General features: G+C 38.7%; 1 protein-coding gene across 1 annotated transcript; it reads right to left on the bottom strand.

Annotated features, from left to right (window-relative positions):
• Positions 1 to 27,441: 27,441 nt before the first annotated feature.
• On the bottom strand, positions 27,442 to 35,533 carry LYG2 (lysozyme g2). The gene is made up of 5 exons (XM_007097877.3): positions 35,491 to 35,533; positions 31,186 to 31,326; positions 29,969 to 30,165; positions 29,043 to 29,181; positions 27,442 to 27,697 (listed from the first exon to the last, which is right to left on the bottom strand). Exons 1-5 carry the CDS (start codon positions 35,531 to 35,533, stop codon positions 27,579 to 27,581), a joined length of 639 nt encoding a protein of 212 aa, XP_007097939.1. The 3' UTR covers positions 27,442 to 27,578.
• Between the last annotated feature and the right edge of the window lie 33,809 nt (positions 35,534 to 69,342).

Genomic DNA, 69,342 nt, shown 5'->3' with positions numbered 1-69,342 from the left:
CACTAAAAATTGAACTACCATATGATCCAGTAATTCCACTTCAGGGAATGTAATTGAAGGAAATGAAAACATTGTTGAAGAGAGATTCTGCATCCTAATGTTTATAGCAGCATTACTAACATAGTCAATACATGGAAACAACCAAAGTATACATCAACAAATGAATGGATAAAGGAATTGGGTATATGTGTATAACAAGTATTATTCAGCCATTAAAAAAAAGGAAATCTGCCATTTGCAACACTATGGATGGGCCTTGATGGCATTATACTGAGAGTAGTCAGAGAAAAACAAATACTATATGATCTCACTTGTATGTGGAATCTTTTTATCTTAAAAAAAAAATTCATAGAAGAAAACATCAGATTTGTGGTTACCAAGGGTAGGAGGTGGTGGGATGGGGAATTGGATGAAGGTGGTTCAAGGTACAAAATTCCAGTTATAAGTACTAGGGTTGTAATATACAAGACGGCTATCCTTAACACTGCTGTAAGATATATTTTAAAGTCAGTACTGGAAGTCCTAGCCTTGGCAATCAGACAACAAAAAGAAATAAAAGGCATCCAAATTGGCAAGGAAGAAGTCAAACTTTCACTCTTCGCAGATGCCATGATACTCTACATGGAAAACCTGAAAGACTCCACCAAAAAATTGCTAAAGCTGATACATGAATTCAGCAAAGTCACAGGATATAAAATCAATGTACAGAAATCGGTTGCATTTCTAATACACCAATAATGAAGCAGCAGGAGATATCAAGGAATCAATCCCATTTATGATTGCACTAAAACCCATAAAATACCTAGGAATAAACCTAGCCAAAGAGGTAAAAGATCTGTTCGCTGGAAACTATAGAAAGCTTATGGAAGAATTGAAGACACAAAGAAATGGAAAAACATACCCATGCTCATGGATTGGAAGAACAAATATTGTTAAAATGTCAATACTCCCCCACCTGTTGGGATGAGCACTGAGTGTTGTATGGAAACCAATTTGACAATAAATTTCATAATAAAAAAATAAATAAAATGTCAATACTCCCCAAAGCAATCTACATACTCAATGTAATACCTATCAAAATAACACCAGCATTCTTCACAGAGCTAGAACAAGCAATCCTAAAATGTGTATGGAACCACAAAAGACCCTGAATAGACAAAGTAATGTTGAAAAAGAAAAAGCTGAAAGCATCACAATTCCGGACTTAAAACTGTATTGCAAAGCTGTAATCATTAAGACAGTATGGTATAGGCACAAAAATAGATACATAGATCAATGGAAGAGAATAGAAAACCCAGAAATGGACCCACAAGCATATGGCCAAATAATCTTTGACAAAACAGGAGAGAGTATCCAGTGGAAAAAAGACAGTCTCTAGCAATTGGTGCTAGGAGAACTGGACAGTGACATGCAGAAGAATGAAACTGCACCACACAAAAATAAACAAAATGATGGAAGACCTAAACATGAGACAACAAATCATCAAAATCCTAGAGAAGAAAACAGGCAGCAACCTCTTTGACCTAGGCCACAGCAACTTCTTGCTTGACATGTCTCCAGAGGCAAGGAAACCAAAAAACAGAAATGAACTATTGGGACCTCATCAAGATAAGCTTCTGCACAGCAAAGGAAACAAAACTAAAAGGCTAACGATAGAATCGGAGAAGATATTTGCAAATGATATATCAGATAAAGGTTTAGTATCCAAAATCTATAAAAATCTTACCAAACTCAACACCCCAAAAACAAATAATCCAGTGAAGAAATAGGCAGAAGACATGAATAGACACTTTCCCAAAGACATCCAGATGACTAACAGACACATAACAAGATGCTCAACATCACTTATCATCAGGGAAATACAAATCTCATTGTGGTTACCACCTCACACCTGTCAGAATTGCTAAAATTAACAACTCAGTAAACAACAGATGTTGGCAAGGATGCAGAGAAAGGGGAACACTTTTGCACTGTTGGTGGGAATATGACCACTCTGGACAACAGTATGGAGGTTCTACAAAAAGTTAAAAATAGAGCTACCCTATGACCCAGCAATTGTACTACTAGAAAGGATACAAAAATGCTGATTCGAAGAGGCATGTGTACCCCAATGTTTATGGCAGTGCTATCAACAATAGCCAAATTATGGAAAGAACCCAAATGTCCATCGACTGATGCATGGATAAAGAAGATGTGGTATACATACATACATACATACATACATACATACATACATACAATGGAATATTACTCAGCAATCAAAAAGAATGGAATCTTGCCATTTGCAACAACGTGGATGGAGCTAGAGTGTATTATGCTAAGTGAAATAAGTCAGTCAAAGAAAGACAGATATCATATAATTTTAATCATGTGGAATTTGAGAAACTCAACAGATGAACATAGGGGAAGGGAAGGAAAATGAGATAAAAACAGAGGCAAACCATAAGAGACACTTAAATACAGAGAACAAACTGAGGGTTGCTGGAGTCGGAGGGTGAGGGAGGGATGGGTTAAATGGGTAATGGGCATTAAGGAGGGTGCTTTTCAGGATGAGCACTGGGTGTCATATGTAAGAGATGAATCACTGGGTTCTACTACTGAGGCCAAGACTACATGGTATGGTATCCAACTTGAATTTAAATAAAAAATAAAAATCAATAAGATAGATCCTAAGACTTCTCATCACAAATTTAAAAAAATAACATTGTTTTTCTTTCTATAAAACATGATGGATGTTGACTGTGATCATCACTTCACAGTATATATAAGTCAAATAATTATGTTGTGTACATTAAACTTACACAGTACTGTATGTCAATTATATCTCAGACTGGGGGAAAAGGTAAATAAATTTTTTTAAAAAAGAGAAAGAAATGGAGTCCTTTAATTTCCTTGCGTCTTCAAGAATACAGGTGAAGGGGCGACTATTCAGAAAAGTTACCTCTGAGCTGCTATCTGATCTCAAGTCATCATTTCACTGTGATGGAGGAAGGAAGTGGAAAAGTGGGGTCATCAGGGAGCAACAGCCTCAGTGGAGCACAGACAGGTGGAGCTCCAGGGAGGAAGCCAGAATTGGGTAGAAGAAGTGTAGAGGTGCAAGGCAGAAGCCCTGATAGAGAGGGGACCAGAAGGGCACATTTTGCCTTACAGCAAAGTATGAGTTTGGATCATTTACATGCTAATAAAATAAAAATAGTACCTTAATCTCCTCTAAAGTTCTATAGCCAAAATCCCAACAGCCAGCTGAACCAACCTTCACTGCTTTGCTGTCATACCTGCCTCAGCCCAAAACTATTTCCTGTATCTCCCCAGCTGTTTCTGAGAATTCTCCCAGCAAGACCCTCCCATGAAATGATGGCCACAATGAGTGATGGACCCACAGGAAACCATTTTGCAGCCTCTTGGATACTGGCTTTGTAGGCTAATATCCTTTGAAGATCATTGCTGCAATCATTTTGGAAGCAATAATCTCTAAGGACAGGAGGAGAGAGAAGGTGCTGTCTCTAAAATGGAACATGCCTTCCTGAGAGGGAGAGCACAGTCCACTGGGGTGAGGAAAATAAGTATTGGAAATTTTATTTCTCTTTGTTTTTTCATCTAATCCCTCAAATTTATGTTTTTGTGTATATTTCATAATGTCAGAATAAAGTGTATGTGAAAAATGAGCAAATGTATAATTGTATGTATAATCAAGAAACTGTTGATATATGTCTTTAGGTAAGCTACTTTATTTTTTTTTTCTTTTTTTTTTTTCTTTTTTTTATTTTTTATTTTTTTTTATTTTTTAATATATGAAATTTACTGTCAAATTGGTTTCCATACAACACCCAGTGCTCATCCCAAAAGGTGCCCTCCTCAATACCCATCACCCACCCTGCCCTCCCTCCCACCCCCCATCAACCCTCAGTTTGTTCTCAGTTTTTAACAGTCTCTAATGCTTTGGCTCTCTCCCACTCTAACCTCTTTTTTTTTTTTTTTTTCCTTCCCCTCCCCCATGGGTTTCTGTTATGTTTCTCAGGATCCACATAAGAGTGAAACCATATGGTATCTGTCTTTCTCTGTATGGCTTATTTCACTTAGCATCACACTCTCCAGTTCCATCCATGTTGCTACAAAAGGCCATATTTCATTTTTTCTCATTGCCACGTAGTATTCCATTGTGTATATAAACCACAATTTCTTTATCCATTCATCAGTTGATGGACATTTAGGCTCTTTCCATAATTTGGCTATTGTTGAGAATGCCGCTATAAACATTGGGGTACAGGTGCCCCTATGCATCGGTACTCCTGTATCCCTTGGATAAATTCCTAGCAGTGCTATTGCTGGGTCATAGGGTAGGTCTATTTTTAATTTTCTGAGGAACCTCCATACTGTTTTCCAGAGCGGCTGCACCAATTTGCATTCCCACCAACAGTGCAAGAGGGTTCCCGTTTCTCCACATCCTCTCCAGCATCTATAGTCTCCTGATTTCTTCATTTTGGCCACTCTGACTGGCGTGAGGTGGTATCTGAGTGTGGTTTTGATTTGTATTTCCCTGATAAGGAGCGACGTTGAACATCTTTTCATGTGCCTGTAGGCCATCCGGATGTCTTCTTTAGAGAAGTGTCTATTCATGTTTTCTGCCCATGTCTTCACTGGGTTATTTGTTTTTCTGGTGTGGAGTTTGATGAGCTCTTTATAGATTTTGGATACTAGCCCTTTGTCCGATGTGTCATTTGCAAATATCTTTTCCCATTCCGTTGGTTGCCTTTTAGTTTTGTTGGTTGTTTCCTTTGCTGTGCAGAAGCTTTTTATCTTCATAAGGTCCCAGTAATTCACTTTTGCTTTTAATTCCCTTGCCTTTGGGGATGTGCCGAGTAAGAGATTGCTACGGCTGAGGTCAGAGAGGTCTTTTCCTGCTTTCTCCTCTAAGGTTTTGATGGTTTCCTGTCTCACATTCAGGTCCTTTATCCATTTTGAGTTTATTTTTGTGAATGGTGTGAGAAAGTGGTCTAGTTTCAACCTTCTGCATGTTGCTGTCCAGTTCTCCCAGCACCATTTGTTAAAGAGACTGTCTTTTTTCCATTGGATGTTCTTTCCTGCTTTGTCAAAGATGAGTTGGCCATACGTTTGTGGGTCTAGTTCTGGGGTTTCTATTCTATTCCATTGGTCTATGTGTCTGTTTTTATGCCAATACCATGCTGTCTTGATGATGACAGCTTTGTAGTAGAGGCTAAAGTCTGGGATTGTGATGCCTCCTGCTTTGGTCTTCTTCTTCAAAATTACTTTGGCTATTCGGGGCCTTTTGTGGTTCCATATGAATTTTAGGATTGCTTGTTCTAGTTTCGAGAAGAATGCTGGTGCAATTTTGATTGGGATTGCATTGAATGTGTAGATAGCTTTGGGTAGTATTGACATTTTGACAATATTTATTCTTCCAATCCATGAGCAGGGAATGTCTTTCCATTTCTTTATATCTTCTTCAATTACCTGCATAAGCTTTCTATAGTTTTCAGCATACAGATCTTTTACATCTTTGGTTAGATTTATTCCTAGGTATTTTATGCTTCTTGGTGCAATTGTGAATGGGATCAGTTTCTTCATTTGTCTTTCTGTTGCTTCATTGTTAGTGTATAAGAATGCAACTGATTTCTGCACATTGATTTTGTATCCTGCAACTTTGCTGAATTCATGTATCAGTTCTAGCAGACTTTTGGTGGAGTCTATCGGATTTTCCATGTATAATATCATGTCATCTGCAAAAAGCGAAAGCTTGACTTCATCTTTGCCAATTTTGATGCCTTTGATTTCCTTTTGTTGTCTGATTGCTGATGCTAGAACTTCCAGCACTATATTAAACAGCAGCGGTGACAGTGGGCATCCCTGTCGTGTTCCTGATCTCAGGGAAAAAGCTCTCAGTTTTTCCCCGTTGAGGATGATGTTAGCTGTGGGCTTTTCATAAATGGCCTTTATGATCTTTAAGTATGTTCCTTCTATCCCGACTTTCTCAAGGGTTTTTATTAAGAAAGGGTGCTGGATTTTGTCAAAGGCCTTTTCTGCATCGATTGACAGGATCATATGGTTCTTCTCTTTTTTTTTGTTAATGTGATGTATCACGTTGATCGATTTGCGAATGTTGAACCAGCCCTGCATCCCAGGAATGAATCCCACTTGATCATGGTGAATAATTCTTTTTATATGCTGTTGAATTCGATTTGCTAGTATCTTATTAAGAATTTTTGCATCCATATTCATCAGGGATATTGGCCTGTAGTTCTCTTTTTTTACTGGGTCTCTGTCTGGTTTAGGAATCAAAGTAATACTGGCTTCATAGAATGAGTCTGGAAGTTTTCCTTCCCTTTCTATTTCTTGGAATAGCTTGAGAAGGATAGGTATTACCTCTGCTTTAAATGTCTGGTAGAACTCCCCTGGGAAGCCATCTGGTCCTGGACTCTTATTTGTTGGGAGATTTTTGATAACCGATTCAATTTCTTCGCTGGTTATGGGTCTGTTCAAGCTTTCTATTTCCTCCTGATTGAGTTTTGGAAGAGTGTGGGTGTTTAGAAATTTGTCCATTTCTTCCAGGTTGTCCAATTTGCTGGCATATAATTTTTCATAGTATTCCCTGATAATTGTTTGTATCTCTGAGGGATTGGTTGTGATCATTCCATTTTCATTCATGATTTTATCTATTTGGGTCATCTCCCTTTTCTTTTTGAGAAGCCTGGCTAGAGGTTTGTCAATTTTGTTTATTTTTTCAAAAAACCAACTCTTGGTTTCGTTGATCTGCTCCACAGTTTTTTTAGATTCTATATTGTTTATTTCTGCTCTGATCTTTATTATTTCTCTTCTTCTGCTGGGTTTAGGCTGCCTTTGCTGTTCTGCTTCTATTTCCTTTAGGTGTGCTGTTAGATTTTGTATTTGGGATTTTTCTTGTTTCTTGAGATAGGCCTGGATTGCAATGTATTTTCCTCTCAGGACTGCCTTCGCTGCATCCCAAAGCGTTTGGATTGTTGTATTTTCATTTTCGTTTGTTTCCATATATGTTTTAATTTCTTCTCTAATTGCCTGGTTGACCCACTCATTCGTTAGTAGGGTGTTCTTTAACCTCCATGCTTTTGGAGGTTTTCCAGACTTTTTCCTGTGGTTGATTTCAAGCTTCATAGCATTGTGGTCTGAAAGTATGCATGGTATAATTTCAATTCTTGTAAACTTATGAAGGGCTGTTTTGTGACCCAGTATATGATCTATCTTGGAGAATGTTCCATGTGCACTCGAGAAGAAAGTATATTCTGTTGCTTTGGGATGCAGAGTTCTAAATATATCTGTCAAGTCCATCTGATCCAATGTATCATTCAGGGCCCTTGTTTCTTTATTGACTGTGTGTCTAGATGATCTATCCATTTCTGTAAGTGGGGTGTTAAAGTCCCCTGCAATGACCACATTCTTATCAATAAGGTTGCTTATGTTTATGAGTAATTGTTTTATATATCTGGGGGCTCGGGTATTTGGCGCATAGACATTTATAATAGTTAGCTCTTCCTGGTGGATAGACCCTGTGATTATTATATAATGCCCTTCTTCATTTCTTGTTACAGCCTTTAATTTAAAGTCTAGTTTGTCTGATATAAGTATGGCTACTCCAGCTTTCTTTTGGCTTCCAGGAGCATGATAAATAGTTCTCCATCCCCTCACTCTCAATCTAAAGGTGTCCTCAGATCTAAAATGAGTCTCTTGTAGACAGCAAATAGATGGGTCTTGTTTTTTTATCCATTCTGATACCCTATGTCTTTTAGTTGGCGCATTTAATCCATTTACATTCAGTGTTATTATAGAAAGATATGGGTTTAGAGTCATTGTGATGTCTGTATGTTTTATGCTTGTAGTGATGTCTCTGGTACTTTGTCTCACAGGATCCCCCTTAGGATCTCTTGTAGGGCTGGTTTCGTGGTGACAAATTCCTTCAGTTTTTGTTTGTTTGGGAAGACCTTTATCTCTCCTTCTATTCTAAATGACAGACTTGCTGGATAAAGGATTCTCGGCTGCATATTTTTTCTGTTTAGCACACTGTAGATATCGTGCCAAGCCTTTCTGGCCTGCCAAGTTTCAAAGGAGAGATCAGTCACGAGTCTTATAGGTCTCCCTTTATATGTGAGGGCACGTTTATCCCTTGCTGCTTTCAGAATTTTCTCTTTATCCTTGTATTTTGCCAGTTTCACTATGATATGTCGTGCAGAAGATGGATTCAAGTTACGTCTGAAGGGAGTTCTCTGTGCCTCTTGGATTTCAATGCCTTTTTCCTTCCCCAGTTCAGGGAAGTTCTCAGCTATAATTTGTTCAAGTACCCCTTCAGCACCCTTCCCTCTCTCTTCCTCCTCTGGGATACCAATTATGCGTATATTATTTTTTTTTAGTGTATCACTTAGTTCTCTAATTTTCCCCTCATACTCCTGGATTTTTTTATCTCTCTTTCTCTCAGCTTCCTCTTTCTCCATAACTTTATCTTCTAGTTCACCTATTCTCTCCTCTGCCTCTTCAAGCCGAGCCATCGTGGATTCCATTTTGTTTTGCATTTCGTTTAAAGCATTTTTCAACTCCTCGTGACTGTTCCTTAGTCCCTCGATCTTTGTGGCAAGAGATTCTCTGCTGTCCTGTATACTGTTTTCAAGCCCAGCGATTAATTTTATGACTATTATTCTAAATTCACTTTCTGTTATATTATTTAAATCCTTTTTGATCAGTTCATTAGCTGTTGTTATTTCCTGGAGATTCTTCTGAGGGGAATTCTTCCGTTTGGTCATTTTGGAGAGTCCCTGGCGTGGTGAGGACCTGCAGTGCACTTCCCCTGTGCTGTGGTGTATAACTGGAGTTAGTGGGCGGGGCCGCAGTCCGACCCGATGTCTGCCCCCAGCCCACTGCTGGGGCCACAGTCAGACTGGTGTGTGCCTTCTCTTCCCCTCTCCTAGGGGCGGGATTCACTGTGGGGTGGCGTGTCCCGTCTGGGCTACTTGCACACTGCCAGGCTTGTGTTGCTGGGGATCTGGCGTATTAGCTGGGGTGGGTAGGCAAGGTGCACGGGGGCTGGAGGGGCAGGCTTAGCTCGCTTCTCCTTAGGTGATCCACTTCAGGAGGGGCCCTGTGGCAGTGGGAGGGAGTCAGATCCGCTGCCGGAGGTTTGGCTCCGCAGAAGCACAGAGTTGGGTGTTTGCGGGGAGCGAGCAAGTTCCCTGGCAGGAACTGGTTCCCTTTGGGATTTTGGCTGGGGGATGGGCGGGGGAGATGGCGCTGGCGATCGCCTTTGTTCCCCGCCAAGCTGAGCTCTGCCGTCCGGGGGCTCAGCAGCTCTCCCTCCCTTTGTCCTCCAGCCTTCCCGTAGGTAAGCTACTTTAAAGAGATCATCTGTGTCTCTAAGGTTTTTTAAAGTCTCTGAGGTTTTTTTCAAAGGCATCACCCTGGAAAGGACTCCTCTTGGTCTGCCAGGTTGGAAATTCTTCCCTTGGACCAGTGTGGTGTCCATATGAGTTAAACCTGGCTCATTCAAACCATAAGAGAGTTATAAAAACTGAGAATAATTGATGGGGGTGGGAGGGAGAGGAGGGTGAGTGATGGGCATTGAGGAGGGCACCTGTTGGGATGAGCACTGGGTGTTGTATGGAAACCAATTTGACAATAAATTTCATATTAAAAAAAAAAACCTGGCTCATTAAACCTCTACATTTGAATGAAAACAACCTTGCCAGGGTTAATCACATGATTCTTAGTTTGTGTGTTTGCTTTTTGCAACACCTGACTCCAAACAACTTTTGGAGGTTTCCAAATATCACATCTACCTTTCCAGGTAACCTGGCTTCATGGGTGATATTTAAAAATTTCTTTTAAGAATGTTTTAAATTAGGCTGAGAATTTTCAAGGTAACAGAATGAAGTAGGGGAGCAAGGTTTTGGAGAGTATAGGAGCTATTTTTTAAGTTTTTATTTTAATTCCAGTTTGTTAAAATTGTTACATTACAGTGTTATATTAGTTTCAAATGTACAGTATAGTAATTCAGCTATTCCATACATCACCCCTTTAAGGTGTTGTATTTTGCATTTCAAAATTAGCCACATTTTACATGTCTGAAACTGAATAGGGTTTTTTGTTTGTTTGTTTGTTTGTTTGTTTGTTTAATACATAAAGTATAGGAGGCATCTGAGGGAGGGAAGGCTTCAGAGAGATAATTTCAAATCAACATTTGATTGATACCCTTTTGCAGACATTTTAATCAGCTATATACCTTATGAGGTCAACCAGAAATTGTGGGAGGAGACATTGGAAGTGGCAAATCCAAGATATAGACAGAATGTCATTACTGCACACACAGAACATCATCAAAATTAAGGGCACATCCTAGCCCTGTTACTGGCTATGGAACTTCAGAAAGTAATTTAATCTCTGGGTTTCAGTTTTCTCATCCTTACATTGAAGATGATAAATATCATAAGAAAAGAATGAGGAAATAAACATAAAGCTACTGATTTACTGCCTAGAACACAGTAGCTGTCGTTGTTTTTGTTAATAATATGGTAGGAATATGTTTTCTTCAGAAATTAACTTGGTCATTGACCCTTTTAATATTTCACCTCTGCCCCCATGCTAAGGACTAGGCTATCAGTGACACCAGCCTGTGCGGAGAACCTTAGACAGGTGCCTCCTTTGGGCAAAATTTTGAAGGAGAAAAGTGAATTTTAAGGTTCTTTGAAGTTCTAGCTTGGTAAGTGGGCATCCTCATTCTCCAGATAATTAGAATGTGGAATATAGACTGCAGCAGCTAGCACTGCACCTGTCTCCAGAGTAGGGGTTACTTCCTAAGTATTTATGCAATTGAATTCTATCCATAATCCTGCCACTGTGCATAAGAATTTAAGCTCATAGGAGGCGCCTGCGTGGCTTGGTTGAGTGTCTGACTTCAGCTCAGGTCATGATCTGTGACTGTGCTGACAGATCAGAGCATGGAGCCTGCTTCAGATTTGTGTGTGTGTGTCTCTCTCTTTGCCCCTCCCCCACTTTCTCTCTCTCTCTGTCTCTCTCTCTCAAAAATAAATAAAAACATTAAAGAATTTGAGCTCATGGGACAGAATTGATGTGAAATTTTTTAAAAGGAGCCTGATATTTATGTGCTGATTTGGGGTATCTGGTGCCTAAAATGTTTATGCCCCTGTGCAGACATGGTAGTTAGTTTGCTTACCTGAGATTATCAGACCCTCTGGAAGGTTATCACTGAAGAGCTTAGTCTTGAACTTAGGTAGATCAACAAAACACCCATGCAGTTTCCTCCTTCTCAAAACCATCTGGAAATGAGGGTTGGATGAGGGGCAGATAAATGACAATGTCAATGTTGGCCAAGGCAGAGTTGCTATTCTCAAGGGCTGAACTTGCCTTTTGGAAATTCTGTGCCCAGCTCCCAATCTTCACATTGCACCAGAAGGCAATGGGCTAAACTGATGTTAAGGCCAGACCTGGAAAAGGGAAAAAGCAACGTACAAAAAGCAAAGAGCTTCTAAGGGAAAAAGTCTGCGTTGTACCTACAGCAACTATGTATCGGGTTTCTTCATTATCATGAGTTTTAATAATTGAATATACTTTGACATTAAGAAAATCTTCCATCATTCTTCCTTCAATAAACAGCTTTGTGTGCAGAAGGATCTTATTAGTAAAGGTATTTAGACAGATCTACTCATTGAATATTGATCAATGTTGGCAAATTAATCTTATTCTCTAATTAATACACTCCATACTCTGATCTAATCCATGCCCTTCTGACTGTCCTACCCACCCCCCCCCCCCACACACACACACCTTCATGCTGAGCCACCTTCCATACAGAGCTCACTCTTAGGTATACCTTCATCTTTCTGCTCGTCTTTAATCAGAAGGCTCCTCTCCTCTCAGACCATCCACCATACTCTGAAGATATCTGAGGCTCTCACAACCTCCCTCTCTGACCCCCTACTGTGGGGATGAGACCTGGCCTTGGGATGTTACACAGGGTTTCACTGGTAAAGACATTGAAGGCCTCCTGAGATCCCCACAACATGGATGCTCGACCCAAGACTCAGCTCAGGAGCACCAAGGCCCTGAAGCATCAGTAAAATCCATAGCCTCAGTATGCATAAGAATATGAGATAAAATGAGAATAGAACCTATCTCTTAGCACCACTCTATAAATATAGATATGCTTAAAACAACTCATGCACTACACATAAGAGCAAGTCTTTGCAAGAATGGTATTGAACGGCTATGAGGAAACCAGTGTTTCTTCACATTATAAACAACACAATACATTCAAAACTATATTGGGTTTAAGTTGTTTCTTCCCTTAAGATACTCTGACCAAAATTCTATAATGCACAGCAATCTCAAGTTCAGTTAATTATACTCTTAACAAAAAAATCAACATAAAAATGTGTACATACTCAAATTTGACTTTAACTTTTATGCTTTTAGGGCTTTTTAATGAATACAAGTTCACATATTGGAACAGATCACTTATCTGATTGTTTTAATTTTAGACAGCATGGACACAAGCTCAAAGGACATCTGAGCAGAGACCTCTTTTTTTTTTTTTTTAATAAAACTCCAAAAAATCCTCAGAGATGTAAGTGATAAAGAATTAACTTGTTCTTTACCTGTGAAAGTGCTAATCCAGACTCTCTGGCTCCAATTCCTTAAGTTTGAGGTAATAAAAATACTTCCACTGAGGTCACTTTATAAAACGTCTTTGTTTTAATTTTAGAATCCAGTGCAATAAAGAACTAGGAAGTAGTGACAGAAGAGCTGGGGAATGGAGGATGGGGGATTCCAAGCCCATGGCAGACCCTTAGCAATGGGAGGAGATTGGTGCAGACCCAAGGATTCAGGAGGGGCAGATGACCTGGGGAGCAGATGGAGGAGCATAGATTCTGGGGAGAGAAGGCCGTGTATGTGAGAGAGTGAAGGACATGATGGGAAAGAGAATTATGCAGGATAGGAGAGGATGTGTTTAGGAATGGAGCCATGTAGAGAACTGGGGAAGCCAAACCCCCAGCTTTCCATGGCATTGACTTGGGATGACCAAATGGCTAAGACGTGATGCTCACAGCCATGACCCCTAAAACATTCCACATGTTTTTGCCAGTTTCAAATTATAGCGAACAGCCTACAGTTACTTATTTCATTCTTTAAAAATTAGAAAAGGCATTTTAACATTCAGAATGTATTTGGCAAAGCTAAGCCCTACTTAGGTGGTTACTCTTTGTGGCTATTAAATTACAGTTTGTCAGTTAATGAGGAACTCACCCCCCATACAACCCACAAAGAAAGAGAAGCAAGTAGAACAGAAATGAGCAAATGCATCCATGCCCAGACTTCAATCACTCTCTGTATGTGCAGCTCTTCTCAGAATGCTGAAGCTTGCAGGTCCTTATAAAGCTTTCTAATTCCCTGACATCAAAGGCACAATTAGTAACCATGTCCTCTCCCACCCCTTTCTGCATTTCACACTTTCAAAGCTTCAGCCATGTTTTAGCCTTTCATCTTCTTAAAAGTAAACAACATGGCTTTTTTAAAGAAACATATTAAATAAACCCAAATAACACTGATGTTCATGTGGCACTGTATTTTGTTTGAGACTTTAATCTCTGTTTTGTTCTCTCAGTTGCCAGGCCTTTGTGTTCTTTTGATTGAGGTCAGCATCTATTCCAGGCATTTGTTTTTGAAAGCATGAAATTATTAAGGGGTATTAGACCAGAGAGAGGGGTGAGAGGTATTTTGGGGGTTGAGAGAAATGAAGTTCTGCACCCCACACCTAAGTAGAGGCTCAGAGTGACAGAGCCCAGAGAGGGACATCTAACAGGTCTCACTCCAGACACAGGACTTTTACAGAGATTCCTGTGTGCTAGCAGGAGTCTGAAGCAGCTAAAGTGTTTGTGCTAAAGAGGCCCTTTCTTTCTTTCTTTCTTTCTTTCTTTCTTTCTTTCTTTCTTTCTTTCTTTCTTTTTTTTTTTTTTTTTTTTTGCCTTGTTATGCTGGATAGGACCACCACTAATTATTGAGTAGAAATGATAAGATCACATATCATTGTATTTTTCTGAGCAACAATAACTCAAGCTCAACACGAAGACTTGGGCTTGGAGTAGGCAGGTGGGCAGAACCAGGAAAACTTCACACAAACACCACTAAGCTGCTACGACTTTCATTTATTTGTTCCTTTCAACAGACTAAACAGTACCTGCTTGCAAGCCAGGGGAATGGGATGGATGGCTGCTCGGTCCAGAGATTGGTCATCCTTCTGTCTGCATTAGCTGCTGCTCACTGCTGGCTGGTACACTGCTGGCTGCTCACTGCTGGCTAGTGCCCTTTACTGTGGATGTCTTCACAAAAGACTGGAGTCCTTTTATGGTGTGTGGCAGTTTATGGCTGGTTCAGTGCACTTCAGAGTAAAAGTTTGTTGGAGAGGGCGGGGTGTGGTGAGCTGGGCTTAATATGCAAACTAAAATGCCCCTCAGCACTTGGAGGGCACCTCTCAGTATATGGTCCGCAGCAGATATGAATATCATTCATATTCTGATTGGTTTCACCTCAAATTACCAAACTAATTTCATAACTGTTTACATATTGTGCTTACAAGTTATGCAATTTTTTATCAGTATGTTTCAAAACATGGCTGTACTTTCTAAAACATGCTCATTACAACTTATCTACAACTTTGAGGTGAAACTTTAATAGCAAGAGAGCATTCCAAATGGGAAAGCCAATTTCAAACAAGGTCAAGACTTTATAACCTACATTAAAATGTAGGGTGAAATACCTTTTACAAGTACCAATTTATATATAACACACTAGCCTTGTTTCTGATATAAGGAAAAAATCTTTAATTTCACCAATAAGTATGATGTTAGCTATAGATTTTTTTTGTTGTTGATGTCCTTAGTCAGATAGAGGAAGTTACTTAAATACTGGATTGCTGAAAATTTTTATCATGGATGCATGTTGGATTCTGCCAGCTACTGAAATTTATGTATTTCTCTCATTCTGTTAATATGGTGTATTACTTAGATGATTTTCAATTTTAAATCATCTGTGAAGTACTGGAATAAACTCCACTATATCATGATTAATTACCCTTCTTACACATTGCCAGATTTGGTTTGCTAACATTTCATTATGGACTATGGCATTTAATTTTCTTTTCTTGCAGTCTCTTTATCTGAGTTTGGTATTAGGGTTAGTGTGTACTCTTAAAATAAGTTGGAAAGTATTCTTACTATTTTCTGAGAATTTATGTAATACTTGTTTTAAGTCTTCTGTAAACATTTGATAAAAAATTCTCAGTAAAACCATTTATGCCTGAAATCTTTTATACTGGGGGTTTTAGGTAGATAGTAGATAGGAGAGAGAGAGAGAGATACAGAGATTGATACAGAGATAGAGAAATAGATACAGAGATACAGATAGATATAATGGTTGAGGTTTTTTATTCCATTCTAATTTTTCAAGAACTTGTCTGTTTCTTTTAAATTGCTAAGTGTATTTGTTTAAAGTTGTTCAGAAATTCTATTACCATTTTATTTTTAGAAAATCTAGCAATATCCCTCCATTCCTTCATTTCTTTTTTTTAATTAAAAAAATTGTTTTCCATTCCTTCATTTCTAATATTGGTGGTTTGTGTTTTCTTTCTTGATTAGTTTGTAATCAATTTAATCAAATTTGTTAATATTTTGAAGGAACCAACTTTTGGTTTGGTTAATTTTCTCTATTTTTTGTCTGCTCTGTCTCATTTATTTCCACTATAATCACTGTTATTTCCTTTCTTCTGCTTAATTTTGGTTTAATTTGTTTACTTGTTTTCCAGTCTCTTAAGGCATAAATTTATATCATTGATTCTAAGCGTTTTTTTCCTAATGTAAGCATTTATTGTTTTTTAATTTTTTTAATGTTTATTATTATCGAGAGACAGAGAGGCACAGAGAGTGAGCAGGGGAGGGGTAGCAAGAGGGGGAGACACAGAATCTGAAGTAGGCTCCGGGCTCTGAACTGTCAGTACAGAACCTGACACAGGGCTCATGACCTGAGCCGAAGTTGGTAGCTTAACCAACTGGGCCACCCAGGCGCCCCGTAATGTAAGCATTTAAAGCTATAAACTTCCCACCAAGCCCTGATTTTGCTGCTTACCTCTAATTTGGATGTTATGGTTTCGTTATTATACAATTTGAAATATTTTCTACTTTGCTTTGTGATTCCTTCCTTGACCATAGGTTATTTAGGAGAGCATTGTTTAATTTCTAAATATTTGGGTATTACTCTTTTTGCTTTCTAATTGAATTCCATTGTGGTTAGAGAACCTCCTCTGCAAGATTTCTTTGACATTTATTGAGATTTGTTTTATGGCGCAGTTTGGTCTATCTTGGGGAACTTTTCATATGCACTTGCAAAGAATATCATTCTTCCATTGTGTGCTGGAGTATCTATAAATATCATTTAGGTCAAGGTGTTTGACAGCATCTTACACAGCTTGTAGATCAATTTACTATCCAGAAAAAAATTCTAATGTGAGCCACATATGGAATTTTAAATTTTCTGGTAGCCACATTAACTCAAGAAAAAAAAAACAGATGGAATTAATTTTTAAACTATATTTTATCTAACCTGAAATATCTAAATATCATTTAACATGTAACCCATATAAAATCATTAACAGGATATTTTACATTCTTGTTTCCTATTAAGTCTTTGAAATTCAGTGTGGATTTTACACTGCCCAGTACATCTCAATTTAGACTAACCACACTTCAAGAACTCAATAGCCACATGTGATTCTAATAGCTATTGTATTAGCAGCAGAGTTCTAGATTCTTGCTTATTTTCCACTTATTTTATCAATTGCTTAAAAAAGGATGTTTATGATTATGGATTTGTCTATTTCTCCCTTTAGTTTTGTTAGTTTTGTCCCATTTATTTTGAAGTTTTGTTGTTAGGTGCAGACACATTTATAATTTTTATATCTTCCTGATGATTGGCTCCTTTTTCACTATAAAATGTTACTTTTTATCTCTGATAAAGAGAGATGTTTTGCTGTCTGTTATGTCTGATATAGATATAACCATTCCAGCTTCTTTATGACTATATGCATAACATATCTTTTCCTATCATTTTAGTTTCAACTTATATGTGTCTTTCCATTTAAAGTGAATCTTTTGTAGATAGCATGTATTTGAGTCTTACTTTTAAAACTCCAATCTAATAATTCTTTTAATTATAGTGTTCTATTCACTTACATTTAGCATAATTGCTAATGTGGTTGGATTTAGAGCTGCCATTTTACATATTTGTTTTATATTTTTCTCATATTTAATCTTTTTTAGCTCTGTTTTTATACTTTCTGGTTAATTTTTTTTTAACATTTTGTGTTTTTATTTTTCTACTGACTGTATTTCTTGCATAATTTTTAAATGCTTGCCTTAGGATTACAATGCACTTTAACTTACCCCAAACTACTCAGAGTTAATACTTCATAATAAATATAGAAATATTTCAATAGTATAATTCCATTCACCCCCCCATTCATACTGATATTTTTGTCATGTATAACTACATACATGATAAACTGCACAGTACAACATTATAAATTTAGCTTTGACTTTTCATATATCATTTAAAGAACTAAAAATATATATATAGTCTTATATAGTCACTATTTCTTGCAATATTTTTTTTCTGTAAATTTGCGTAACCACCTGGTGTCATTTCCCTTCAGCTTGAAGAAGTTTCTTTAAGATTTCTTCAGTACAAGTCAGCTGGTGATGAATTTCCTCAGGTTTTGTTTACCTTAAAATGTTTTTTTATTTAGTATTTTATTTTATCTTATTTTTTAGAAGTTAGTTTTCCTGGATACAACATCCTGCACTGGTTTTTGTTTTTGTTTTTGTTTTTACTTCAGCACTTTAAAGGTGCCTTTTAACTGTATTTAACTAGCTCCCAGTGTTTCTGATGTAAAGTTCACAATCTTTAAGTAGTTCTCGTGTATCTGATGTGTCATTTTTCTCCGGTTGCTTCAATGTCTGCCTTATCTCTGGATTTCAGCAGATTGATAGTTATATGGCTATTTTGCTTTTCTTTATATTTATGCTGTTTGAGGTCCATTGAGCTTCTAAAATCTATAAATGGATGTCTTGCATTAACTTTGCTGAGTACATTATAACCATCATCTCACTGTGCCACTTATATTACATTGAGAATCTCACTTACTTCACAGATACAATGTACAATGTGATATAAACTATTTTATCCATTTTTATAGAAGAGTGATCTGGTGCTCAGAGTGGAGGAGAAACTTGCCCAAGACTGAAGATCTGTTAAGTGATAGAGTAAGATTTTAACCTACATCAGTCTGACTCCACATTCAAAGGTCTTGTTAGGTGCTAGTGAAGTCCAGCATTAAAAATGACTCATTCTCTGGGGTGCCTGGGTGGCTCAGTCAGTTAAGTGTCTGACTTTGACTCAGGTCATGATCTCATGGTGTGTGAGTTCGAGCCCTGCACTGGGTTCTGTGCTGACAGCTCAGAGCCTGGAGTCTGCTTTGGATTTTGTACCTCCTTCTCTCTCTGCCCCTCCCCTACTCATGCTCTCTCTCTCTCTCTCTCTCTCTCTCAAGAATAAATAAACATTTAAGAAAAAAAGAAAGACTCATTCTGCTTGAGAGGTCCATGAAGATTTCAAAAGTAGGGCAGCACTTATTCTGAGTCTTGAAGCATGAGTAGAGAGAGGGAAAAAAGGGTATTTCTTTCAACTTATCCTCTTGGTTGTTTGATATAAAAGTTGGAAACATAAAATCAAGCAGTTTTTAAGCAACTGTAAGTTTTTCAGCTTTTTGGCAAGGAAATGCTTTAGTACATCCTAAAAATAGGCATAGAATAACTAAAATATAGTCAAATCCCACTGATGGTGGAAACTGGATATAAATCTATCTGAAGGTGGTCAAAGGGTCTTTAAGTCTTCAGTTGCTGGCCATGTCTTACCTTCACAGTTTTTTTCATGATTGTGTTGTTGACATGTGACACGTGATTCCACTGTGCCATAATTAGTAAAGTTTCATAAAGAAACTTCATTAGTATTCATTTGAAATCATCTGGTATCACCAATCAGCCATCTTGGGAGTACCTGAGATTGTCTAAGTGAAGGAGTGAAAGGTAAAACCAGATTCCCTCCCCTCCAATATCTGTTTTTAAAATAAGAAGCAAACATTAATATTTTATAATGGCCTATTTGAATCCCTCCAGTGATTTTTCCTTTGAGTGTTTGATTATGGTTATTACTGTGGTTAGGGTTGCTTGTTTAGCAAAATAATCTCCTAGAGCATTTCTTTAGTCTTACCTATTTTCTTTCTCTACCTCTTCTCCCTCCTTCTGGACAGGTCTCAATCCTTATAATAGCCACCTCTCTTGGAAGTAGGAGCACCTTGATGTTCTATGACTTGTCCATTTTGGATGGGAATTCCAGCAGGGGTAAGAAACACCCTTTGTCTCCACAGCATTTCAAAGCCATGTACTACTCTAAAAATATACTTGCTATCTGTATACGTTTACCCTCTACTCTTTGGATAGTTGATATGCTCTCATTGGTGCAGTAAGTTTTGCTACCTAGGCTAATTTTACCTGATGGAAAACTATTTTCTAAAGGAGAGCTTACATTACTTATAACATATTTTGCTTATAACTTCCAGTTTTGGTTGAGGTATGATCAATCAACAAATCATATTAGGTCAAGGTTCTCAATGGAAGAGAAAGTTCCCTGAGTTAAGACTATCATGAGATTATTCTTCTTCTGATAGGGGCAAAAGGGTGGCAGGATTTAGGGGTTTGCAGTGGTAAATAGAAATGTGAGAGAAAATAATAACAGAATCTCAATAGAGGTTGATCAGCTGTCTGGACAGTGTTGTGTTTTCTCAGGCAGAAGTAATGTTTATACCACAAGAAGAACCATGAGCTCAAGCAAACAGTTTAGGATTAGTTCAGCAAAAACATCAAGTTATTTAGCAACTGAGTCTAAAGTCTATATGGGGAAGGAAAGATCCAGAATTGCCAACTCAATATTGAAGAACAAAATTGGAGGGACTGATACTACCTGGCCTCAAGATTTACTACAAAGCTACAATAATCAAGACAGTGTGGTATTTGAGAAAGAATAGACATATATATTAATGGAACAGAATAGAGAGCCCAGAAATAGACACACGTAAACATAGTCAACTGATCTTTGACAAAGGAGCAAAGGTATTACAATCAATGGAGCAAAGATCATGATGTCAACAAATGATACTGGAACAATTGGACATCCACATCCAAAAAAAAAAAAAAAAAAAAAAGGATCTAGACACAGACCTTATACTCTTCACAAAAATTAAATCCAAATGAATATATACCTAAATGCAAAATGTAAAGCTAATACTCCTAGAAGATAACATAGGAAAAGACCTACATGACCTTAGGTGTGTTGATGACTTTATTTATTTATTTTTAGTACTTATTATTTTTGAGAAAGACAGAGCACAAGAAGGGGAGGGGCAAAAATAAAGGGAAACACAGTATCCAAAGCAGGCTTTAGGCTCTGAACTGTCAGCACAGAACCCAACTCAGGGCTCAAATTCACGAACTACAAGATCATGACCTGAGCCAAAGTCGGATGCTCAACCTACTGAATCACTCAGGTACCCCTGTTAATGACTTTTAGTCACTTTGGTGACAACACCAAAGACATGATCCATGAAAGAAAAAATTGGTACTGGATTTCATTAAAATGAAACACTCCTGCTCTGTGAAAGATAGTGTTATGAGAATAATAAAACAAAGTGCAGACTGGGAAAAAATATTTGCAAAATACACATCTGATAAAGGACTATTATCCAAAATATACACAGAATTCTTAAAACTCAACAACAAGAAAATAAACAACCTGATTAAAAGATGAGCCAAAGACCTAATAAGCATTTCACCAAAGAAGATATACAATGGCAAGTAAACATCTGAAAAGGTGTTCAACATCATATGTCATTAGGAAGGGGTAAATTAAAACAACAGGATCTCTACATACATATTAGAATGGTTCAAATACAAAACACTGTCATTACCAGATGCTGACAAAGATATGGAGCATCAGAAACTCTCATTTATTCCTACTGGGGAAAAAATGGTATGGCCACTTGAGAAGGCAGTGTGACAGTTTCTTACAAAACTTAACATACTCTTTCCATGTGATCCAGCGATCATGTTCCTGGTATTTACCCAAATGAATTGAAAATTATGTCCACACAAAAACCTGCACAGAGGTGTTTATAGCAGCTTTACTCATAATTGCCAAAATTTGGGAGCTGAAGATGACTTCAGCAGATGAATGGATAAATAAATCGTGGTATGTTTAGATAATGCAGTATTTTTCAGTGCCAAAAAGAAATGAGCTACAAAGTCTTGAAAAGAAATGGAGGATATGGAGGAAATTTAAATGCATATTATTAAGTGAAAGAAGACAATCTGAAAAGACTACACACTGTATGATTCCAGAAGTATATAACATTCTAGAAAAAGCAAAACTATCAAGACAGTAAAATGATCAGTGGTTGGGGGGAAGAAGGGAAGGAAGGATGAATAGGCTGAGCCCAGAGGATTTTTAGGGCAGTGAAACTCTTTTGTATGATACTCTAATAATGGATACATGTCATTATACATTTGTCAAAACCCATAATATGTACAACACCAAGAATGAACACTAATATAAACTATGGACTTCAGATGATAATGATGTGTCCATGTAGGTTCATTGATTATAACAAATGCACTTCTGTGGTCTAGGATGTCGATACTGGGGGAGACTGTGCGTGTGTGGGGACTGAGGGTATTTGGGAACTCTTGGTCCTTTTTCTGCTCAATTTTGTTGTGAATCTAAAACTCCCTAAAAAACTAAAGCTTATTAATTAAAAAAAAAGTCCTACCAGTTATTTTTGTGGAACTTGACCAGCTAATCATAAAATTTATATAAAAATGTAAGGAGAAAAACAAAGTTGAAGGATTTGCTTGACCAGGAATCAAGACTTACAAAAAAGCTATACTAACTCAAGTAGGTTGGTCTTGCTAGAAGTAAGTAAACTGATGAGCAGAAGAGAGAAATTAGACATAGAGGTGGTAGTGCAGGGCGGTGAGGCAAAGATGATCTTTTCAGTAAATGTTTTTAAGACAATTTTAGGTATCCACATGGAAAAACATTTAAATTGGATCTTTAAATCACAACACACCAAAAATCCAGTGCTTTACAAAACCACATGTGAAATATAAAACAGTAAGGCATTTAGAAGTAATGTAGGAGAATATCTTCATAATCTGATGATGAAAAATATTTCTTAAATAAGGCATGAGAAACATTAATAATAAGGCAGGGGTGCCTGGATGGCTCCATCAGTTAATTGTTGAACTCTGATATCATCTCATGGTCCTGTTGTCAGGAATCGAGTGCTGCATCGGGCTCTGTGCTGAGGGGAGCCTGCTTGGGATTCTCTGTCTCCCTCTCCCTCTGCCGCTGCCTCACTTGTGCGTACTCTCTCTCTCTCAAATAAATGGATAAACTTAAAAAAAGAAGAATAAGATAATATTTATATAAGGTACTTAGAATAGTCAAAATCAGGAGTGCCTGAGTGACTCAGTTGGTTAAGCTTTCAGCTTCTGCTCAGGTCATGATCTCACATTTCCTGAGTTCCAGCCCTATGTGGGGCTCTGTGCTGACAGCTCAGAACCTGGAGGCTGCTTCAGATTCTATGTCTCCCTCTCTATGCCTCCCCGCTCATACTCTGTGTCTGTCTCTCTCTAAGTAAATAAACATTAAAAAATTAAAAAAAAATAATTGTCAAAATCATGGAGATAGAAAGCAGAATGGTAGTTGCCAGTGGCTGAGGGGTAGGGAGGAAAGGGGGTTATTGTTTAATGAGTATAGATTTTATCAGATGAAACAACTTATGGAAATGGCTGGTGGTGATGATTGCACAACATTATGAATGGATTTAATACCACTGAGCTGTACACTTAAAATAGTTACAATGGTAAATATTATGTTATTTATTTTACCACAATTTAAAAATTGAAAAAAAAATAAAGGGAAAAATTTAGCAGCACAATAAATGCATAATTTAACAATGCCCTTTAGTGTTCTATGAATATCCAGTGGGGTATTTTATCTTCATGAGACTTGGAGTAAAATATTAATGAAACTACATAAAAAAACTTTATAAAAACCAATTAAAATATCACTTTGGGCCCTCCCAAAAGCAAATATATTGATGTATTAGACTACAATAAAATATTTACTTATTAGTTGAAATGTCTTCTCCTGTTCTGTGGTTAGCCTTTTTTAACACTGTTAATAGTTTATTTTGCTAAACAGTTTTGTTATTACATGTACTCTTCTGTATGTGTATTATTTCACAATTTAAAACAGCATTTTAATTTTTTTAATTTATTTTTTAAAATTTATATCCAAGTTAGTTAGCATATAGTGCAACAATGATTTCAGGAATAGATTCCTTAATGCCTCTTACCCATTTAGCCCATCCCCCCTCCCAAAACCCCTCCAGTAACTCTCTGTTTGTTCTCCATATTTAAGAGTCTCTTATGTTTTTGTCCCCCTCCCTATTTTTATGTTATTTTTGCTTCCCTTCCCTTATGTTCATCTGTTTTGTATCTTAAAGCCCTCATATGAGTGAAGTTATATGATATTTGTCTTTCTCCAACTGACTACTTTCGCTTAGCATAATACCCTCCAGTTCCACCCACACAGTTGCAAATGGCAAGATTTCATTCTTTTTGATTGCTGAGTAATACTCCATTGTATATATATATACACCACATCTTCTTTATCCATTCATCCATTGATGGACATTTGTGCTCTTTCTATACTTTGGCTATTGTTGATGGTGCTGCTATAAACATTGGGGTGCATGTGCCCTCTCAAAACAGCATACCTGTATCCCTTGGATAAATACCCAGTAGTGCAATTGCTGGGTCGTAGGGTAGTTCTATTTTTAATTTTTTGAGGAACCTCCATACTGTTTTCCAGAGTCGCTGCACCAGTTTGCATTCCCACCAGCAGTGCAAAAGAGATCCTCTTTCTCCGCATCCTCGTCAATATCTGTTGTTGCCTGAGTTGTTAATGTAAAACAGCATTTTTAAAGATAGGATTTTAAATTCAATACAAATAAGCATCAAGATGGCAGCTAAAAAGAAGTAACTGATAGATAATTTCACCCCAAGAAGACAAACTAAGGGCTGCTTCACAGGCCAAACCCAATGGGGCTGGCAAAGAAGGGTATCTCAGTCACTCACTTTTAGGGTCTTTTAACTTTCAGAGCTCCCTCTCTCTCAGGAATCCTGTGTCCTTATGACCCCCTGGCTTGCAAAACCCCTCACTCTGGGGATGCTGCCACCACGACATATCCAATGATTATTTAGTAATTTCTCAAACATTTTTTCCTTCAGTCTTCACAATAGTCTTCACAGGCCCTGAGGCTGGTCTTCTTATTAGGGCCATTTGTCATCTATGTTCTTTTAGTATATCTGTGACCTCTAATAGTGTTCTCAGCACTGACCGTCAAGAAAGAGATAGGATGAGAGGGTAACCATGAACAAGTCCAGCTAGGGAAATGGTTTTAGATATTTCTTTTTTATGCTTTGAAAACTATTTATAAGAGAATCTTCTTCATTTTCCAAAGACAGCTTAGTTCTTAGACAACAAAAAGAAGTGACACTATGCACACTAGGATGTAAACATAGAGCCATTCATTATCTCTGAAGAGGGTACAGGCAAAAAACATAAAGAAAATTGAGGATTACTGAAAGAATATTTAATGGAGCCACATTTGAGTCTAACATCTCTAATATTGTTCTCAGTATCAACAGGAAAAAAATAGAGTGGGACAGTTTATTATATCTAATTAGTAATTGTAATAGATTATGGAAAAGCTTGACATGGAAATCATGAGGCATAATGAGGCTTATGTTTATTTTATATTGTTCTTACTATGTTGTTAGGTTATGGAGGAAAGCAAACAGTGTTGGAGGGATTTTTCCAACCCCCACGTATCTCTAATCTGTGAAGTAGATGCTGCCATTGCCTTTCCCATATCCCTAGATAGTTCAGGATTCTCAGGTGATTTCCATCTGCCAGTATCTGCATCTCTATGCCTACAATCTCTTTTCCTTGGAACTGCAGAAAAGTGTGCTGCCTACTTGCATGGCAGACCAGAGGAGCAAAGAATTAACATGCCCTCCCTTGGCCCCCAACAGAAAAATCCCTCAATCAGTGACTGAAAAATTGTATAAAAACACCCCAGCCCCTTGTCCTTTGGGTAGAATAATTCTAAACTCTGTGTTGTACATTCCTTGAGGTGTGCTTGGAAGGTAGAGTCCCAGTATGCACCATGGTAGCTGGCTTCATGACACTTCAGGCTTTTTTCCCTTCCCTGTATCACCAAGCCACTTCACACCAGTATTCTCTGCACCTCTCAGATAAGCTACCTGGATCTGAATCCTTTGTCTCAGGTGGGAACCAAACTAAGACACCTTAAATATGGACTCTCCTATAGAACATCTCTTGGTATCCCAGTCATAAAGAGAATACTGGGGGAATCAATTCAGAGTCTAATTCAGCATACTATTTCTTATTTTTCAAATTACTTGGAAATTATCTCACCTAGATGTACTTTATTGCTTAGTAGTAATAGTGAAGGGGCTGGCAATTAGGTGGAGTACATGCTTGTGGAGGAAAGTCCAGAAAAAATCATTCTTGAGCAAAGGGAACATCTAAAGAACATTCTGGATTGCCCACATATAGGGATGATAATCAAAATATTTAACAACTGGCACAGTATGGTCCTCCACCAATCATAAAAGATGGACTGTATGCTGCATGGCTGCCATACTAGATGACCATTGGCTCTGCCCAGTGAAACACAAGGGACCCGGTTCTGCCTTGGTCAGATCTTTAGACTGGGTTGAGAGGTTGTTGGGCAGAATGGTTTACTTGGCTTTTTCTGGGTGCACTGGAGTGTAGGTGGGTTTAATTTTTATTCCTCCTCAGAAAGAGAAATAATGAGTAGAAACTTTTATCAAATATTCCCAAAGGAAGCTAAAGGCCAAGCAGGAGCCATGTTGGCAGGGACTTTGAGGGATTTACACTCCAACATTATTATTTGTGTCCTCTCCTGAGTATGTAAGGAAAGCCACAAACTGAACCAAGTTTCATTCTAGAGAACTGTCTCTTTTCCATCACGGATTGTTTGTGCAAGACCAAAGAGCAAAGTAGCCAAGGCATAGGTATGTAGATGCCCCAAGATAAGCCCGTCAGAGCCTCTCTCCTGGGACTATGAAAGTGAAGCAAAATGATGAAAGGATGGGAGAGAAAGTCTCTGGAGTCTATTTATGTAGGGAGAATGCTAATCTATTCATGCAGTGGGAATGCTATCAACTATGGTCAACTGGTTCCTGCTGCCCAGAGTTGCCTGGTTTCTGTTCATGTCCTTGACCTTGTTGTTTCTGGGAGCCTTTTGATGTCCTTCTCATAATAACCATTCATTCCTTAAATTTTCCAGAATTGGTTACTTTTGCTTACAACTAAAGAACCATAACTCAGTCAGGTCCTATATGCTTATCTTCAGTCATGTTTTGTGGGAAGTGGACTTGTTCAACAAGTGTGTGGCAGGAGTTATTGAAATAAGAAGCCAGTCCCTGGATTTTCAGCAAATAAGAGGAAGAAGACAAAGAAGCTTGATGTGAGTCAGGGATGTGGAGTATATCACTTTCAGATCAGCTTTACCACAGTCAGCTCTCAGTTACTTGTGAAGCTAGAATTCCATCTCTAGCTTCTCCATTGTCCCACAGGTTGACTGGCTTATGAGTAGGCATATCTCACAATCACACCCTGGTGGCTTAGACAGATACTTGGAGAAAGACAAAAGCTCAGATCAGGCTCTCTTGTTAACAATTCCAGTAAAACAAGGGTCAGTTTATCCCATTGAAATCATGGGATAAAATAAGACCTCACTGGAATATGTAGATGTCAGTCACCATGATATTCACACTTAAAATAATTATGCATATGTCTATGTGCGTTTCATGGGAACTATACTATGAACTGGGTGGGTTTCCTTTTCTTTTTTTTTTTTTTTTAATTTTTTTTTTAACGTTTATTCATTTTTGAGACAGAGAGAGACAGAGCATGAATGGGGAAGGTCAGAGAGAGAGGGAGACACAGAATCGGAAACAGGCTTCAGGCTCTGAGCTGTCAGCACAGAGCCCGACGCGAGGCTCGAACTCATGGACGGCGAGATCATGACCTGAGCCAAAGTCGGACGCCCAACCGACTGAGCCACCCAGGCGCCCCTCCTTTTCTTTTTTAATGCTTATTTGCGTTAAGAAAACTGAGATATGAATTTTCTGTCATAATTGCAGCTATTTCTTTGCCAGTGTTGGGTATAACGCATCCATATCAAACTCTCAAAGGGGGGCCATCTGAATACCTGCCAACTCAGCCCACCCATAGAGCTTTGCCTAGAAGCCATGTCTTTTATAGAATTTAGCTCGGGCGAGAAGATCATTGACCAAGTCATTGTCTATGTCCACTGGGTTTGCAATAGCATCGATTCCTGACTTAAAGGCCGAGAGACCACCTGAAATGAAACAGAAGTTCAGAATGAAACATTAACTTTCAGCAGAAATCAGCTTTGAGCATTCCCAGGATGTAAGCCCCCTAGGTACATCTTCCAAAGCACGCAGTCCCAGATCCTTCCCTTTTCCTCCCCTCCTAAAAGGATCAACTACCCCAAGAATCTCTGGGAAAATTCCAGATTGCTTTCCTTCTCTCTCCTTTTAAAAGTCCTTTGTATTTCTTGCTACAAAAGTCATATTTGCTTCTTATACAGTCCAGGTCTGGCAAAAGTAGATCCTCAGCAAATCAGTCTGAGAATGCTTATAACATTCTCTCAGCCATTAAATAGCTTACTCATTTTTAAAAAATTACTTATTCACTCACTTTTTTAGGCATTCAGTAAATGTTTCTAAGCACCTACTATGTGCCAGGATGGGTGCCACACTGAGTTCAGGGTGCACAACGGTATCCAAGACATAATCATTTCTATGTAGGGATATGTGTGTGTAGGTGTATTTTACCCAAGAATTTTGATCTTCAGTAGCTACTTATGTGTTTAACATAATTATGCTCTGCTCTGATGTATAGAGGAAAAGCTCCCTGGTCCTGATCCCTGATTTCAAGGACCTCGAAATAGAAAAAATAAATTGTTTGTTTTAAATTAAGGATGTTAAAGGAGGAGAGAGGTATATACATACCATGAGTCTATAGAAGGTAGAGTTAATAGGACTTGGTGTGGTTGGATGTGAAGACAGAAAGAACCAGAGAACCTAAGAAAACAATCTGTTTTTCTGGCTGGAATGACTAGACATATTTTGACACCTTTCAGAGATAGAAAATGCAGAAGAAAGAGCAAGTTTATAGTGGGAAGCTAGTGACTTAATTCAGTCTGGAAGATGCTGAACTTGAGGAGATCTGTGATCAACCAAGCAGAAATCTCCACTTGGACATGTCATGGTACCTAAAGCCCTGATGTCACTGAGAATGCTCACAGAGTAAAAATTTGTTCAAACAATTCATAAAGAGGTTAACAGTTTCTTTCATCAAGAAAAAAAACTATCAGAGGGAGGTAAACATATTCTTTTAAACTATGGCACTAATTCTCAAGACATCACTCAGTGGCTCAGTAACCAAGGAGAGAGGTAATGAGAATGCCAACGTCTGGCAGAAGAGGAAATGGAAGTTGGGAAGGAAGACCACTCAAAGTAACTCAGTGATTTGGAGAAAACTAGTACAGTCATCTGGAAGCTCCTCCCATGCCCACTGTTGACCCCATGAGAATGCCCTCAGGGAGGCCCAGGGCACATCTGGTCTTCAGGGGTCTCACTCACTGAACTTTTTAACAAAGCTCCACAAATATGGCCTACCTTTGAGGTGTTGAGCCACACTCCACGTGGGGAACTTTTTCTGGATTGCCTTTATTTTGTCTGTTAGAATCCCAACAGCCTGCAATAGGTGTTCTTTGCTGTCCCAGGTACCAACAGGGTGATGAATTTTTTTATCAAGCTAGAAAAATCAGATAATAATGTCAGCATCTAGATGAAACAATGCATTTTTCTGCTATTCCTGATTTCTCTTCCTTGTATTCAAGTACACAGACAGTGGCCTCGGCCCCCTTACTTTATCTCCACAGAATCAATTCTATAGTCCTTTTTCTCACGAAAAGAGAGTCGGAGAAACAAAGTATGATTTAGGAGATGTGAATGTGGCATAGTTTTAGTTAAGCTCTCAAATAGAAATAAGTATATGAAAAAGTTGTTTCAAAACAAATAATTAGCACTCAATGTCTAGATACTTGCAGTCAAAAATAAAAATTTGTTTCTAACTAGCTGAAGTCTGGGTTTCTACAGACAATTTAAAATAAAGACTGAAAGCAAACATCCAAATACTTTGGATTGTCTTCTCCAATTTGCTTAAAAAAACAAGTTGGTTCAAATAGAGCTTAATTATAGTGTTTTGATCTACGTGGATGAAATTTACTACTTTATGAACCCCAAATGGACACCTTTAATAGTACCCTTTATAAGATTTTCTCAATTAAGTGTATTACATTTTATTAGTTGCAAACTATAATTATAAAACTCATTAAATACTTTTTCTGAAGACAGCCAATAACTGATAAATCTTGAATGAAATAACCAAAGATAAGTTAGAGAAATACAGAAGTGCAAATGATGCTGAAGTACCAGGGTGTTTTGAAGACTGGAAGTACTGCAAATGAGTATCCAGATTGGATTGAGCTTCCATAAGGAAGGATGAAGTGGGACTGACTGAAAATTTCCTTGCCAGGTACCTGCATCAAACCAAATCTAAGTCCTCTGTGGTCCCAGCCATCTTGCAGGACTGCTCCACCATGGCTTTCTCTGGAGATGATGGCTGCAATGAGAGCAGGGTCCACACAATGCCTCAGCCCAACTTCTTTGATCAGAATCTGGTAAGGCTTTAAGGCCCTCAAATCCATCTCAGCAAACATTTCAGAACCACGGATCCCTAAGTCAATAGAAAATAAACTGTTTACTCCAGAAGGAAACCCGCTTTCAAAGTTTAGTAAGTTAGTCACGTGCCTGACCACATCTTGGAACTATTCTAGGACATTTTCTGATCTCTAATTGCATAAACCTTGAAAGGTTCACAACCACTGGCAGATACCACTTCTGCTCTCTTTCTTGATCTTCTGCTACCCGCCACATTGGTGCATTGGGAAGACTCTTGAACTAGAAGTCAGCCAGCCTAAATTTGAGTCTGGTTCTGCCACTACCTAGTTCCAGACCCATGGGAAGTCTCTTCTTGCTGAGCCTCAGTTTTCAGATCTATAAATCGGGGGAGGTAGGATTAGATTGACCTTGTTGTTGCTTCCAGTGCTGATTTTCTTTTTTTTTTTTTTAATTTTTTTTTCAACGTTTTTTATTTATTTTTGGTACAGAGAGAGACAGAGCATGAACGGGGGAGGGGCAGAGAGAGAGGGAGACACAGAATCGGAAACAGGCTCCAGGCTCCGAGCCATCAGCCCAGAGCCTGACGCGGGGCTCGAACTCACGGACCGCGAGATCATGACCTGGCTGAAGTCCGACGCGTAACCGACTGCGCCACCCAGGCGCCCCTCCAGTGCTGATTTTCTAATACTGGGATAACATGAAGAAGACTTTGGAACAGGATTCTCAAAAGACAAGATGTACAGAGAGCAAGAGGCGTGCTTAAAATGCTCATGCTGTAACATGAAGTAAAAACCAACAAAAAACATAAAACAAAGCCAGAATGTAATATTTTATGTAAACAGTCATTTCAATATGTAGAAGTAAACCCATTAAGACAAAGTTTGGAAAGAATAGGGGGAAAATGAAAAGAAACAGATTGTTAGGTTGGTGAGGATTCTGCTTTCTTCTAATTTTTAATTTTGGTATCATTGCTGTAACAGTGATTATACCTTTTTAAAATTAAGCTACTTCCTAAAAATGAATCTGGAAATGATGAAAATGGGAAAGTCAAATGTTTGCTTTGCTTTTCACTTACCACAGTTAATCAACCTGGTTATATCACAAGAAGCACCAGAGGTCTCCATGGTCATGATATCACCGTAGCAGCCGTGGTACAGGCGGGGATGCAGGTGAGGGCTCATTGACTGAGTGAAAGGGTATGAGCCCCTAGAAGTGCCTGGTGGATAGAATGATAATTCACATGAAGCCTGTGAGAAATATCACTCGAGTTGCTATAATTAGCGTTACTAAACCAAAGGCGAAGCCATAGATTTACTCCTCCCCAAGTCCCTCCCAAGACCCTTAGGATGGTTTATTAGACAAAACAGAATAGAAGATTCCTCCTTCCCACTTTACCCCAACCTTAAAAAAAATTTTTTTTTAAGTAGTCTTCACACCCAACATAATCTGGAGATCAAGAGTTGCATGCTCTACCGACTGAGCCACCAGGCATCCCCCCCCCCCAAATTTTTAATAAAGCACTTAATTCCAAACATTGTAGAAAGTATTATGAAAATCAAATTTTTATAGGTCTCAAAAACATTTGCTGTAATCTTGATCAGAATTAAAATTGCCGCTAGAGGGGAGTCTGTTTGGCTCAGTCAGTTAAGCCTCCGACTTCAGGTCGGGTCATGACCGCACAGTTCGTGAGTTCCAGCCGCACATCGGGCTCTGGGCTGACAGCTCAGAGCCTGGAGCCTGCTTTGAATTCTGTGTCTCCCTTTCTCTCTGCCCCTACCCCGCTCACACTCTGTCTCTCTCTCTCAAAAAAAAAAAATAAAATAAAATAAAATAAATAAAAATTTTTAAATAAATAAAATTGCTACACTAGAGTTTTAAGCAGGAACTTTGAGAGAAATGTTAAGACGCTTCTGACACAAATACTTCTGGGATATAAGCACTTATATTAACAACTGCTTTTGTTTAGGAATATAAGAAAGAAGGGTAAAAATACCATGTAAGATAAAAAAGAAGGATGCCATTACCTTAAAATATCCATTTTATATCATGTTTCTACAAATTTGAGTTTCTAAGTACAATTAGTAAACTTGGAAATAAAATTTAACTTACCATAAAAATTTAAGTTAAATTCATTCTTTTTTATTTTATCATTATGAAGTGACTTTCTGTCCAAGTCTATTTGCTAAAGGAGATAAAGAGCTTTTCTGTAAGTTGGAAAGTTTGTTCTAATAATTCCTAAGATTGTTGACTAATATCTTAAGACTACATATATTTGTTATAAGAAATTATGTTTGTTAAAACACTTGATGTAAAAAATTATGTTGGGGCACCTGGGTGGCTCAGTCAGTTAAGCGTTCAACCCCTGATTTCAGCTCGAGTCATGATCTCACAGTTTGTGAGTTCAAGCCCCACGTCAGGCTCTCCCTCTCTCCCCTGCCCCCACCCCTGTACCCTTCCCCTGCTTGCTCTAGCTTCCTCTCTCTCTCAAAAATAAATAAATAAACTTAAAAGAAAAAAACCCTGTTGTTTCATTTAGTGTTGTAAATGGTGTTTTTAAATAGGACCATTCACCACAGTTAATCTGGTTCTGATTAACTTGGCAGTATAAAGAGACTCTCTTAGAATTAGGCACATAACCAATGGAACTCTTCCTTAAAAATATTTATTTTAAAAGGAAAACAAAGCAACTCTAAAGATTAACTTGTTTAAAAAGCAAAACTCAGGGCGCCTGGGAGGCTCAGTTGGTTGAGCATCCCACTTTCTCTCAGGTCATGTGATCTCCAGGTTAGTGAGTCCGAGCCCTGCATTGGCTCTGTGCTGACAGCTCAGAGCCTAGAGCCTGCTTCAGATTCTGTGTCTCCCTCTATCTCTGCCCCTACCCTGCTCGTACTCTGTCTCTCTCTCAAAAATAATAAATAAATAATTTTTTAAAAAAATAAAAAATAAAAAGCAAAACTCATCTAAACAAATAAAAATACAGGCACAATCTACTCTCTCCTATCTACAAACAGGCAAAAAAAAAAAAAAAGTTTGTAAATGGACAAGGAAGTCAGACAGTGAAACTATCAAGTAAACTCAGAATACTAAGAAAGCCTATTTAGATAATAAAAGCAGCAGAAACTAGCAAAGCTTTTCAAAGCAGTGTGGATTTCCATGTGATGGCAAAGAGCAGGAACCATCACATTGGCACTCTCCATGGCCCTCGGTATACCTTGTGCCTACAATATGTGTAGGAAATAAACATGAATGAATGAATGAATGAGTAGATTTCCATGACATAGATTATATGTAAGATAGAGGCATGGGAGCTGTGAGTGAGGGTGCAGACTGACAACATATATCCAGAATCTAACCACTTCTCACTACCTCTGCTACCACCACCAGGGTCCAAACCACCATTGCTAATCTTGATTATTGTAATAGCCTCCTAACTGACCTCCCTCCTCCACCCTTACAGTCTAATCCCCAGCAGCCAGAGAAGTCTATGGAAACATGCCTGGAATCATATCAGTCTTCTCTCTTAACCTTCCAATAGCTTTCCAATCATTCAATTCTGGCCTCCAAGCCCTACTTGATCTGGACTAAACCAGAACTTGATCTCTACTTGAACCAGAACTGGTTCTTACACATTATAGACACATACTAAAACATTTACAGGTGAAATGTTTTGATGTTTTGGGTTGCTTTAAAATATTTCAACCTCCCCATCACCAAAAAAAAATTTTTTTTTGTAGAGATGAGGGATAAATAAAAATAAGAATAGCAAAGTGTTGAAAACCATAGATGCTTGATGAGAGTTAATTATGGGTCCATGGGAGTTAATTATGCTATTCCCTCCCCCATTTTATATGTTTGAAACATTCTACAACAAACTTTTTAAAATTACCTTATTAAAGAGCCTTTTTTCCTACTTACATTAAAAAGACAACATACTCATGCCTCATTCCTTGTCACCCACTACCTTACATTATTTTATTTATATCACATATCACCATCTGACATGTCTTCCTTCCTTTCTTCTTTTATTTCTTCCTCTCTTTTTTTCTGTCTGTTTCTCTCACTAGAACATTTTTTTCTACTATATCTTCCTCAGCACCTAGAACAATGCCTGACATAAAGTGGACATTCAGTAAATATTTGTGAATAGATACATGAATGGATGGATGGATAGATGGATGGATGAGAAGTAAAGGAATTATCTGTATCAAGTGTCCATATGTCAAAAGTTTCAATTTCTTTCCACTAGAGAACCAGCCTTTGCCATGCTCGATATGTGGCTCAAAGGCCACAAGTATCAAAGTGATCTGTATGCTTATTAAAAATGCATATCTATGGCCTCCTCATACTAGGTCTATTGAGCCAGTTTTTAGGTTTAAGGTCAAAGAATCTCCACTTTAACCAGGAGTCCCAACAGATTCACGCATACCAAAGTTTGATTTAAGGGGATTATAATATGACCATGGACTTTACGCTACTTGTATTGACATCGTAAATACACAGGCCCTTCTTAATTATAGTCACCTTTCAGTTAAACATAGTATAGTAGCTTATAATTAGTCTACTAGCTATGTAGCTCTGCTGTCACCTGGGAATTAAAGAAGGAATAAAAATTCTAAACTATGTTCCCCTGCCTTTGACCACATAAATAATTGGAAATCATCACTTTTCTGTAGTCTTACTTTTTCAAATTTAGAATTAAACATTTTAGAAACACTTTCTTCTCAATCTTCACTCTATTCATAAAGACAATTTGAACATTGTTTACAATGTCTTTTTATTTTTCTTAAGCCAAAATTTCAATTTTTTCTTTTTCAAAGTCCCTCACCATCTCACCAGCCTAACTTTTTAGCCTTCCCTTCAGAAATCGTTACTTCTTTTCTGGTCATGCTGATCTGTTTATTGCATCCCAAATACTTTTCATCCATTTCTGCTTTTCTGTACTAAAGTCACTCTATCCATTCAGCGACTCCTTTCTTCTTTTATCAAAATACAAAACATTCTTCAAGTATCACATCCCCTAGGAAAGCCTTTTGGTATCAACATCCTGACTAGATGTGAACTCTTCATCCTAAACTCCTCTAAGACTAGTGTCTTTTGTGTCTATATTCATTTAACTCTTATTTACTGCCTGGTATTGATAATTTTATCTTCATATGTCTTGCCTCTTAAGGCACTGTTCCATAAATTCTCACTGAGATCACCTTCACCTGCTTGGCAAGCAGAATACACTCTTAATTATAGATATAAGCAGTTGATTGATGGCCAGGCTGATTAGGAGTGCCCACCCCTCCATTGCATGTAATCATTGCCTTTTCTGATTCATGACTGTGCTGCATATTTTTGTGGACACCCTGAAAACAAATGTCAATCAGTGACTTACCAATGAGAGCAACAAGTCCCCAAAACAGGATAGAGGATAGCATGGTGGTGAATCTTATCCTACAGCACCTGTTATGATTTGAAAGAGAAACTGGCTAATTTTAAAACTTGAAAGTTTCCTAAAGAAAACTTGTTTTGATTTTAAAAAGTTTAGAGTCATTTCTAATATAATACCTTTTCACTAGTTCCAAGATAGTATTCTCATAGGCTCAGTATTATGGTTCACTGAATCACTCTCTTGTCTAAGTATAACCTCCCAACTCTTTTTAATCCAACTTCATATTGACATGAGTCTATGAATATCTTACATATGTTACACACACGTGCGCACACACACACACACACACTCCCATCCCATCTCCAAGATTGCTTACATCATAATTTTGTTCCAATTCTTATACCAATCTCCTTAGAAAATCATAAGAAATCACGAGAAGAGCATTAGAGATCATGACTCAAAAGAGGTTAGCTGTGCTCCCTACATTCCTCCATTGACTCTATTCATGGTGTCATTCAAAAGACAGCTTAAGTGTTCTACAAGACACAAGAAGGCTAGCACTAACCTGGTTTTTGAACTTGCAAAGAAGGTCTCCCCTCTGAGTTTGGGAAGGTTCCCCGTTCTCAGCACCACCTTGCACGCCAGGCTTTAACAAAGCAGTGGCCTTCGTCCTAAAAGGTTAAAAAATTTAAGAATCCATTAGTTGGTAGATCTGTGAGTACCTGGCTTCAGTCCAAGCAGACTTCAGTGTGGATCTGCCACGGTGCAGGGAAGTTTTAAATGCCAGCATGTAGACTAACCTGCCTCTTCTTACCTTCATCCTGTACCACTGATCATTGGAGGAGGTTTATATATGGTTTAAAACCCTCTCTTTAAGCCACTGACCTCATTAGACCTGATTATAATAATACTTTGGACTTAGGTGGCCCTTTTAATAAAAATATTTCAAAGCATTTATTAACCACTATTAATTAATTAATCTAATGAACCCCCAAGTTGTAGTGGAGGCATATATTTGGTGGCCAGTATCTAAAATTGAGGTAGGTCAACAGCTTCTAAATTTGAGAACAAGAAGCAGATAATTAGCATAAAAAAGATAAACAGGAACTACTAGCAGCTCTCATTCCTGGATTGGTTGTTTGCCTGAAGTTTGAGCCTCCTGCTCTTTGTTCCTCATTCCATTGTCGCATGATCCACATACTAATATGCCACAGGGCTTCTTGTTCCAATTCTACACTGACAAACAGAGCCAAGATTGACTACCTGCTCTGGGAGATCAGTACAAAGTCAGGGAGTAGCAATGTGGGTGCTGGTTTCCCAAACTATCTGAGGAAATGGGAAAAAAAGATTTGGCCAGGTATGAACATTTTTATCAAGGATGGAGTATTTTTCTTCATATTTATGTCCAAAGGAAGAGATAAAAGCACATTGTGCAGTGCTGGGAACAGGAAATGGAAGAGACATTCTTGAAATAGACAAAGCACATTTTCCAAAGGGGAGGAAGTTTTATATGGGTCCCTCCCACATGTATGAGAAGTTTCTAACACTGTACGCAATCCTTCCATAAATCCACAAGATGAAGACAGGTGTGAGAGAGACTGAGCAGGAGATGAGAAAGATGAAGGGCCTGAATCAACCAACTTGCCAGGCTCCCTGGCAATGAATAAACCACAACTTCTAGGAGATCATGCCTTCATGAAGCTGATCTCTGCACTATCTCATTACATTCACTTCTGCCCTGACTGCCTTCCTGTCTGTAGAATAGATTTCCTTTTAAGTGGCCTCCAGTCTTCTATTCCAAAAAAAAAAAAATGTGGGGGGAGGAGAGAGGGCAGGGATGTTCTGAACCAATGATGATTCCTGCCCTATCATGAAAATGACTTGTGGTGGGGGAAGGGAGACAGCTCTACCATCACCACAGGTGCTGTAATCAAGGCCACTCTTTAATAAGAGGTTTTACATGGGTACAGCTTCTCCAATATTTCCCTCAGGAACAAATGAGCCATCACCATTAACAGTGGCAACATCACATTGACATTGTACTCAAGGCCCCCATGAGTATTTTTTATTTAAAAATAAAACACTGAAAGTACTGTACTGTTAAACGTGAAGCATATTTTACTCTTCTCCCTGTTTTCATATAGTAGAGTTATAAGTCCTTCTGGGCATGAAGGTCTTAATGCCCAGGTCTTCTGCAATTTAAATAAATGTTTTCAAACTGATGCGGATTATTAAGCTTTGCTCAAGTTGTGAGAATACAAATAAACATTTATTTGACACTCATCATACATCAGGTTTCTATGTGCATTATATCATCCAATCCTCCAACAGCTCTGTAAGGTAGGTATTATTCCTTATTTTAGAGATGAGGAAACTGAGACTCAGAGAAGTTAAGCAACTTGTCAGAGATGGCGCAACAGGACATGGCAAAGCTGGGATTTGAACCCACGTTTATAAGATTCCAAAATCTGTGCTCTTCCACTATGTACAAGGTGCTAGCACTATGCATCAATGACCCTGCACAGTAATTATTACAATAGGTTCAAATCAATCAATTCAAAGCATTGTCTATGGTCTGAATAAATGATTCCAATTGCAGATATTTCAGAGTTATTTGTTTGTAGATGCTGTTGTAATTTTTAAATACAAATGTGAGTCAACTGAATCCACAGTGGCTTTTTGTCACTTTATATCTTCTCCACCAATAACATGCATTGAGCTTGTATAGTAAGCCTGGTACAACAGTAATAAGGTGTATGGCCGAGGTCTGCACCCAGCTTTGTTGCGCTCTAAAGTATAACTTTTAACTACTATAATCTACAACCCAGTGATGGTTAAGTGTGGGTACTATTGTAAAAAGATCTGAGAAAATTTTTGATATTTAGAAAGTAATTTACTAAATGATTCCCCATCTCTTCCCGGGGGTGACAACAGTGACTCTGCATATGAGTTGTACTGATATTTCCAGGAGGAGCTTGGGAGGACCAGTTACCTGGTATAATCTCCATCAGCATCCCTGAGTTCCCAAAATAAAAATATGATCTATATGCAAAACATGTCCTTGCTATACAAATAGAACTCTGTGACCGGTTCCCTGACCTCCTTCCCCTCCCAGTCAGTTGTCCACCTCTAAGACTTTTCAATATAGCAATTCTTTGATAGCCTCTGGTAGCCAAATAATGCATTTGTGGTTCCTGGCCTTGGGGATGAGGACTCCAGTCATGCCTAACATCGAAATGACCTCAGCAAGAGACCTTAAGCCAAGACGTATGTAGGTTCCACAAAAACAACTTGTTTTCCATCAGTCCCACCAAAGCAGGGTGTGGCAGGAAGAGCTCTGGCCCAGAAGTCTAGAGATCCAGCTTGCGGTCTAACATCTGACTCCAACCAGCTGAGGGCCCTTGGGTAGGTCACCAGTCTAGATATCATTTTCCCATTTATAAACCTGGATGACAGCAGATGATCTCCAAGCTCTCCTCTGGCTCCAACAATCTACTGGATCCAAAAGAGGAAATACTGTGGGAGGTCAAGCAGAGAGGATTAAATATGGATTAAGTCTACATTACAGTTTTTACTGTTTTTCATGAAAAACTTGAACTTCATTTTAGTTTTAATCAAAATCACAAATTCCGTGAAAGTCATCCTGTGTTTTAGGGTGGCTTTCAAAATACATTTTCTTCTCTATCTTGCAATTGGCAAATCGTAGAATTCCTTTGTCATATATAGGCACAGAATTGAATTCAGTATCCTAGTCATCAACCATTTTCATTGACAAGGATAGTAAGAAAGAGGTGTCGTTTGTTTGCTTGCTTGCTTGCTTGTTGGTTGGTCTCAATCGTAGCTACAGATTTTTCCTGTCAGGCTTAGTGAATTGCAGGAGATATGAGTAAGGCCAATGAAAGTTTCAACTTTGCATATGTCAAAGTAGCCTCAAAATTGCCCAAAATAATGTAAGTGGCTTAAAAATATAATAAATTGAAAAAATCAAGATTCTTTTTGTCAAGAAAGTCTCAGATCTGGGTTCTGATCACTGCTGCTCATAGTTTGGGGCTAGGTGGAGGCCACAGTCTGGGACAATCACTACCACTGTGATGTTCAGACCCAAGACAAAACTCAAATACTCTGGCAATTCCACAGAATTTTTCAACTTTTCTTTCTGTTGACTCTCTACTTCCTAACCTCAATGTCCTACTCTCCCTTAGGTTAATCTGATAACAATTGTATTAATTAGTGACAGAAACTTAAAGTAATATCATTTCAGGTACAATTTAATTTAACCAGGGCTTTGAATTCCTGAAGTCTTGTTTTTACAGTGAGAAATGAGTCAGTCTGCCAAAAGAATACAGAAACCAGAGGACAAACAAGATAACACACACATGCACACACACACACACACACACACACACACACACACACTTTTGCAAAAGGGTCATTATTTTTATTATAAAATACGTGTGTTTTAAAAATACCCATGTATTTTTAAACTTTATTGTGGAGAAAAATGTGAATTCTACATTAAAGTTTAAGATAAAACACCAGATTCAGAAATGTCTCTTTCTCCCTCTTGAAACTCTGCTCCAGACCACCACCCACCCTGAAGTGGCCTTTATGTGCCTCTGCCATTGAGAAAGCTTCAGTGGAAAAGTTTAAGAAGTACTGTCCTAATTAATAGAAGGAGAAAAATGATTATGGAATCGGAGGCACTGTGTGTGCCCAAAGAATGGGAATGTGGGAATTCCTTGAGGGACTCCTCAAAACATATCATAGAAAGAGCTGCACTTGTGCCTTGAGCTAGCCTAGGTCAGCACCCTTTGGAGTTATAAGAGCTCAGTATCTGAAGCTTGCTTGGTCCCCTTTCTTTTCTCATCCATATCTACCTCCTTTTCAGCACTGGTCTGTGGTTTTAGAGACTGGGTTGCCTCTTCCATGTTGCCATTTGTGGATCTCAGTCACAGCTCTCTTTTCTCAAGAACAACCAATGATGATTACCATGGCAACTCATTTAACCTCTCTGAGCCTTAGTTTGCCTCATCTGTAAAATGGAGATGATAATGATGCCCCATGGCTGTTTTGAAGTTAAAAATAAATTATATGTGTGAAAACATGTTATAAATTGCAATGCTTCATAACACACCAGTTATTACTATGATGGAGTTGCACACAGATCCTGGTGAGTTGATTTATTCATTTGTTTGTTTATTTGTCCATGGGATACCAGGAAACATAATGAAGAGCTGACTAATAGGGTAGGAAGTAACAAGTGAAGCCAGGAAGGACGTATGACAAGACAAGAAGGGCTATTGCTGGGACTCTGCAGTCTGCCTGGTGGGACTGGAGGAATGGTAATATCAGAAACAGTCACAAGCAGCCTAAGCATCCACTGCACAGCTTAGAAACTAAAGAATGAAGGGGTTGCCCAAGAACACATGGGAAAGGCACTTTAGAAACGATGGCTGGTGGGAAGGCAGAAGAGGAGCCCTTGCACAAAATTTCACTAAAAAGCTTAATTTAACCTCAAGATATTTCTATGCCTGGCTTGAACTGCTTAGTGCTTTTCTTTTCTTGTCTTGAGTTTAATATACTCGATGGTAAATAAAATGCCATACACTGCAGAAGGTACATGATCTTCCAGTGTAAAATATTTGACCAACAGTTCAGAAAAGAAGAGACACAAATGGTCAAAAAACTCACAAAAAGATGCTCAACATCATTGGGCATCAGGAAAATACAAATTAAAACCACAGTGAGCATTTCACACTCTCTAAAAAGGCTAAAATCAAAGGCTGGTTATAACAAATATTGGTGGAAATATGAAGCAAATGGAATTCTTGTACATTCCTAGTTAGAGTGTAAAATGGAATAATTGCTTTGGAGAACTGTTTAGCAGTTTCTTATAAAATTAAACATGTGTTGGGGAGGAAAATTTTTTCTCTACCCTTCACAAATCTAGCTAGTCTAAGAATTAAATGACATGAGACAGATTCACAGAAGAAAAAAACAAAAAGCCTCCAAAAAGACTTGCACAAGAATGTTCACAGTAGCTTTATTTATAATAGTGAAAATACTAGAAACACCAAAAACTCACCAACAGGGAAATGGATTAACAATCGTGGTATAGCCATATAATGTAATAATACCCAGGTTAATAAACAAATAAATTAGGGAAGAACTCCAATTAACCTAGATCGGGTCAAATGCCCACTTCTGGACTATTCAACTATGTCTAGGAATAGATTTGTTTGAAAAGGAGAAAAGAGAAGTCTGATTTTTTCTTTTTAATGTGTCATAGTTGTTCACTATACCTGTATTGGAGAGAAGAGCTAGGACAGTATCTGAAGGAAGACTTGAGTCAAAGCCACTTTGTCATGATTTATGCTGGGAATGACTTGAAATATTTAAATGCTGTAGAAGATATTGAGGACATGGAAATGGAAGCATTATGTGATCACATAAGGTTAAAGTCATGAGTTCAAAAGCCTAGGAATAGAGATTGGCATGAGGCAGGAATGGGAACACTTCTTTTATTGTTAACAGAAAGAAGAAGACAAAATCAGATAGTAATGCAGTTAAATGTATAGAGTCAATGGGAAAAAACAGAGTTCTCTAATGATCCCTAATTCTTCTATGAAATAGAAGGTCAAATCATGTGCTAAGTGTAAAAATTATGTAGAATTAGATGCTTATGGAAATGGAGAAAATGTAGAAAAGCCACTCTGGAAGTTTGAGACTTGACAAGAAATCCAAAAAGATAGTAGTGTCCAGATATGGACTAGTTGAAGTCAGAGTCCATAAATGTTTTAGAAGCACCAAAATGCTAGGCCCCCCAGAGTGCAGAGAGAGGAAGCATGGATTAGGAGCCTCTGCTGGAGGCTTTTTAATAATAAGTTTTCTTGTTTAACAACAGGAAAATGTTCGTGATATATTGTTAAGCTCTTTACTTAAGCGGGTTGTTAAATAGTATTAATGAATGGTTCCAATTTTATTTTAAGTGTGTGTATATATACAGTCATGGAAAATAAGCTGAATTGCATCTTCACCTGCACTAGATGTTAGAAAATTTTCTTCAAAGAAGCTACACCACACCTACCCTCTAAAGTGGGATATGAATATTCCCAATGTCCCATATCTCCACCAACATTTGCTGTTATCAGACTTTTTAAATTGGGTGGGAAAAGTCTCATTTCCTGGATTGAGGTTGGGTGTCTTTTCATCTATGTATATTCACCATTACACTTACAGCTGCTCTAAACTATTTACTCATATCTTTTGATAATCTTTTACTAGATCATTTGCTTATTTCTCATTTTTTAAAGTAGGAATACTTAATCCATTGTAGTCTGGGTCCTAGTCCTTTGTTAATTATATGAAATATAAAGAAAGGAATTGCAGAACATAAAGCAAAATAATACATAATTTATGGGGGTATAATCACAGTATCTTTCATATTTTTCACATATTCTACAAAGAATATGTATTAATTTGGTTATCAAAAGGAACGCTATTTCAAAATTCTTTGGAATTTTAAAGAATCCTGTGTTCTCCAGAGTGTAGCTAGGTCTGATCCCACAGGTGGACACTGTGTAGGGATTTCCTTTTGATGGCCCTCGGCCCCTAGAGTTTTATAAAAACTTCAAGGGCACCTTCCAGAATTCTAGCCCCTTGGCCCTCACTCAGTAGGTGACTGGGAAGGTGGGATAGTCAGAGGACATTTACATTTGCCCATCCTTCTTTGAGTCAAATTGAGAACTGAGGGAATGAAGTCTGAGTTTTAGCTCCAGATGTGCACAGGAACAGAGAGGCCCAGGAAAACACTGGCCTCCCTGAGGGTCCAGTCCAGCAACAGGCAAGGAGGAGAGGACTGAGGAGTCATAGCTGTCTGTCTCCCAACCTGTTGACCCAACATCAGCCAGTATTCCTGAGGCTGGCAAAGGGGTGAGAATGCCTCAGGCATCACTGGCTTCTCCTGGCTCCTTTGTAGGAACTTCTAACAACCCTGGGGCTGGAGAATTCACCGTTCAAGAAAAACAGGGAAGTGGCCCCAGATGGTCATGCCACACCGTTAACAACAGAGAGCAGCATTGTGCTGCCTTTGCCTCTGAAAAGAGCCAACCCAAGAAGGTGCCAGCTTGGGCAGAGTGAGCAGCTCAGCCCAGAAACATCATCTTACAGAAATTTTTATACTATTTTATTATCTCAGCCTGATTTACTTGATTTTGTCAGGTTCCAGAATTCTCATCCAAAGGAAATTGTAACTACCATAGAAAAAAGAAGAAAATGGGAGCTTCTGGCTTTCTTCATCTTCACTTTCTTTTGCTTCTCTGCATAGACATAACCACAAACACACCAATATGTTCAACGCCAAATTGTCTGTACAGTAATTACTCACTTTGAAAATTATCAACAACTCTCTGTATAGCTGGATTGAGCCAGGATTATAACATAGGCAATGTCTTTTTAATATCTTATATTTGTACAGTGTTTCAGAATTTCAAATGGACTTTTGAATAAGTTAAAATACCTGAAATAACCCTCTGAGAAGGGTCAAGCAAATTTATCTCCTTCATTATACATAGAAGAAAAGAGATTAAGTGATTTTCCCGAGATCTCCCAGCTAATAAATGGTGAAGCTGAGACTAGAACTCAAACATTCCAACACTGCGTCCAAGGCATTTCCTTCACATTATTTACTGGACCAGATGATCCACAAGGCATTTATTTCTTAAATTATGAAATTCCAAGATTCAGTGACTTGTTTCCTCATTTCCAAGAGCCAGACATTAATTCCCTCACTTACCACTTGGCTGCACAAAGACCTCTTTTCCGAGCCATGTAGGTCCACCTTAATTTCAACACGGCCCAGCATCTGTCTTCCTTCTCTGATATACACTCACTCCCATTGGAAAATATACTTCTTAGAGTTCTATGTTCAGAGGTTTTCCAGACCAGCACTGTCCAAAAGAACTATAACATTAACCACAAATTTGATTTTAAATTTTCTATTAGTCACATTGAGAAGGGGGAAAAGAAAATGAAGATTAATTTTAATAGTGTATTTTATTTAATCTAATACATCCAAAATATTATTTCAACATGTAATCAGTATAAAGACAGATATTTACAATCCTCTTTTTAATACTCAGTCTGTGTATTTTAGAATCACAGCACAGCTCAGTTCAACTTAATCATGTTTCAAGTGCTCAGTAGTCACATATGGCTAGTGGCTACCATACTGGGTGACACACTTTTATTTTATTTTATTTATTTATTTTTTGTTATTTATTTATTTGTAACCAAGTTAGTTAATATAGTGCAATAATGATTTCAGGAGTAGATTCCAGTGATTCATCCCCTATGTATAACACCCAGTGCTCATCCCAAGTGTCTTTCTTAATATCCCTTACTCCCCACCCATAACCTCTCCAGCAACCCTCCATTTGTTCTCTATATTTAAGAGTCTTTTATGGTTTGTCTCCCTCCCTGTTTTTATATTATTTTTGATTCCCTTCCCTTATGTTCATCTGTTTTGTATCTTAAATTCCTCATATAAGTGAAGTCATATAATATTTGTCTTTCTCTGACTGACTTATTTGGCTTAGCATAATACTCTCTGGTTCCATCCATGTACTTGCAAATGACAAGATTTTATTCTTTTTGATTTCAGAGTAATACTCCATTGTATATGTATTTTTTTTCCAATATATGAAATTTATTGTCAAATTGGTTTCCATACAACACCCAGTGCTCATCCCAAAAGGTGCCCTCCTCAATACCCATCTCCCACCCTCCCCTCCCTCCCACCCCCATCAACCCTCAGTTTGTTCTCAGTTTTTAACAGTCTCTTATGCTTTGGCTCTCTCCCACTCTAACCTCTTTTTTTTTTTCCTTCCCCTCCCCCATGGGTTTCTGTTAAGTTTCTCAGGATCCACATAAGAGTGAAACCATATGGTATCTGTCTTTCTCTGTATGGCTTATTTCACTTAGCATCACACTCTCCAGTTCCATCCACGTTGCTACAAAGGGCCATATTTCATTCTTTCTCATTGCCACGTAGTATTCCATTGTGTATATAAACCACAATTTCTTTATCCATTCATCAGTTGATGGACATTTAGGCTCTTTCCATACTTTGGCTGTTGTTGAGAGTGCTGCTATAAACATTGGGGTACAAGTGCCCCTATGCATCAGTACTCCTGTATCCCTTGGGTAAATTCCTAGCAGTGCTATTGCTGGGTCATAGGGTAGGTCTATTTTTAATTTTCTGAGGAACCTCCACACTGCTTTCCGGAGCGGCTGCACCAATTTGCATTCCCACCAACAGTGCAAGAGGGTGCCCGTTTCTCCACATCCTCTCCAGCATCTATAGTCTCCTGATTTGTTCATTTTGGCCACTCTGACTGGCGTGAGGTGATATCTGAGTGTGGTTTTGATTTGTATTTCCCTGATGAGGACCGACGTTGAGCATCTTTTCACGTGCCTGTAGGCCATCCGGATGTCTTCTTTAGAGAAGTGTCTATTCATGTTTTCTGCCCATGTCTTCACTGGGTTATTTGTTTTTCGGGTGTGGAGTTTGGTGAGCTCTTTATAGATTTTGGAGACTAGCCCTTTGTCCGATATGTCATTTGCAAATATCTTTTCCCATTCCGTTGGTTGCCTTTTAGTTTTGTTGGTTGTTTCCTTTGCTGTGCAGAAGCTTTTTATCTTCATAAGGTCCCAGTAATTCATTTTTGCTTTTAATTCCCTTGCCTTTGGGGATGTGTCGAGTAAGAGATTGCTACGGCTGAGGTCAGAGAGGTCTTTTCCTGCTTTCTCCTCTAGGGTTTTGATGGTTTCCTGTCTCACATTCAGGTCCTTTATCCATTTTGAATTTATTTTTGTGAATGGTGTGAGAAAGTGGTCTAGTTTCAGCCTTCTGCATGTTGCTGTCCAGTTCTCCCAGCACCATTTGTTAAAGAGACTGTCTTTTTTCCATTGGATGTTCTTTCCTGCTTTGTCAAAGATTAGTTGGCCAACGTTTGTGGGTCTAGTTCTGGGGTTTCTATTCTATTCCATTGGTCTATGTGTCTGTTTTTGTGCCAATACCATGCTGTCTTGATGATTACAGCTTTGTAGTAGAGGCTAAAGTCTGGGATTGTGATGCCTCCTGCTTTGGTCTTCTTCTTCAAAATTACTTTGGCTATTCGGGGCCTTTTGTGGTTCCATATGAATTTTAGGATTGCTTGTTCTAGTTTCGAGAAGAATGCTGGTGCGATTTTGATTGGAATTGCATTGAATGTGTAGATAGCTTTGGGTAGTATTGACATTTTGACAATATTTATTCTTCCAATCCATGAGCAGGGAATGTCTTTCCATTTCTTTATATCTTCTTCAATTACCTTCATAAGCTTTCTATAGTTTTCAGCATACAGATCTTTTACATCTTTGGTTAGATTTATTCCTAGCTATTTTATGCTTCTTGGTGCAATTGTGAACGGGATCAGTTTCTTTATTTGTCTTCCTGTTGCTTCATTGTTAGTGTATAAGAATGCAATGGATTTCTGTACATTGATTTTGTATCCTGCAACTTTGCTGAATTCATGTATCAGTTCTAGCAGACTTTTGGTGGAGTCTATCGGATTTTCCATGTATAATATGTCATCTGCAAAAAGCGAAAGCTTAACTTCATCTTTGCCAGTTTTGATGCCTTTGATTTCCTTTTGTTGTCTGATTGCTGATGCTAGAACTTCCAACACTATATTAAACAACAGCGGTGAGAGTGGGCATCCCTGTCGTGTTCCTGATCTCAGGGAAAAAGCTCTCAGTTTTCCCCATTGAGGATGATGTTAGCTGTGGGTTTTTCATAAATGGCTTTTATGATCTTTAAGTATGTTCCTTCTATCCCGACTTTCTCAAGGGTTTTTATTAAGAAAGGGTGCTGGATTTTGTCAAAGGCCTTTTCTGCATCGATTGACAGGATCATATGGTTCTTCTCTTTTTTTTTATTAATGTGATGTATCACTTTGATTGATTTGCGAATGTTGAACCAGCCCTGCATCCCAGGAATGAATCCCACTTGATCATGGTGAATAATTCTTTTTATATGCTGTTGAATTCGATTTGCTAGTATCTTATTGAGAATTTTTGCATCCATATTCATCAGGGATATTGGCCTGTAGTTCTCTCTTTTTACTGGGTCTCTGTCTGGTTTAGGAATCAAAGTAATACTGGCTTCATAGAATGAGTCTGGAAGTTTTCCTTCCCTTCCTATTTCTTGGAATAGCTTGAGAAGGATAGGTATTATCTCTGCTTTAAACGTCTGGTAGAACTCCCCTGGGAAGCCGTCTGGTCCTGGACTCTTATTCGTTGGGAGATTTTTGATAACCAATTCAATTTCTTCGCTGGTTATGGGTCTGTTCAAGCTTTCTATTTCCTCCTGATTGAGTTTTGGAAGCGTGTGGGTGTTTAGGAATTTGTCCATTTCTTCCAGGTTTTCCAATTTGTTGACATATAATTTTTCATAGTATTCCCTGATAATTGCTTGTATCTCTGAGGGATTGGTTGTAATAATTCCATTTTCATTCATGATTTTATCTGTTTGGGTCATCTCCCTTTTCTTTTTGAGAAGCCTGGCTAGAGGTTTGTCAATTTTGTTTATTTTTTCAAAAAACCAACTCTTGGTTTCGTTGATCTGCTCTACAGTTTTTTTAGATTCTATATTGTTTATTTCTGTTCTGATCTTTATTATTTCTCTTCTTCTGCTGGGTTTAGGCTGCCTTTGCTGTTCTGCTTCTATTTCCTTTAAGTGTGCTGTTAGATTTTGTATTTAGGATTTTTCTTGTTTCTTGAGATAGGCCTAGACTGCAATGTATTTTCCTCTCAGGACTGCTTTCGCTGCGTCCCAAAGCGTTTGGATTGTTGTATTTTCATTTTCGTTTGTTTCCATATATTTTTTAATTTCTTCTCTAATTGCCTGGTTGACCCACTCATTCTTTAGTAGGGTGTTCTTTAACCTCCATGCCTTGGAGGTTTTCCAGACTTTTTCCTGTGGTTGATTTCAAGCTTCATAGCATTGTGGTCTGAAAGTATGCATGGTATAATTTCAATTCTTGTAAACTTATGAAGGGCTGTTTTGTGACCCAGTATATGATCTATCTTGGAGAATGTTCCATGTGCACTCGAGAAGAAAGTATATTCTGTTGCTTTGGCATGCAGAGTTCTAAATATATCTGTCAAGTCCATCTGATCCAATGTATCATTCAGGGCCCTTGTTTCTTTATTGACCGTGTGTCTAGATGATTTATCCATTTCTGTAAGTAGAGTGTTAAAGTCCCCTGCAATGACCACATTCTTATCAATAAGGTTGCTTATGTTTATGAGTAATTGTTTTATATATCTGGGGGCTCGGGTATTTGGCGCATAGACATTTATAATAGTTAGCTCTTCCTGGTGGATAGACCCTGTGATTATTTTATAATGCCCTTCTTCATCTCTTGTTACAGCCTTTAATTTAAAGTCTAGTTTGTCTGATATAAGTATGGCTACTCCAGCTTTCTTTTGGCTTCCAGGAGCATGATAAATAGTTCTCCATCCCCTCACTCTCAATCTAAAGGTGTCCTCAGGTCTAAAATGAGTCTCTTGTAGAGAGCAAATAGATGGGTCTTGTTTTTTTATCCATTCTGATGCCCTATGTCTTTTGGTTGGCGCATTTAGTCCATTTACATTCAGTGTTATTATAGAAAGACATGGGTTTAGAGTCATTGTGATGTCTGTATGTTTTATGCTTGTAGTGATGTCTCTGGTACTTTGTCTCACAGGATCCCCCTTAGGATCTCTTGTAGGGCTGGTTTAGTGGTGACAAATTCCTTCAGTTTTTGTTTGTTTGGGAAGACCTTTATCTCTCCTTCTATTCTAAATGACAGACTTGCTGGATAAAGGATTCTTGGCTGCATATTTTTTCTGTTTAGCACACTGAAGATCTCGTGCCAATCCTTTCTGGCCTGCCAAGTTTCAAAAGAGAGATCAGTCACGAATCTTATAGGTCTCCCTTTATATGTGAGGGCACGTTTATCCCTTGCTGCTTTCAGAATTTTCTCTTTATCCTTGTATTTTGCCAGTTTCACTATGATATGTCATGCAGAAGATCGATTCAAGTTACGCCTGAAGGGAGTTCTCTGTGCCTCTTGGATTTCAATGCCTTTTTCCTTCCCCAGTTCAGGGAAGTTCTCAGCTATTATTTCTTCAAGTACCCCTTCAGCATCTTTCCCTCTCTCTCCCTCCTCTGGGATACCAATTATGCGTATATTATTTCTTTTTAGTGTATCACTTAGTTCTCTAATTTTCCCCTCATACTCCTCGATTTTTTATCTCTCTTTTTCTCAGCTTCCTCTTTTTCCATAACTTTATCTTCTAGTTCACCTATTCTCTCCTCTGCCTCTTCAAGCAGAGCCATTGTGATTTCCATTTTGTTTTGCATTTCGTTTAAAGCGTTTTTCAGCTCCTCGTGACTGTTCCTTAGTCCCTTGATCTCTGTGGCAAGAGATTCTCTGCTGTCCTCTATACTGTTTTCAAGCCCAGCGATTAATTTTATGACTATTATTCTAAATTCACTTTCTGTTATATTATTTAAATCCTTTTTGATCAGTTCATTAGCTGTTGTTATTTCCTGGAGATTCTTCTGAGGGGAATTCTTCCGTTTGGTCATTTTGGATAGTCCCTGGAGTGGTGAGGACCTGCAGGGCACTTCCCCTGTGCTGTGGTGTATAACTGGAGTTGGTGGGCGGGGCCGCAGTCCGACCTAAGGTCTGCCCCCAGCCCACCTCTGGGGCCACAGTCAGACTGGTGTGTGCCTTCTCTTCCCCTCTCCTAGGGGCGGGATTCGCTGTGGGGTGGCATGGCCCATCTGGGTTACTTGCACACTGCCAGGCTTGTGGTGCTGGGGATCTGGCGAATTAGCTGGGGTGGGTAGGCAAGGTGCACGGGGGCAGGAGGGGCAGGCTTAGCTTGCTTCTCCTTAGGTGATCCACTTCAGGAGGGGCCCTGTGGCAGCGGGAGGGAGTCAGATCCGCTGCCGGAGGTTTGGCTCCGCAGAAGCACAGAGTTGGGTGTTTGCGCGGAGCGAGCAAGTTCCCTGGCAGGAACTGGTTCCCTTTGGGATTTTGGCTGGGGGATGGGCGAGGGAGATGGCGCCGGGGAGCGCCTGTGTTTCCCACCAAACTGAGCTCTGTCGTCCGGGGGCTCAGCAGCTGTCCCTCCCTTTGTCCTCCAGCCTTCCCGCTTTCTGAGCAGAGGTGTTAACTTATGACCTCCCAGACGCTAAGTCGTGCTTGCTGTCGGAACACACTCTGTCCGGCCCCTCCGCTTTTGCCAGCCAGACTCGGGGGCTCTGCTTGGCCGGCAGGCTGCCCCTCCACCCCGGCTCCCTCCCGCCAGTCCGTGGAGCGCGCACCGCCTCGCCGCCCTTCCTACCCTCTTCCGTGGGCCTCTCGTCTGCGCTTGGCTCCGGAGACTCCGTTCTGCTAATCCTCTGGCGGTGTTCTGGGTTATTTAGGCAGGTGTAGGTGGAATCTAAGTGATCAGCAGGATGCGCGGTGAGCCCAGCGTCCTCCTACGCTGCCATCTTCCTATACCTCGGTCTGTATATGTATTTTTTTAATATGAAATTTATTGTCAAATTGGTTTCCATACAACACCCAGTGCTCATCTCAATAGGTGCCCTCCTCAATGTCCATCACCCACTTTCCCCTCCCTCCAAGCCCCCATCAACCCTCAGTTTGTTCTCAGTTTTTAAGTCTTTTATGGTTTGGCTCCCTCCCTCTCTAACTTTTTTTTCTTTTCCCTCCCCCATGGTCTTCTGCTAAGTTTCTCAGGATTCACATAAGAGTGAAACATATGATATCTGTCTTTCTCTGTATGACTTATTTCACTTAGCATAACACTCTCCAGTTCCATCCACATTGCTACAAAAGGCCATATTTCATTCTTTCTCATTGCCAAGTAGTATTCCATTGTGTATATAAACCACAATTTCTTTATCCATTCATCAGTTGATGGACACTTAGGCTTTTTCTATAATTTGGCTACTGTTGAAAGTGCTGCTATAAACATTGGGTTACAAGTGCCCCAATGCATCGGCACTCCTGTATCTCTTGGGTAAATTTCCTAGCAGTGCTATTGCTAGGTCATAGAGTAGATCTATTTTTAATTTTTTGAGGAATTTCCACACTGTTTTCTAGAATGCACCATTTTGCATTCCCACCAGCAGTGCAAGAGGGTTCCTGTTTCTCTGCATCCTCTCCAGCATGGGTGACACACTTTTAAATGATGACTGTTTAAATGAGATTTTCCTGCCCTAAGACAAATGATTCATCTAACATAGAACTTTTATACCTATGGAGGAGATATTTTTAGGTATTTCAAGTTGCACTGTACCAGGTCCTGTCAGCCCCAGTGTCCCTTGATGTATTTGTAGTGCTAAAGTCTTGGACTTTAGTTCAAAACCTGCTTCTGCCCTTAACTGGCCATTTGACACTGAGAAACTGACTTAACCTCCCTGATTAACTAACTTAACCAGAATACTATTATTTATTTACGATATTGTGAGAATTATATTTAATTTTATATATAAAGTACCTATTATGATGCTTGTCATACACAGCAACCATTCAACAAACAGTAACTCTTGGTTATCAGTATTGATCCTCCTATGCTACTCAGTTGTGCTGGACTTTCTGTGACTAGATCAGGCCAGTAGGCAGCCATTATACAGGGAGGAGGGGAGTAAATGTCCTCCTTGGAGCACCCTGTAGTCCCCCCCACCAGCGTACTCTTTATCACCCATGCTGGGTCAAATAGGGTCACTTCAAAATTCACATCCACCAGCAACCAGTGAATGAATGGGATCTTATTTAGAAATAGGATTTTTGCAGATGTAATCAAGTTAAGATGCGATCATACTGGATTAGGGTGGGTCATAAATGCAATGACTGATACCCTTAAAGGAAGATAATGTGAAGACACATGGGGACACACAGGAAGTAAACATGTGAAGCCCGAGGCAGAGATTGGAGTGATGTGTCTACAAGCCAAGGAATGCCAAGGATTGCAGGAAACCACCAAAAGCCAGTGGGAGCATGGCCCTGCTGACACCTTGATTTTGAACTTTTAGACTCCAGAACTGTGAGAGATTAATTTCTGTTGTGTTAAGCCACCCAGTTTGTGGCAGTTTCTTACAGCAGTCCTAGAAACCAAATACACCACTGAATTTCAATAGTCTCCTTTCTGGGTTGTCTCTCTCACAGTCTGTTGATTCATGTCCTGTCATCTTTCTATCTCCAGTACTTGGCATAGTATTTGGCATATCATGGGTGCTCTAAACATGTTTGTGGACTAGAATTGAAGTGAGAAAGCACATGGGAAAACCAACTCTAATAAACATGTAAGGATGTCATTCTACTCCTGATAAATCTCTAAGAACTATTAATATGAGCCAGGAAAAAAGCACACTTGGAAAGATCTGTGGGTTATTATCCTGGAGAACAATCCATGAAACTCTGACTGGAGATGTTTTTGGTTTTGGTTTTAGTTTTCCTGATTGGAGAGTTTTGACGTAAGACAAAGAGAGTAGAGTAGCAAGAAGCAGAAAAGTCCACAGAACGAAGGTGGGAAGCAGAAGCCATGAGGCAAGAGAAGCCCCGAGTGAGAAGACAGGAGACCAGAGATTTGTCAGAAAAATCATTTGGCTGTCAGAAGTAGTAGCTGTTTATACAGAGATGGAGCGTTCCTGAATCCCAAGAAGAGATCACTAGGAGTTGCTCCTAGGCCACTTATGGGGCTGTGGTCTTCTGAAGAACATTCTGCTTCTCCATACCACCCGCTCATTCCCTGCTGTACCAGCTTCCTCTACTTTCTGATGGTGATCAATAGATCACCATCATCTGAGGTAACCTGAGCATTTCCCTCCACTGCAGACCTAAATATATATTTTTTAAAATGTTTATTTTTGAGAGGTGGGGAGGGAGGAGAGAGAGGGGGACAGAGGATCCGAAGCAGGCTCTGGGCTGACAGTAGAGAATCGGATGTGGGGCTCCAACTCAAACTGTAAGATCGTGACCCCTGAGCCAAAGTCAGACGCTTAAACTGAGCCACCCAGGTGCCCCAGTCCTAAATATATTTTAATTCAATTTGACTGCTTCTGATGTTATTTTTACTTTACAGATGAAGAAATTGCAACTTATATTAGCACATTGGTGGGTTTATCATATTTATTTATTTATTTATTTATTTATTTATTTATTTTGAAAGAGAGAGAGAGAGCAGGAGAGGGGAAGGAGAGAGAGATCCCAAGCAGGCTCTGTCCTGTCAGCACAGGCTCGAACCCACGAACAGTGAGATCATGATCTGAACTGAAATCAAGTGTTGGATGCTTAACCCACTGAGCCACCCAGGCACTCCTAGTACATTGATGGGTTTAAATCTTGTTGTTTCTCTCTCTCCCTTTCCCCCCTCTCTCTTGCTCTCTTTCCTACTCTCTTTAAGTTAGTCAGAAAGCATAGAGCACGATACAGAGAAGACAGGCAACAGGAGAAGTACCTTTTGATGGAATAAGGTAGGTGTTTGTGTGAGAATCATTAGGGGGTAGTTGGTGCTTGGGTAGAGGCAGCAGGGCAGCAGGTCACCCACAGGGAAGAAATGCTTGAAGAGAAATTCCCAGTTTTTCTTAGGAATAAATTTTTTTAAATCACAGACTGTAAACTATTTCCCACAAAAGTCAAGGAGAACATGAGAGTAACAAAGACCTTTAAAAATTTTTTTCAAATGTTTATTTATTTTTGAGAGAGAAACAGAGTGCAAGTAGGGGAGGGGCAGAGAGAGAGGGAGACACAGAATCTGAAGCAGGCTCCAGGCTCTGAGCTGTCAGCACATCGCCCGACATGGGGTTCGAACTCACAAACCACGAGACCATGACCTGAGCCGAAGTTGGCTGCTTAACCAACTGAGCCACCCAGGTGCCCCAACAAAGGCCATTTTAAAAATGTTTTAATTTAGGGGTGCCTGAGTGGCTCAGTCGGTTAAGTGTCCAACTCATGATTTTGGCTCAGATCATGATCTCATGGTTTGTGAGATCAAGCCCTGCATGGAGCTCTGGGCTGATAGCATGCAGTCTGCTTGGAATTCATTCTCTCTGTCTTTCCCTCTTTGCCCCTTCCCCATTCACACACTTGTCCACGCATTCTCTCTCTTAAAATAAATAAACTAAAAAAACACCCTGGTAAATAAATAAATAAAAATAAAAATGTTTTAATTTGAATGTTTCATCATTGTATTTTCACTCTGCTGAGATTTAAAGGTCATATCATAGAAACAACTCTGAGCAGCGTCCTATTTACCTGGCATGCTGTGATCGCGTTGCTACCCTAAGCTATAAGGAAAGTTATAACCAGCTTTCTCTCCTGAGATGTTTCACATAAGATGTTCCAATGCAGATTCATCAAATAAGGCAGCAGCAGACTGTGATACCATATAAACACTGTGGATTTTTTTGGAAGATTAGATTGCATAATTCCAGCGTCATGGACATCTGTGGTCTCAGGCAGATGAATGAACAAAAGATGAAGTCATATGCCAATAAGCAAAGTGTGGGTGGGGGTGGGGAATGGTGGAGGCAATCTTTCATCTGAGGAGCCAAGAAAGGGCTTCCCTTCAGGACTGACACATTATGCACCCTCTTCCCCTGGAAACTGAAACCACAGCTGTGGGTCTGAGCTGGACTGGCTGCTGGAAGATATACCTGAAAAAAAAAAAAAAAAGCCTTCCCAAGAGCAGGGCAGGCATTTTGCTCTTTGCTACATACAACCTTAGGGTTTTTATCTTCTTTCAGAAGATGGAAATGAAATCATACCAGTGCTAGCAAGAACAATTGTCTTTATTTTTCTAAACTGCTTTTTTCCCCCTCTAAGCTCTTATATCAGTAAACAAGGACATCCCAAGCCCCTCTTTCATTTTTTTCCAGGTAATGATGTTGTGTGTCAGCATTCAACCCAAGAGGAGAGACTGTCTGGGGTCCCACTGCCACAGTACAGCCTTGGGCATTCATATTGATCTCATTAAGATGAAAGCCTAAGAATATCCTACTTGCCCCAAGAGCCCTGCTAGGGCTTCCTTAGACAGGATCCTCTGTGAGTACATGTGAATTCCATCACATGAAATCTTGACCCCTTGTTACGAGGAGGTTAATTAACTGTACATCTATCCTGTAAAATAATACTTATTTTTGTCATTGATTGACTTCCTACCTGTGTCAGGGGCTCTAATCAGCATTTTACACATATTGTTTCCTTTTTTAAAAATGTTATTTATTTATTTATTTTTGAGAGAGAGCGAGAGCATGAAGGCTAGCGAGGGAGGGGCAGAGATAGGTAGAGAGAGAGAATCCCAAGCAGGCTCTGCACTGTCAGCACAGAGCCCAGCATGGGGCCCGAACCCACAAACCGTGAGATCATGACCTGAGCTGAAATCAAGAGGTCCATGCTTAACTGACTGAGCCACCCAGGCGCCCCACACATTATTTCCTTTAATTCTCATTCCACAGATGGGGACATTCAAGCAGAGATATGAAGTTCTGATGTGAAGCCACGTCTCTCTTGCTGCATGAGGGGAGCTGCCTTTGTTAAACTGGTATCCAAAACAATTTTCCAATATATGTTTAGATTAGCTGAAGTGGATATGCCATATGAGCAAATATTTAGCATAACAGGCAGTCAAAACAGATTATAAATACAACTACCTAGAGGCAGTATAATTATATTAAAAGAAATTTACACCTGGTAGGAAATTCAGAGCATCAACATGTCCAACCCCTTAATTTCTAGATAAGGAAACTGAGGCTCAGAAAGCTTAAGTTACTATAAAAGTATACACAATAAATAGAAGCAGAGTCTAGACTTCTGACCAAATGTGTACTGTGACAATCCACCTTCTTCCCTTAAGACAAAATATACCTACCTCTACTCCCCAGCCAAGCACTCAGGGATGTCAGGAGGCAGGGAGCCTTGGTGCTAAGAATTCATTCCTGCCTTGGCATCCACAAGCTATGTGACACCATGTCAGTCACTGAGCTTTCTGGGTCTCAGGTTTCTCTTTTGTAAAATGGAAATAACATGATTCTACCTATCTCACAGAGCTTCTGTGGAAACATAGTTCAATAATGGATATGAAGGCATTCAAAAAGGGAAAATGTACTATTGGATGTATGACATAATTATTATCAAAAAGTGAGTTAAGGAGTATTTTCTTTGTTAAGATATGGGTTTGGCTAATGTAACAAAGATCCAAAATCACAGTTATTCAACAAATTAGTTATTCAACATGAGTCAGATTCTTCTTCTATATACTGCTCTGCCTTCCCTAAGTTTGCCTTTTCTTCATGATCCAAGTTGGTTCATCTCCATGCCATCAAAAACTGAAAAGACAACCCACAGAACGGGAGAAAATATGTACAAACATAAACCTGATGAGGGACTTGTATCTAGAATGTGTTAAGAATTCTTACAATTCAAAAATGAGACAAGTAACTCAAAAGTAAGCAAGGCATTTGAATAGACATTACATATCCAAAAGAAGACATACAAGAAAGCCAATAAAAGGATGCTCAACATTATTAGTCATCAGGAAAGGCAAATCAAAACCACAATGAGCTCCCACTTCACACCCATTAGATGGCTAAAATTATAAAGATGGACAATAACAAGGATTGACAAGGATATGGGAGATAGGAACCCTCATTCATTGCTGGTGGGAATGTAAAATGGCGGAGCCCTTGTAGAAAGCAGCTTGGCATTTCATCCAAAAGCTATCCATAAAGTAACCACATGACCCAGCAACTCCGCTTCTAGGTGTACACCAAGGAGAAATGAAAATATATATATGCAACACAAAAAGCCTGTACACAAATTTTCATAACACTATTATTTACATTAGCCAAAAGTAGGAAACAATCTAAATGTCCATCAACTGATGAATAGATAAAATGCACAAATCCATACAATGAAATATCATTCATGAATAAAAAGAATTCAGTGCTGAGCCATACTACAACAGGAATGTACCTTGAAACCATTACATTGAGTGAAAAAATCCAGACACCAAAAGCCACATATTATTTGATTTCATTTATGTGAAATGTCCAGTAGGCAAATCCATGGAAAGAAAGTAGATTAGTGGCAGCTGGGAGTGGTATTTGGGTATTTGGAGGCGAGTGGGGAGTGACTGCTTAATAGATATAAGGTTTATTTGGGGGTATGATGAAAATGTTCTTGGGGCACCTGGGTGGCTCAGTCCACTAAGCATTGGAATTCAGCTCAGGTCATGATCTTGCAGTTCATGAGGTTGAGCCCCATGTCAGGCTGTCGTGCCGACAGCTCAGAGCCTGGAGCCTGTTTCCGATTCTGTGTCTCCCTCTCTCTCTGCCCCTCCCTCCTTCATGATCTGTCTCTCTCTCTTTCAAAAATAAATAAACATTTTTAAAAATTTTTTAAAAAAGAAAGAAAATGTTCTGGAATTAGACAGTGGTGATGGTTGCACAACAGCATGAATATGCTAAAAATACTAATTGTATACTTTAAAGGGTAAATTCTATGATATATGAATTATATCTAACTAAACTGCTATGGAGGCACCTGGCTGGCTCAGTCAGCTGAGCATTCAACTCTTGATTCCAGCTCAGGTCACGAATCTCATGGTTTGTGGGTTCGAGCCCTGTGTCAGGCTTTGGGTTCTCTCTCTCCCTTGCTCTCTGCCCCTCCCCCACTCATGCATGTGTACACACTCTCATCTCTCTCTAAAAAATAAACAAACGTTTAAAAAAATGAAAAATCTTTAAAAAACAAGACAAAGCAATATGTGTAATATACATGTTATGCATAAGACTAAGCAATATACATTATATTGATAAGAAGGGAATGACAAATATAAAATACAGGAAAATGGTTGCAGAAAGCAGAGGATGGAATAGGAGAAGAACCATATAGGTAGAGGTCATTTGTTGGTAATATTCAATTTTTTTAGATTGGCATCGGTCCTCAAGTGTTCATGATATTTTTTTAAATAAACAGATAATAGAAACCCATAAGTCACAGGGGTGAAAGGCACAGCATAGGGAATATAGTCAATGACATTGTAATACCACTGTATGGTGACAGATGGGAGCTACACTTGTGGTGAGCATAGCATAAAGTATAGAGATGCTGAATCGCTATGTTGCACATCTGAAACTAATGTAACATTGTGTGTCAACTATGTTGACAATTTTTTTTAAGTGTATGTATAATGGGGCAGGGCACCTAGATGACTCAGTTGTCTAAGTGCCAGACCACAGCTCAGGTCCTGATTTCACATTCGTGAGTTCAAGCCCTACGTTGGGCTTTGCACTGGGTGCAGAGCCTACTTGGCATTCTCTCTCTTTCTCTCTCTCTCTCTCTGTCCTTTCCCCACCTGTGCACTCTCTCTCTCAAAATAAGTAAGTAAACTTTAAAAAAATAAATAAAGTGTATGTATAACACTTAGTCTTGTGCCTGAAAAAGTTTCTCAACATCTTGAGTAATCAGGGAAATGCATATTTAAACCACAATCCAATAACATTTCACATCCACCAGATTGGCAAAAATTTTAAATGTGCACAATGCTGGGGGATGTGGCAAGAAGAGCATTCATACATTGCTGATGAAAGTGTAAAGGTTATAACCACTTTGCAAAACACTTGGGTATCACTGAAAATTAGATCCAGCAATTCCACAGTAAGATAGATACCTTATTGAACAGCACTGTCCTAGAAATAGAATGCAAACCATATATGTAATTTTTAATTTTCTAATAGCTCATGTAAAAAAATAAAAAGAGGAGCACCTGGCTGGCTCAAACAGCTAACTCTTGATTTCAGCTCAGGTCATGATCTCATGGCTCCTGAGATGGAGCCCCATGTCAGGCTCTGTGCTGACAGTGTGGAGGGAGGCCACTTGGGATTCTCTCTCTCCTCTCTCTTTGCCCCTCCCCTCACTTGTGCTCGCTTGCACACTCTCTCTCTCTCTCAATAAATAAACATTTAAAAAAATAAAAAAGTAAAAAGATTTAGTTGAAATTAATTTTAATATTTTAACTTAAGCCAATGTATCTAAAATTTTATCATTTCAACATGTAATTAATATAAAAACATTAATAGTGAGATATTTTACATTTCTTTTTCATACTAAGTCTTCACAATTCAACGGATATTCTAGACTTGCTGCACTTGGACTGGCTATATGTTAGGTGCTCAATAGCCACATATGGCTAATGGCTACAGTACTGGATAGCACGGCTCCAGAAACTTGAAGCATGCAACAGGAGGCTTGCACAACAAAGTCTATAATAGCATTGTTCACAGTAGCAAAATCTGTCACCACCCAAATGTCCGTCAACTGTGGAATTGATAAACTGCCACATGCATACAAAATGGAATATCAGATACTAGTGAAAATAGATAACATTACAGCCATAAGTACCCACTTGTTTGTTTCTCACAAACAAGATCGAGTAAAAGGAACAATTTACTGATTAACATTTACAAAATGACCTCATTGATATAAAGTTCATAAGCAGGCCCAACTAAATGCTATATCATCTAAGAATACATATGTAGTCCGTAAACATGAAAAGCAAAGCAGAAGTCTGGTTAATACAAAAATTCAGTCCAGGTTCTCCCTGGTGGTGATGGAAGAGAAGCACCTTGGAGATAGAGTAGCAGTGATGTTCTGGTTCTTAACCCGAGAGATGGCTATATGGGTATTCATTTTGGTGTTCTTTAAACTGTACATAAACACTTTATATAACACTGTGCATAAAAGTATATATAGTATGCCTCTGGTTGTGGGGAAAATAGTAAAGCCCAAGAATATTACATGCATATTTATTCATATGTATAACATATGTCTGAAAAAATACAAAAGAATAGGTGAAATTAGTTGCCCCTGGAGGTGCCTGGGTGGCTCAGTCACTTAAGTATCCAACTCTTGATTTCAGCTCAAGTCGTGATGTCACAGTTTGTGAGATCGAGTGCCGTGTGGGCTCTGCACTGACAGTGCGGAGCCTGTTCATATTCTCTCGAAAGAAAGAAAGAAAGAAAGAAAGAAAGAAAGAAAGAAAGAAAGAGAGAGAGAGAGAGAAAGGAAGGAAGGAAGGAAGGGAGGGAGGGGGAAGGAAGGGGGGAAGGAAGGAAGGGAGGGAGGGGGGAAGGAAGGGGGGAAGGAAGGGGGGAAGGAAGGAAGGAAACAGTTTCTCATTGGCTGCAAGTGGCAATTGGTGTGCTGTTGGCCTCCCTACAGCAGGGAAGGATCTTGCTTCTTTAAGACCTGGAGATGAAATTCACACGTGAAAATGTTTTCTCTTGTCAAGGTAATTCTCTTCATTCTTTCTGCTGGCTATGCAGGCTCAAGGAGTGGCACAGGTAGGAGTTCCTCCTTCAGGGCTTCCTGGCTCCATTTTAAATGAGGTTTCTTTTATTTTCACAATTAACTCTTCTAACAGCAGCGGAAAAGGAGAAATAACAGGATTAACATAGTGTTGTTGTTGTTGTTGTTTTTAAGTTAAAGAGGTACTGTGGTATAACAGAAAATATATATTTGGTCTCTGTCCCCAGGTCCTGACACAGAGTTCCTAAAACCCCCATAATTTCCTAAGTGATAAGAACACTAGGAGCATCTTTTGTTCTAATGAGGTGACTCTGGGTGGACTCCTGGATGGGGGCTGCTCATCAACAAGACCAAGCCATAATTAGAAGCTTGGAATTTTCAGCTCCACCGCCTCCCCAGCCTTCTGAGGTGGGAGAGGTGCTGGAAATGTAGTTAATGATTGATTGTGCCTGTGTGAGGAAGCTTCTATAAAATCCCAATAGAACAGGGTACAGAGAGCTTCCAGATGGGTGAACACTTCCACACCAGGAGGGTGAGGCACCTCACCTCCACAGGGACAGAAACTCCTTTACTTGGGACCGTCTCAGGTCTCATCATCTGGGTGTTCATCTTCATCCTTAAATAAACTGGTAAACATAAGTATTTCCCTGAGTTCTGTGAGCCGCTCTAGCAAATTAATTGAACCTAAGGAGAGAGTAATTGGAATCTCTGATCTATAGCCAGTTGGTCAGAAGCATGAGTGACAACAGATCGGTATCTGATGTGTGTGGGTGCTGTCAGAAGTAGGGGGGCAATCTTGTGGGACTGACCTGTGGAATCTGACAGGCAAAGAGTGTGAGAATTGAGTTTTGCTCAATTGAGCAAATTGAGCTCAATTGAGTTTTGCTCAATTGAGCAAATTTGCAGAATTGAGAATTGCTTGGTGTGGGGGAAAACTTCCACACATGTGGTGACCAGACGTATGGTATGTGGCTGATAGCTAGTTTGTGCAAGCATACCCTGCATGCACCTATTAATGACTATCTTGAAAGAGATCCTGTCTTCCCTTCATATTCCCATCAAGCAGAATGTGCAGCAGAATGTGTTGCAGGGTGACGTTCTCTGGGGCAAAGGGGCAACCCAGAGCATTTCCCTTGTAATGAAGAGTGTCCAGGTGGCAGCCCTTGATCTCCTTAGAAATGCTGGCCATGCAAGGAGGGAGAGGGCCACTGACAGTTGCTACATTAAGTTGCTATGATTTAAAAACTTGCTGCACATAGATCCCAGCAATAATGCTTTGACCAGTTGCCCAATAAACTTCTCCCAATAAACTCATATCTCAGTTGTCTCTTAGTCTTGTCTGTGGCCTCACCAGACCATCACCCACGCTAGGCTTAGAGTGTGCTAGATTGTGGCTGAACACCAGGTTTTGTGTGAGTAGTAAAGGTGGCTCCCAGAGAAGAAACACACAGTAAGGTAGAGGTGGGGTTTTCCCTAGTAAGAGGGAAAAAAAAGTTCTTCCCTTACAGGTATTCATCAGGAAAGCTACAAAAAGAAAGAATTAACATATTTGCTCCAAGGAAGTATGATTGGGAAAGGGGTAGGGTAGAGTGTGTTGTCTCCACTTTCATTATAAACTCAGTCTTTTTTTTTTTTAAACCACATATGTGTATTACTTGATTTTTTTTTTTAAAGGGTGGGGACTACAAGAAGTATGACAGAGATGCTGGTACATCCCTCTCCAGGATCAAGTTAAACCCCCGAGTTGGGGTGGGGCTGGATAGGGTTTTTTGGTTTTTTGTTTTGGAGAGAGTGTGCAAGGCGTGGTCAGAGGGAGGGAGAGAAAATCTTAGGCAGGCTCCAAGCCCAGCACAGAGCCTGAGGTGGGACTCGATATCACCACCGTGAGACCACACCTGAGCTGAAATCAAGAGTCTGATACTTAATTGACTGAGCCACCCCTAAGGGGGTGGGCTTTTTTTAAGTGTTATGTGTTCAGATGGGGCCTGTAACTGGAAGCAAACAGGCTGATTGGAGAGTAAGATAGGAAGGAACTTCAGATCTTGTTTCATGACCATTCTGCATTACCTTGGAAAACAGGGCCTGCTTATATTTGCAGCCTGGTTCAGGTGTCCCCAGGTGTCAAATTAAGCAAGCACAGAATCTCTGGGCTTTGGATGAAGAGAAGCAGGTGGGTACCAACTAAACTTCCCCTACCCTTTCCCTCCTGGAACAAATGATTGGCTGGTGCCCAAGACTCTCCCCCTTGGGGCCCATTCCTGCCCCTCCCCTCCCCCAGCCCCAGCATCACTGGGGCCTTCTCTGCTAAGCCTATGCTTCTGAAGCAGCCTGCAGAGAGAATACCCTAGGGCAAATGGATTCACAGTCCAGGGTTACTAGACCCTTGAGGAAGCATTTCAAAAGGAAGATAACATATAGATCCCATCAAAAGCAAAAATATTAGCAGAGACCAACAAATAATTTTAAATTAGCCTAATTTTAAATTTAGGGAGAAATGAAAACTTTGACGGATAGAAACAAGTATTATCCAACAGTAATCTATAAAGCAGGTGTCCCAGAAAGAGAAAAAAATAAAATGAAAAAGGGGGCTTATTTCAAGAAATACTGGATATTAATTACCTAGAATTTTAGAAAAGGTGATAAGCCTCAGATTGAAAGCGTCCAGAAAGTGCAAAGAGGAAAGGAAAGGTAATAACAAATTCACATCTATACATTATAGGATAATTTAAGAATATTAATAATAGGATAATAATAAAGAATAGTGATAGAAACTATCTTAGGAAATACAATTTTATACCCAGCCAAAGATGGGTATGATAAAAAATACATCCTTATGCAAATATGGCCTCTGAAGAGATGCCACACAAAAAACCTACATTGGAAAATTTTGGATGAAATATTTTAAAAAGAAGGGTAATATATCCAGGAGAGATTCCAACACGTAAATGAAGGAAAGAGAGTGAAACGCTTTAGTCAACTTGGTTGTGTGAAAGGATTTCAACCTAAAATGGAGCCAGAGAATATGAAATGGAGAATCTCATGCGAGCACCCTCAGAAGAAGGGACTTAAGAATTGAGGGACTGATTTCCTGTAAACATCTAATTTACAGAAGATGGAGACTCCTCTCCTGACCAGTGAATATCCACCAAGAATCTGTCTGCATCACCAAGCCAATGAACTCACTGCTTGGACTCTGCTGGACTTCCCCCTCTGAGATTTTTGCCCATCAAAGAGCCTGCCCCAAACCCTCAATGGACTTGCCTGTACTTGCTACATGTTTCCTGAATTGTAGTTGCGTGGCCATTCCCGAATAAACTCAATTTCTGGTAACTTGAGCTTGCCTCAGCTTACCTCTTTATTTAGGTTGGTGGTTTTTGCCTTAAAAAAAAAAAAGGAGTAGAAATAAATCCATAACTGAAAACTGAAAATCTAGAAAACATCAACTTGGTAGGTTTGTAATAGAGACCAATGAATGTGAGAGCCTGCTAGTTTCTTGTGTTATTTAGAGAGAGAACAAAATATCAATAATTTTTTTAATTATAAGAAATAATTTTTAAAAAACACAAAATGAGTAGGCAAATCAAAATAATAAATTAAGATGATAAAAGTAGGGGTGCCTCCGTGGCTCAGTCAGTTGAGTGACTAACTCTTGATTTCAGCTCAGGGTATGATCTCATGGTTCATGAGATGAACCCTGCATTGGGCTCCATGCTGGCAGCATGGAGCCTGGTTGGGATTCTCTTTCTCATCTCTCTTTGCCCTTCCCCCACTTGTACGTGTGCTCTCTTTCTCTCTCTCCCTCAAAATAAACATTTAAAAAAATGGTAAAGGTATGTAAGGGTTAAATTGTAGTGTAGAGCTAACCTGTAGCCTTAAGAAATAACAGAGATAATAAGAGATAACAGCCTTGTCCTGTCAATCAAGGGAACAAAAGGTCAAGGAAAATCAACTGGATTAATGTTTTGGATTGGGGTAAGGACATGTCTGAACTGTTTCAACCCCCATCTGGGAACTATTTCTTTGTTCTGTTCCCCGGTGATGATAAGATGATATGGTCGGCTATAAAAACTCTGTACCCTGGCTGTTCGAGACCGCACTCTGGTCAAGAGTGTCGGTCCCGATTGGTTGGCCTTGCCTCTCATTGCAATAAATTTTGTTATGACTGTCACTGGCGCCCGTAGCATTCTGTTTCAGGAGTCGTGTAGATGCAACAGGTAGATCCAAATTTATGATTAATTTTTATAAATGTGAATAGAATAAATTCACTATTCATTGAGTTTATTGAGCAATTAGATTTTTTTAAAAATCCAGATATATTCTGTTTATAAGAGATATATCTAAAATCTAAGGATATAAAAAGCTAAAGTTAAAGGGCTGAAATGACATTTCTGGCAAATATTGGCTAAATAAAACTGGTGTGGCAACATTGTATCAAATAAAATAGGCCTTAAGATAAAAACACATTATTAAAGATAGAAACATTAAATGAATGACAAAGATTTAATTCATTAGTAAGATGTAGCAATGCTAAACATGCAAGGATCTAATAGAATAGCCTCAAAATATATTAAATGAAATTTGATAGAACTACAGAAAGAAATTAATAGGTCTACTGGCATAGTAAACAAATTTCAACTTTCTTCCCTTGGTTATTGATATTTTATTGTTAAGAAACAAAATTCAATCAAGTAAATTTGAAGATCTAATTGACTTTATTAAACAATTCATGAATTGAGCAGCTTCCCATCTAGCAAGAAGAGGACAGCTCTAAACAAAACAAGAGTTTTTAAAGGCAGAGAAAGGTCATTAAAAAAGAAGACAGGAACTTATTAGTAAGGAATGCACTTTTTAGGCAAGGGTGTCCTCCTAAGAGGGAGCAGAAAGGGTCTATCAGTAAATTTCCCAGCATTGACCAGGAAATTCCATGTTGACTGGTTAAAGGTTACATTCCTAGGGCGTTGAAATGGCAGGCTAGGTATTAAGCCTTAGTTTACTGACTTGAGGCTTTAACCTATGTGATGCCAGTTTTGGCTTGTAGTTTTCTTTTCTTCTGTTTTTACTAATTAATTTATTTTTTTAATGTTTATTTTTCAGAGAGAGAGAGAGAGAGAGAGACAAGGTATGAGCAGAGAAGGGGCAGAGAGAGAGAAAGACACAGAATCTGAAGCAGGCTCTAGGCTCTGAGCTGTCACACAGACCCTGACATGGGGCTCGAACTCTCAAGTCACAAGATCATGACCTGAGCTGAAGTCGGGCGCTTAAATGACTGAACCATGCAAGTGCCTCGGTTTTCTTTTTAATAATGTCTTGTTGGTCACCTAGTTATGTTCTTTGGATAAATGTCTATACAAGTCCTTGGTCCATTTTTTAATTGGGTATTTGTTTTTTTATTTTTTATTGTTGCTTATTTTAGGAGTCACCATAATGAGTATGAGATGGTATCTCATTGTGATTTTGCTTTGCATTTCTCTAATGACTAGTGAAGATGAACATCTTTTCATATGCTTAGTGGGGCTGTTTGGTTTTTTACTGTTGAGTTTTGGGAGTTCTCTAAATGTTCTGGATATTAATCCCTTATCAGATATGTGATTTGCAAACAATTTCTCCCATTCCATGGATTGTGTTTCTATTCTATTGATAGTGTATTTTGATGCACAATTTTAAAAATTTTGATGAAGTCCAATTTATCTATTTTTATTTTGTTGTTCTGCTCTCGTCAAGAAATTATTGCTAAATCCAATTATCATAAAGATTTCTCCCTATCTTCTGAGAGTTTTATAGTTTTATCTCTTATATTTAGGTTTTTGATCCATTTTTAGTTAACTTTTTTTCATTTTTAGTTAATTTTTATATTTGGTATAAGGTAAGGGTCGAGCTTCATTATTCAGTTTTGCCTGTATCATTTGTTGAAAAGACTATCCTTACTCTCATCAAATCATCTTGGTATCCTAGTCAAAAATCATTTGACCATGTATGTAAGAGTTTATTTTTGAGATCTCTATTCAATTCCATTGGTCTTTATGTCTGCCTTTATCCCAGTAGCACCATGGTTTAGTTACTGTAGCTTTACAGTAAGTTTTGAAATGAGGAAATAGGAGATCTTCAACTTTGTTCTTTTTCAATATTATTTTGACTATCCGGGGTCCTGTGAGGTTCTATTTGATTTTTGGAATGGGTTTTTAATTTCTGCCAAAAAAAAAAAAAAGTCTGGGATTTTGATAAAAATTGCATTGAATCTGTAGATCACTTTGGGTAGTATTGACATCTAGTCCTAACAGGTTTTGTTTGTAAGTGTGCATGTGTGTGTATGTGTAATCTTTAGTTATCCACATATAAGATCACATTATCTGCAGAGGTAATTTAACTTCTTCCTTTACAATTTCAGTGTCTTTTATCTCTTTTTCTTATTTGCTTGCTACAGCTAATACCCTTAGTACTAACTTGAACATAAGTGACAAAAGCAGACATCCTTGTCTTGTTCCTGAACTTGGAGGAAAAGATTTCAATTTTTTATCATTCAGTATGTTGATAGCTGTGGGTTTTTCATATATGGACTTAATTATGTTGAGCTAATTTTCTTTTGTTCCTAGCTTGATCAGTGTTTTTATCATAAAAGAATGTTGAATTTTGTCAAATTATTTTTCTGTATCAATTAAGAAAATCATGTGGCTTTTTTCCTCATCATATTTTTTTTTATAATCCTAAAAACTAAAATGAGAATGAGAGGAAAGCAAGGGAATGATGAACACAGGATTTATGTTGATAGGTGGAGAAGCTGCAAGGGGATATAATGGTGAAGAGGAAGGAACAATATATTTAAATGTATCTTATTTATTGTTAACATCCTAGGTTTTATTTGGGCATCCACATGATTGTTACATTGCTAAAAATACCTAATTGTATAATTAACTATATATAACTATATCTAACTATAACAATAAAATCAGGCCATATTTGGATTATTTGACTAGAGAGTGTCATTAACCAGTATTTATGATTAATATAATTCTGATTCCTGAGGCCTGGGAAAAATTATAATATAAAAGTGATAATCGGATATTATTTAGCATTAAGGAGTTTACCATAAGAAGGACTATAAAGGAAAGAATTAAAAGTGGTTGCTTTTACTCAAAAATTCCACTTCTACATATTCACCTAAGAGATGTGAAAAAGATATGTCCACAGAAAGAGTTGTACCAGAATATTCATGGCAACTTTATTCCATAATAACCCAAATTTAGAAACAACCTAGGTGACTGTCAACAGATGCATGCATAAACAGAATGGGATAGCTATACCACAGAGTATTAGTCAACAAGGAAAACATATGAATTACTAGCAAATACAATAATGTAGATGAACTTCAAAAACATTTTGCTGAATGAAAGAAGACTTGTACAAAAAGAATGCATGCTATTTATTCCATGTAAGTGAAATTCTAGAACAAGAAAATTTATGGTCTGAAGACTGAACAGTAGTTGCCTTCATGGGAGGAGACTGGGCAAGATCGTGAGAGGATTTTTTGGAGTGATGGCAGTGTTCTGTAACAGGACCAGGATTTAGACTGTATGGGAGTAACATTTGCTAGAACTCATCAAATGGTACACTTAAGATTTGTGTGTGCAAATCTTACCTCAAAAGAATAACAGTAAAAAAGAATCATGGACAAATATTGAACTCTTGTTAATCACATACAGACTGAAGTATCTGGGAGGAAGTAGAAATAATGTCTCTAAATTAGTCTGAAATGCATCAAAAAAATTGATGGATTGATGGATAGACAGAGGATGGATAGTTGAGTAAATGTATATATAATAAAACAAGTTTAGTAACACATTAAGGGGAAGAATCTAAGTAGTGTAGACATGGGTGCCCACTGTAAAAGTTTTCAACTCTCTGATTTGTTTGAAAGTTTCCAAAATAAAATGCAGGGGTGGGGAAGAATGTCAATGATCCAAACTTCCCTTAGGAAATTTATTAAATAATCCACATAATGGAATTACATTACATCCACATAATGGAATGAAGTAAATAATTATAAAAGAGTTTTGTTGCTTTAAGGATGTCTGAGGAGGGATGGAGTGGGAATACTTCTGCTTTTTATTATTTGCACAATTCTATTTTTCTGTGTTTATATTACTTTGGTAAAAATAAAAGCATTACAGAAACTTTTCATAATGAAAGATAATGACTTTTGTTTGGGAAGCAGTTATATTCCCCTAATATTTATCTAATTAGGTAATCTACTTGATTCTGCACTGAATACACTTCCAAAATATAAAGTGGTTTTGTTTGGCAGAAGGACAGACCAGCCATTACTTTGATAGTGGTGATATTGGTTATCTATTGCTGCATAACAAATTACCACAAACTTAATGGCTTAAAAAATGCATTTATTGGGGTACCTGAGTGGCTCAGTTGGTTATGGGAGTGCCTCTTG

This window comes from Panthera tigris, chromosome A3, assembly GCF_018350195.1.
Source record: "Panthera tigris isolate Pti1 chromosome A3, P.tigris_Pti1_mat1.1, whole genome shotgun sequence".
Classification (NCBI taxonomy): domain Eukaryota; kingdom Metazoa; phylum Chordata; class Mammalia; order Carnivora; family Felidae; genus Panthera; species Panthera tigris.
Note: the sequence above shows the minus strand (reverse complement) of the source record. Positions and strands in the feature narration are given on the sequence as shown.

Excerpts from the sequence above, each read along its gene's own strand:
- LYG2 (XM_007097877.3), bottom strand. The coding sequence starts at position 35,533 with ATGCTATCCTCTATCCTGTTTTGGGGACTTGTTGCTCTCATTG. Across the intron at positions 29,182-29,968 it reads TTAGATTTGGTTTGATGCAG|CTTGATAAAAAAATTCATCA; the intron begins GTACCTGGCAAG and ends TGATTTTTCTAG. Across the intron at positions 27,698-29,042 it reads TGTGGCTCAACACCTCAAAG|GTGGTCTCTCGGCCTTTAAG; the intron begins GTAGGCCATATT and ends GTTTCATTTCAG.